The sequence below is a fragment of the Microcebus murinus genome, chromosome 18, assembly GCF_040939455.1.
Source record: "Microcebus murinus isolate Inina chromosome 18, M.murinus_Inina_mat1.0, whole genome shotgun sequence".
NCBI lineage: Eukaryota > Metazoa > Chordata > Mammalia > Primates > Cheirogaleidae > Microcebus > Microcebus murinus.
The window spans coordinates 44,828,284-44,898,704 of NC_134121.1; the positions used below are offsets into that span (position 1 = coordinate 44,828,284).

The 70,421-nt window shown below is 52.0% G+C and overlaps 1 protein-coding gene and 1 long non-coding RNA gene across 3 annotated transcripts; both read right to left on the reverse strand.

Moving 5' to 3' along the window:
- Window positions 1–326: 326 nt before the first annotated feature.
- On the reverse strand, window positions 327–4,204 carry LOC105883527 (uncharacterized). Its single transcript, XR_001159805.2, has 3 exons — window positions 4,048–4,204; window positions 2,831–3,094; window positions 327–466 (listed from the first exon to the last, which is right to left on the reverse strand). It is a non-coding gene; the product is annotated as an uncharacterized LOC105883527 (long non-coding RNA).
- Window positions 4,205–5,480: 1,276 nt separating this feature from the next.
- On the reverse strand, window positions 5,481–23,056 carry MEOX1 (mesenchyme homeobox 1). Of its 2 annotated transcripts, XM_012786639.2 has the most exons (3): window positions 22,588–23,056; window positions 8,495–8,667; window positions 5,481–7,203 (listed from the first exon to the last, which is right to left on the reverse strand). In XM_012786639.2, exons 1-3 carry the CDS (start codon window positions 23,054–23,056, stop codon window positions 7,081–7,083), a joined length of 765 nt encoding a protein of 254 aa, XP_012642093.1. In that variant the 3' UTR covers window positions 5,481–7,080. The 2 variants fall into 2 exon arrangements, with proteins under 2 accessions (XP_012642093.1, XP_075850720.1); XM_075994605.1 differs by lacking the exon at window positions 8,495–8,667.
- Window positions 23,057–70,421: the final 47,365 nt, after the last annotated feature.

The following is a 70,421-nucleotide window of genomic DNA, read 5'->3' on the forward strand; positions in this document are numbered from 1 at the left end:
TGGTCAAGGTCTGAGTGATGCCTTCCGAGGAGGGGGCATGTGTATGTGGCTGGGGGTTGCTTTAATAGCTGAATCGCTATCACAGGGCGCGCTTAGGGGCTTCCGTGTGTGGCCATGTAGTGGAAGAGGGCAGAGGTTCTGCTCTGGGCCAGTGCATCAGCAGCAAGTCGGGACCCATCATCCTCCAAGCCCTTGGCCTTCGTCACTACCCCCGACTGCCTGCAGCTGGGCTGCGTGCTCATGCAGCGTGGTGCTTGGAAGGCACTTTGCCTGTAATTTCTGTCTATCTTTCGAACTCAAGGCAGAACAAGGTACTAACCTGCTCTGTTTTTGCACTCAGGAAGTTGGCCGGGGAAGGTAAGCGGCTTGCTGGAAGTCCCACGGCGAGCGAGCAGGAGGCAGACACTGGAACCCTGGCCACCTGCGCCTTGCCCCACGCTTTCCTTCTCACTGGTTTGTAGCCTCCCTGCAGAAGGAGAAGAAAACTCTGACTAGAATATGGGGTGTGTGTGAGAGACAGACAGACAGACAGACAGAAAGGTATGCGCTCACCCCTCACTGAGGCCCCACTCTGAGCCAGGCACCCGGCTAGGTGCCCTGCAGACCCTACTCCATTGGTCCTGGGGACAGGTTGACTCTGTCCCCACTCCTCGTACCCAGGACTTAACACATAGTTGGCACTCAAGTGATACTTCTGCAGAATGAATGAGTGAATGGAATCCTCCCACTGGCCTGGAAGTACAATATGATCTGTCCTTTGTTATCGAAGTATTTTTCAACAAAAGTTTACCAAGCACCACAGGTGAGGAAACCGAGGTGCAGAGAGGGTACACGACTTCTTGAAGGTCACACAGCTGGTCTGTGGCAGAGCTTGTGTTGGAACTGAAGTCTGTCGTGCCTGAGGCTGGTGTGTGTGTGTGTGTAGGTGTGGGGGGATGGGAGCAACAATGGGGAGGCACAGGGGAGTATGGGATTTCTCTTCCTGCGATGCAGAGAATATTAAAGGAAAATAACCCGAAGACAGCGCGGTCCCACCAGGCCATGGCCAGCTCAGACAGAGGCCTGCAGCTCTCTAGCCAGGTGTGCCGGGGGCTTTAGACAGGATTTGTGTCCCTGGAAAACTGGTTTTAAATCATTTTTTAAAACACAAATAAAACCATCCTTTCCAGCCACTGGGGAAGCCTGCAGCTAGATGGGAGGCTGCAGCAAGTTTTCTTTTGTACCATGAGGAATTCTTTCGAGCTCTTGGATTTGCCCAACTGGATTTCTGAAAGCACGGTAGGTAAATCCACCGGGCGGTGGAGAAAGCCAACCGCCCAGCTCTTGCCAAGATGAGCACAGACTCGGTGGACGCCCTTCGTGGGGGTTCCCAGACCTCGGCTGAGCCTGTTCCCTCCCCACTAACACTGGAGGTAAGCCCAGCCGTGGGCCCCAGCACTGGGGACAGGCTGGAGTCCTGAGCCAGCAGCTCCGGTTAGGAAATTAATAAAGAAAGAGAAGCTCTCGCAGCCAGGACCATGGCGAGAGACGAGTTAGGTCATGTCTCTTTCTGTTCAATTGGCTATTAGTCCCAACCCTGATGTCACCTCCAAGCTATTAAGCGTCACCCTCAGAGACACGTGTGAACGGCTTGCAAGTCTCTTATCAGGCATGCCTCTGAGTCTTGCTGCTGACAGTGGTCAGGCCCTGGAAGCTGTTTCTTGGCCAAGCACAGGTCAAAGAGAAGCTTGTCCGACTTCAGACAGGGCTCAGGGTGTGGGTGTCCAGTCCTCCTCTTCAAGGGCATGACCCGCCAGATATGGTGGTCTGAAGGCTTGACCGCATCAAGCCATCTAACCAGCCTCTGGGCCAGAGCTTCCCCCACACTCTCCATGTGTCCAGCAATGGGCACTTTGGAGGGAAGAAGGCAGGTGACACCAATAATTTGACAATTCCTTCTCTCATCCACCCACCCACCCATCCATTCATCCATCTGAGCAACCAATACTACTCATTGAGCATTTATTACGTGCCTGGCATCATGCTAGTGGCTGTGAATAAAATGACCAGAGAAACACATTTCCTTCTCTTCCTTCTAGCCTAGGAAGCAGATCACACATGAACAAACAAACAAACAAATCAAAGAATTATGAAGTATGATAGTGGCCATAAAGGAACACACACAAGGTGGGAAGATAGAGACAAAGGGATGGTGGTGGCCACAGACGATGGTGGCCTTAGAGAAGGGCATGGAGATATTTTTGAAGGTGTTTCAAAAATATTCAGGCGTTCATGGTTGACAACAAATGGGACTGAGAAGGGGCAGCCGGTGGAGGGAAGGAGCACAGTGACAGCCCAGTGTTGTGGTGGCCAAGAAAGGATGCAACTGACACGTGCCTGGTTGGTGGCTGTGAGACATTGGCTGGCACAGGCTCCCCTCCTGGCTGGACAATAATATGTAGCTCTTCCTGGAAACCATTTCCACTCAATGGAAGGAAAGAAAGCCACCTACATGGCTTTCTTATTGGAACTGTCGTGCTTTGGGGATGCAGACAGGAAAGAGTACATCCCTGCCTGACACTAGTTCTTTTCTCCAAGTAGAAGAACCATAAGAAATGCATGCACCCACCCCAGGGCCCGGCCAGGCAGGTGGGCAGATTTCTGAAGACCTGAGCCCCTCCAGGCCTGTTCAATTGGAAATAGATTCTCTCCTCGCTTTATCTCTTTTATGTCCCCATCTCTCTCAGAAGGCTGGCCACACACTCGCTCGTCCCTGATGCTCTCTCAAGGATGGAGAAACCCATTACTGAAAAGTTACTGTCTGGGAATTCTCAGTTGTTTGCATTCCTACCTAGTCACCATCTCTGGTCACAGTCACTGCTTCCCATCGGGGAGTCCCCAGTGGGTGGCCTTGCTTCCCTCATGCAGCTTTGCCCTTGGGAGAAAGTGGAGGATTTTTACCAACTTGAAGAGCAGGTGGTCCCCGCTACTTCTCACCCAGCGTAGCTCCATCAAACGCCAGCGCCAACGAGGGAGAGGGGAGCGGGGAGTGTGCTTGACTAAGGTGCATGTGCCTTTAGTTTCACAATCAGGTTCTCCTCCATGGATTTATTACCTGTGTTTACGGGGGAAATTAAAATTCTCATGCCGAAAGAGATTTTTTTCTATTAGCTTTAGAAACTGGTGAACATTGTTGCCTAATGTCAGGCACTGGCCTGCTATTGAAAATTAGCTGGGCGGTATCACATGTTCAAACTGCCTGTGTGTGCATTTTGTGTGATCCTAGAACACGTAATTCCTTGGGGCTCCAGATCTGGGAGGGCATTCCAAACAGAAGGGCAGGAGCAAAGGAATGGAGGCTGGAAATCACACGGCGTATGGCCATGAATGGCAGGTGGCTTGGTCTTCCTGGAGCACGGAGTTTGTGGCAGGGATGTGGGTTGAGGCTGCAGGGGCAGACCATGGGGATCTCCCAGGCTGTAAAGGCTCTTGGGCTTTATTTCATAGGTGATGGGAAGCCACTGATAGGTTTTAAATTGGGAGTGACAAGGTTGGATTTTTTTGTGACTACTCTAGGGGGTGAAATTTGAGCAGCCTCAGGCCAGGAAGGAGAGCAATTGGAGGCTCTAACTCAAGTGGAAGACGTTGACAGCCTGTGGTGGTGAGAAGACAATGCACTGGGCGGGAGAAATATCTATATGGGAAGTGAAATGAACAGGTAAGAGATTGCTTCTGAAAAGCAAAGAGGCAGGTTTCTAGTAGGTGTGAATGGGTGCGTTGTGGTATTGCCAACTGATATAGAAGAATTGGAACACAGGCAGAACTAGCCAAAGTAGGGGGATGGAGGTTTCACTGTCAAATATTTGAGTCTGAGGTGCCTCTGGTCACTGTGAGGCACAGGGCAGTGGGCAGCAGCATGTAGAACCTTGAGTTCTCAGCGCAGGGGTAGGAAGTGTTGGCCTGGGGCCGGAATGCGTGGATTCCAAATCTGGCTTCATCAGCAGAGAGGCCAGTTTTCATGAGGTTGTGCAGCCGTGACAAATGACCCCCAAAGTCCCAGTAGCTTACAACAACAAACTTTTCTATCCTCACTGGCGTATGTGAAGGCTGTGGGGTCAGCTTTGGCTTTGCGCCACGTCTCTCTCATTCTGGAACCCAAGATAACCGGGCACCCCCATCTCAGCCTTGCCCAGAGGGAAAAGCGCAATAGCACAGTCATCTGATGACTCTCAAAGCTCCCGCTCGGACAGAGCATGCGTCCCTTCTGCTCACATGCTATTGGCCAAAGCAGGTCACGTGAACGGGATGTCCTGACCACTGACTGGCTATGAAACCTTGGGGGAGGGGGCGGGTTACTCAACTTCTCTCTGCCTCGCTCACCTCATCTGTGAAGTAAGAATGACAGGACTACGTCTTAGGATTGTTAAGAGAATTCCCATAGTTCGTACACACGAAGCGCTTAGAACAGTGCCCAACACAGAGTGAACGTTATGTAGTTGTGGGGGCTGGGGGGGTTCGTGTTTAATAGTTACGGAGCTTCAGCCTGGGAAGAAGAAAACGTTCTGGAGACGGACACTGGCAATGGTTGCACGACACTATAAAAGCACTTGATGCCACAAAACGACACACTTGCAAATGGTTACAGTAGTAACTTTTATGTGTCATTTATCACAATTTGAAAAATGTAGTGGATGGGATCACCTAGGAAGAAAGTGAAGCGTAGGGAAGGTGGAGGTAGAAAGAGAATATCTTGGGAACTAGGTATGAGGGCACAAGCATCGAGAAAGGAGTTTGCATGGGGGACAGAGAAGGAACATTCGAGACAGATGAGGAAAACCAGAAGAGGGTGATGTCCCTCAAAGCCACGGAGTCGAGTTTCCAGTAGGAGGGAGGGTTGGAGTGATGAGAGTGTCCCTTTTGCTTGGCTCAGAACCTGAACCTTAGCCGACAGAGCCCCCTTCCCTTTGGCACCTTGATCTTGGTGGGTCTGCTTGATTCTGCCACCTCCTCGAAATGCCACTTCCGGGCTCTGGCCACACCTGGTCCAGGTTGCTTCCATGCAAGATCCTGGCTAGGTCCCTCTCCTGGTTCCCTCCCTACCCTCTCCCTAGCCAGTCCTGTGTTGCCCATTGTTGACATCTTGGTGAGACAAATAATTTTTTAATTAAAAAGACAGAATTTGGGATATCTTTTCTTATGTCATTTTATTACTATTGATGTATATTTTTCTACTCTTAAATAAAAACTTCTGTACTTTGAGTTTAAACATTAAGGATGGTTAGCTTATGGTCATGATTCCTTTATTGACAAAAGAGTTCATCTTTTGTTTACAGAACAGTAATTATTTGATAGGTCATAGATTAGGGAAACAGAGAGTCACACTTGTACAGTGGGCCATGAAGACAACGCATTTGCTTGGAGAAAAGGTTTTTTTTACATAATTATTACTTTTGCACCCACATTTTAAAGAATCTAAGGGAGATGCCTTGGTCTAGATGATTTCTTCTCTTTGCCCTGTTGCTTTTAGACATTGTCTGGGTGATCATCAGATGAGAATCAAAAGGCTGCACACAAGAGAAGTGATTCTTAGCTCTGTAAAGAAAAAGGTCTGGGTACTTGGCTTTTTTTCTTGATTTTATTTCTCCAAGAGTTTTCTTACAAAGTGAATTGACCTTGCACAGTTAGCTTGATGTAATCTTAAGAAAATATATGACGTATGCTTTAGAAAAATCATACATGCTCTAACCAGCCATCTCATTTGGCAATCATTTTCCATAGAGTTTGTCCTTTCTGGGGTGGGGAGGTGGGGTTATTTTTACACGTGGACGATGACATCTACATACAAGAGATCCAAACTCTTGCTAACCTCCCTCTGCAACACCAGCTGGCATGGTGGGGGGCAGCACTGGGAAGAGGGGCTGTCTCTTTCCAGGACTTCAGTTGCCCCAGGTTGTTTGGTCATCAGTCCTCAAGTGGCACCCTGGGATGACCTGGCTGAAGTCTGAGCAGTCCACACACATAACCCTAGCAGCTCCTCTCACAGTAACAGCATTTGTGGAACACATAGGAGGGGCTCAAATGCACCCTGTGGAGGAAGAGGGACTGTTTTCTTGTCCCCTTCTGTAGTCACAGGACACCACAGCTGGAGAGCTGTCCCCTCCAGGGTGCCACAGCTCTAGGGCCCCACCCAGCAGCTGTCCTATCATCTCCCACTCCCAGGATGCAGAGGCCACTTTCCAGCCCCGTGCTTAGTAATGTAAGCATCTGGAGAGGTTTTCAATCCAGAAATCGTGGATTCAAAGGAGTAGCTGCTCCTCTTCTCTGGAGCACCGCTCGACAGTCCCAGCTGTCACCCTAAATTCATTGTGAAGCAGCAGATGCCGTCCTGGGTTTACTATCATCCACCCAGTCAAGCCAGTGTGGACTGGCCATATTATATGAGGACACAGAGACCTACACAGGCTATTTTTTTGTCTTCTCCCAGTCAATGCTCCAAAATTTGCCCACTTAGCAAACAAATTTGAAGATAGGGATGGGTTCCTGACTCGCAGCAGCTGAGTGCTGACCTCAACCCTCCTCATACTGATTTTCCCTGGGGTTTGGGGATACCAAGGGGCCCAGAAGTCAGCCCAAAGAGGAAAGGTGGGCCAGGTTGTGTGTGTCTCAGTCATTTCCTTTCTTCTGGAGCATTTGCTTTCATGAGTCACCAGCTGGTTCCAAGGCTCCTCTCTCAGCAGGCCAGGTGGTGTCCAGCCCTGGAGGAAGCCTGGCTCATAGGAGGAAGGTGGTAGGAGGAGGTGTGGGTGGCAGCCAAGAGACCCTGAGAAGAAGTGTCCCTGGAGCTATTTCCAGGCTTGTCCTGTCTGGTAGGATCACTGTGTGATTCCACGAGAGTGGGGGAAGCAAAGGCCCTGGGAGGGGGCTGCTAAGACAGAGGAATGCTGGACAGAACTTTCTGGGAAACACTGGACAGCTTCATATCCAAGAGTCAATGCAAGATGTGGAGAGGCTGCCCTGGGATGAGTGGGAAGAAGGTGAGGGTGGGATTGGGGTGAAGGTAGGGGGCTCAGTCGCAGTCTTTTTTATTCTCCACGGAGAATCTCACTCTGAACTTGGAGAGGCTGTAGAGTCCCCATCCTCCGGGTCCTGCCCATGGGGGGAGATGGGCTGACCCCCCTTCACGCGCTTCCACTTCATCCTTCGGTTCTGGAACCACACTTTGACCTGAGGAAAGAAGCGAGGGAACCTGGTCATTCCAGGGCCGCTGTGACCCCCTCCCCATGTTGATGGCCAGGGTACAACTCCAGGGACCCCAGCTTGGAACCCTCACTTGCCCCTCTCCACTCCCCAAAAGGCCTGGGAACTGAGACCAAAGGGAGGACACACCAATCTGCCCAGAGGTCTGTCTTATGTCTCCATATAAGCCCCAGACAGACCTGGGAACAGGTTCTGAAAAGCATTGGCCCCACCCCGTTTCATATGCCTGGCCCCCCATGCCTACACTGCTCCCTCCAGCCTCCATTCCCTAAGGGGCTGGGAGCCTCATCCTTTGGCACAATTATCACACGCTTTTTAGTTTAGATAGCTCTGGTCAGCATATTTTTCTCATGTGAGCTTCAGTATTACCTGCAGGCTGGAGTTACAGCCCTATTTTATGGATGGAGACCCGGAGGGCCCAGGGCTAGGAAGTGGTAGAGGCAAGATTTGAATCTAAGTCTTCTGATTCAAAACACAGCAAGCACTCTGGCAGAGTGCTCTATCAACCAATGAGGCTATCAAATATTATTGTTATTATTAGTACTTTTATTTCACATCAGAGCATGCGTGTGGGCAGAATGCACTGAGGAAAAGCCCAAAACAAAGGACCAGGGCAGTTTTTCTCAAAGTGTGCCCAGGAACCAGCTGTAAATCCAAATCACCTGACGAATTCATGAGAAATGCAGATTCCTAGTCCTACCTATTATTGCTGCAAAATCACTCTCCTGGAACTCCGAAACCTGCATTTTGAACAGTGGCTCAGTGATTCCAACACACTCCAGTTTGGGAATAACCACAACAAAGGTTCCAACCCCAGCTGCAATGAGAATCACCTAGGGCAGTGGTCCCCAACCTTTTTGGCACCAGGGACCGTTTTCACAGAAGACAATTTTTCCATGGAGCAGGGAGGGGGGATGGTTCCGGGATGATTCAAGCGCATTACATTTATTGTGCACTTTATTTCTATTATTATTACATTGTAATATGTAATGAAATAGTTTTCTGGCTCACCATAGGTTGGGGACCCCCTTACTTAGGGGACCTGTGAAAAATTCTGATGCGAGGATCCCATCCCAGGCCAATTAAAACCATGTCTAGGGGTGGAGCCCAGACATCGGTGTTATTCAGACCTCCCCAGGAGCTTCTCAGGTGCAGCCACAGTTGGGAACCACTGGACTCGGTGGAGGAAGAAGAAAAGGGAGAGGGTCCAGGGAGGGGCGGTGGGAGAGCAGAGCAGAGGAGAGGTGGCCGGCCGCACCTGCCGCTCGGAGAGGTCCAGGTTTACGGCGATCTCGTATCTGCGGAGCCGGGTCAGGTAGTTGTGGTGAGCGAACTCGGCCTCCAGCTCCCGCAGCTGCTCCTTGGTGAAGGCCGTCCTCTCCTTGCGGGCCTTGCTGCCGCCCTCCGGCTTCCCTCCGTTCTCCTGGTTGTCTGCGGAGAGAGGGCCCCACCCAGGAAGGCATGGGCTGAAGGAGCCTTGGTTCCCTTTCTTTCGTCCAGAAGCAACCAGGCAGCCCTTCCCAGTCGCTCTCACTTTAAGGGGTGCTGAGAAAGAAGCTACACTGTACCCTCATTCCTTCCAGTGTCCTACCCTTCTAAGAACTGGGAAGGTTTCTTGGCTCCCAATCTCAGCTACTTCCCCCCAACTTTCTTTTATTCCCAAAGCTGCTCTTGGCTGTCTAATGGTTTCTACCCCTGAGCATGATGTTAAAGTGGCCATGAGCTTGTAGGTGAGATGTCCCAAGACAAATTCTCAAAGTATGGTCCGCCACACACAGCATCAGCATCACCCGAGAACTTGTTAGAACTGCAAATCTCTGGGCTTCACCCCAGACCTATTAAATCACAAACTCTAGGGATAGGGCTCAGCAATCTGTTTTAACAAGCCTTCCAGATGATTCTGGAGCACAGTCAAGTTTACAAACCACTGCTCGAAGACCTCACTACTCAAATGGTGCCCAGGTGCCAGCAGCCTCAGTGTCACCAGGGAGCTGTTCAGACGAGCAGGATCTCAGGCCCTGCCCCAGAGGGCCAAGTCTGGAAAGCCACCCAGACCCCTGTGAAGGAGGCTCCGTCCCAGACAGCAGGGGCTCAGTCATAACTGCCAGCGGGGTCAGGGGAACAGACCACGCACCTGACGTGTATTAGCCTCTTAATCCCCACAATAGCCCAACCAGGTGGTTCTAGTATTAGCCCCGTCTTACAGACCAGAAAACTAACACACAAAAGTTCAGTAAATTGTCCAAGTTCATCAGCCTGTGAGTGGTGGAGGCAGGAATCAAACTCAGGCAGTTTGACTCACATACTGTTCGAATGAAATAATTCTAGGAAAGGCTTACAAACTGTAAAGTACTGTACAAATATAATAATCATTATAATGTATCGTTATCTCTTGAGCAGAGTAAGAGGCTGTTCTGCCTTCACTTTAATTAAGAGTTCATGGACCGAGACAACACACCTGAACAATTAACTGAACAATCAACTAACAACACGAGCCACGTGGCCAGTGAAAGGCTCCAAGAGCCATTGTGCGGGGCTCCGGCACTTAGAAGTCTTTCAGTCGCTTGTCCTTTTGCAGATGTGGAGCCTGTGGTTCTTAGTGAGGCGCTTTCCCGAAAGCTGCGCCCATCCTGTCCTCTCTGGAAGACCCCAGCCTCACCCTGCGGGCGGGGAGCAGTCCTCTGTTCTCAGAGGCCGGGTCTAAACTGGACCGGAGGGCTGGGCGGAGGGTTCAGGCCCGTGGTGTGAGGCAGAGAAGCCGCCCGCGCGGTCAGCTCAATAGACAAGTTGCGGCGCGGGGTGGGGAGGCCGCGATCCGACTTGGAAGTTTGGGCCTGGCTGGTTCCCCGCTCCAGCCCTTTGCATCTCCGCTTCCCCGTCCTCCGCCCCCACGGCCCCGAGCGGGGACGACGGGCTGGGGGCTGCGAGGCGAGTGGCCGCCGCGACCCGGGGACCCAAGGTGCTTGGCGCAGCCGGGTGCCCGGGTCGGGGGCGGGTCGCGGCGCCCGGGCCCGGACTGGCCGCCCGCGGCGCGCGCCCGGGAGCAGGGCAGGGGCGAGTCCCCGGCGCGGGCTGCCTGCCCGGCGGCCCCTGGCTCCGGGCCGGGAAGGCAGGCCCAGACCCCTCCGGAAGCGGGAGCGTGGGCCGGCGGGAAGGACGCGCAGCCCGGGCCAGGGTCCCCGAGGAGCCCTCCGGCCTTGGCCGCCGCCAGCGCCGCGCCCCCTCCTGGCGGCGGGCCCCGCGGGCCGAGTGAGCAGGAAATCCGGGCCGAGGCTCCTAACCGCCTCCTGTCCCAGGGCTCGGGTTGCCAGCCCTTACTGTTCGCGGCTGCCGGGAGCGGACAGCCCAGAGACTCGCGGTTAAACCTGGATCCCGAATCTGCTTGCTGGAGACTAAGGGAAAGTCACTTCGCCTTTCTGGGCTTCTCTCTCCTCATCGAGAAATTGGGGAAAATAAAGCACCTACTTCCCAGGGTTCTTGGGAATACTGGGCCATCTAATGTGTGTGGAAATGCTTTTAAAACCCAAAAGTGCTAGACAAATATAAGGTATTCTCCAATTCTTCAACTCCACCAGATGCTGTCTGGAGGGCTGGATGGCAACAGCTGGCACTTGAAGGCTTCTGTGTGCTTAGACGCATCCATTTCTTTAATCCTCACCACACAGCTCAGCCACGAGTAGATACTACTATTATCCCCTTTAGGACTGTTATGTGGATTTGTGTGATAATTTGATGAATAGCTCTTTCCCCAGGGAGGTGATTGTTTTTCTTACTGGTGCATCTAGCCGGTAGCTGCTTCTGTACCTGGCACAAAGTTAGAACTTGCTAAATATTTGCTAAACCATCCTTTATACAGAGGAAGCAGCCTTAGACAGGCCCGAGAACTTGCTCCGTGTGCCTAGGTAGCCTTTAGGCAGCAGGAGGGAGATTTGAACCCAGATCCATCTGACTAGAGTAGAGGCTCTCGACTTTGGTGTCAGATTCTCTATCTTCTGGCTGGCCGGCTAGGGTGGGGGCTGGAGCTGGACTGTTGCAGCTCTACTTACATCCAGTGTTCCTGGTGGCACTGCCCTGGGTTGCTGCCTATACCCATCCTCATCTTCTCCCAGGCCTGGGTAGGTTTGCACAGGTGCCCCATGGTGTCCCCCAAAACAACTCCCCACCCTAAGTCCTGCACGTAATCCTCCCTAGAGAGAAGAGCAGGAAAGGACCCCTTTGGAGCTGGTCTTGGACTGGCCACTGCCCACCAAGCTATGCCCCCTTCCTATCCACCTCTCCTCTCCTGTCTCTTGCTGTCCAGACTTTGGCTCTGGGACTTCAGTGCCTATTTCCAGAAGAGGAAATGGGAAGAAGAAGCCTAGGTTGGGACCCGAGGGTCTCAGCTAACCCCTTGAATGACTAATGGTGGGCAGGATATTGGCTCTGGGAGGACACTTGTCCCTCACCAACTTTCCCAGAGTGGGATTAGCTTTCACCATGGCTAGAAATGATAAAAGGACCAACAGTATGGGAAGCGAGCTATGAAAGCTGAGGTGGAAGTTACGGGTCTGTGTTCTGCAACAGTGAAAAATGGCGACACTTTCATCAGGATAGACAAAGAGAACCCTGAGCACTTCCACACCATTTCTGGCCGGGGGGCTCAGTTCCTGAGCATACTACCACATGAAAGTAACTCGTGTGCCCCAACACGGTTTGATCCCAGGAGAGTGCATTTTTGGGAAGCCTCTGTCTCCTCTCTGGGCCTCAGTTTCCCCATGTGTAGAAGTTTGGGATTGGTCCCGGGGAGCTGGTGTCAGTTCTTTCCCACTACATAAGCCCCGATACCTCCTCTCCCTGTTCCCTCTTCTGCTGAGAACACCCGACCTTGATGAACTCTGAGGTCCTCCCAACTTCAAATATTCTTGTCCTGGCTCCTTGTCCCTCTCTTCCGCCTCATCCATGTTCTTGCTGTGTGCTCTGTCCCAAAGCCCTCCCCAGCTTCCCACGGCCTAGAGATCAGGGTGGTGCCAGGCATTTCTCCCTCCCAGCACGGAGCTGAGTGGAGGGGACTTTTATTTGCAGAGGTGTCTGGGACCTGGAGGTGCTGGCTCAAGGGATTCGCCTTCTCACCTGGGGCAAGTCCCTTAAGTTCTCTGAGCCTCAGTTTCTTCCTTTTTATATACTTGCTGTGCCCGTAAGGTTGTTGAAAAGGTAAAAGGAGACAAGTGGCGTGTTAACACCTAGCACAGTGCCAGGCATGGATCTGAGACTCTGTTTGCAGGAACTGTCAGAAGAGGGTCTGTTGGAGATGGTGTCATGGCGGAGCTTAAACATGAGGCTCCTTAATGATCCAGACCGTGTGAAATGTCTGACTTTTGGCTATTTTCCCTTCTGCACTTCTCTTCCACATCTCTTCATGGACCTGTGTCTCTGGCCACTATCAGCCACTATTGCTTCAGCCTTCCAGGGGGTCCATGATTCTGGACACAGTCAGTAGATGTGATCAGAATGACAATCCAGTTGTCCTCCTGGTCCCGTTCCTCTCTCAGGGACAGTGGGGCCTCTTCTAGAACTCCCAAGGGAGGATGCTGGCACTCGGCTGGCTGCCCCTGTGGTTAAGGGTGAGCCACCCGCCCTAGGCCTTGCACGACCCTCAGCTGGAGCAGGGCTGTGGGCGAACAGGACGGTGCCCAGAGAAATGCAAACAGGATGTGTGTGTGATTGTGGTTTCCACCACAAGCTTTTATACCATCCAAGGCAAATTGTTTCACAAATAGCTGTCACATTTGGCAGGCCTTCCTAAAGTTAGCAGACAGCTTTATCAGAGCCACGGGGAGGTTCAGACAGACCCAGAGGAACATGCCTTTTAGAGTCCTGTACTCTATACTTCCCAGCTCTTGCAGCACCATTTTACATAACTTTCTGTCCCAGACCAGATAGAAAGCCCTGTGCCCCATATGAAAATAGTACTTTGCAGTTGACAATGGATTTCTTTCACCCAGAGATCAACTTTTCCTGGATTTGTATATACTACAGAATCGTAGAAAGAAGAGCTTGGAGAGATGCAGAGATGATCTAATGTCACCATGTCATTTTTTTTATTTTTTTTTTTTTTTTATTTTTATTTTTTTCAGCTCTTAGACACCAACGGATCACCATGTCATTTTAAGTTGAGCCTAAACAAGGTAAGGATACACAACAAGTTAGTAGCAGAATTGGGCCTAGAACCCACATTTCCATGATAGGAAACTATTGCCACACTATTAGGCTGCTTCCTAGTACATCCTCTTAATGTTCTGTGAGATTTAATTAATCGATGAATTGATCAATTAATGTGTAAGGTACACATTAACCCATCGAACAGATGAGGAAATTAAGACCCAGAGACTAAATTGCCCAAGGCCCCTGGGACCAGTCTAGGCCTATAGCCACATGTCACACTGCTCTGGGGGGTTGATGAGCATGGAGGCGGTGCCCCTTCCAGGGACAGTGTCTGGGTCCAGATGTGTCTCCCAGAGAAGGGAGAGGAAGGGAATATTTGGAGCACGACGTCACTAGGTGAGATCTTGGCAGATCCTCTGAAAATGGTATCTGTGGCTTTCTGGGCTATCACAGTGCAGGTACTTTGATGTCCTCGTAAGTTCTACCACTTTCAATTTCAGAACGAGGGATCAAAGCTCATCAGAATAGGCCAGACCTGGGTGGAGATGACTCAAGACCAGGTGGGTTTTCACATCTGGGGCCTCCCTGGCTTGCTGGCATTGGCCTGACTTTCTTACTGGGCCCTGCCCCACCCCAATGTCCAGGCCCTCTCCTGTAGGTGCCTGAAGGGACATGGGCAGGCTCCCAGCCTCATGGAGGAGCCCAGTGGTGGGGCCAGAGAATTCAGCAGATGTTTTTTTGGGAAGAAAAGCAGATTCTTCTTGAATGGGAATGCCTGGTGCTAGAATAATCTTTGCTGAGTGTCCCAGGCAGGATGGGGCAGTGAGGGTGGGCAGTGGTGACAGAGATAGGAGGCAGCAGCAGACTTCAGGAGGGGCTGGGGAGGTTGTGGGCAGTGATGGGCTTTGTTTGTATTTATAAGTTCCAGATGTCACCTTCAGCTGTCACCAAAGGAAGTGTGGGCTTCAAGACACAGGCCCTAGACTCACACTGTTCATCTATGTCACTGAGCAAAGAAAACAGGGAAAAACAAGAAATAGAAAAGCACGCTACTGGGGCTGTCCATTTATTTCGTTCTCACCCTTGCCTTCACCTTTTTTCTTCCTTCCTCTGTCAAATAGCCCTCTTCCTTAGCGATTCCTTCCTAAAAGTGTCTCCACTTTTAAAATCTCTACTTGTTGGTGTAAGTCAAGAACTCAGGGACCTGCTTGTAGCCAGAAACAATCCCCTGTCCCTAGTGGGCAAGCTCTTGTGGCCGCTGGGACGCTGGGTTAGGAAAGCTCCCAGGTCAGGCACTTGTCTGAGGTGCCACCTTCACCAAAGGCGTTTTCAACCTGAGCATTTGCGTCAAGGCTTGAGCCTTGTCCCTGTCCCATATAGTTTTGGGCTAAATTATGTCCCCCTGCCCCAATTCATATGTGGAAGCCCTAACCCCAGGATCTCAGGATGTCTTTGGAGATGGAGCCTTTAGGGGTGATTAAGTTAAACTGAGGCTGTTAGGGTGGCCCCAATCCAATTTGCCCGGTGTCCTTGTAAGAAGAGATTCAGACACACACATACCAGGGAAAGACTTGGTGCACAGAGTGAAGATCACACGAGCGCAAAACAAAAGGCGGCTGTCTTCAAGCCAAGGCGAGAGACCTTAGCAGAAACCAAATCTGCCAACACCTTGGTCATAGATTTCTAGCTCCCAGAACCATGAGAAAATAAATTTCTGTTGTTTGAGCCACCCAGCCTGTGTGGTATTCTGTCGTGGCAGCTAAGATACCTCCTAACTCCCCATCACCGGTGCTCACCACGGAGGACTGAGAAGTAGGGAGCCTGCAAATACAGATCACTATTAGCAGAGAGGTTTGACTGCACAATTAATGTAATGCACTTGGATCGTCCGAAACCACCCCCACTCCATCTGTGGAAAAATTGTCTTCTATGAAACCGGTCCCTGGTGCCAAAAAGGTTAGGTGTCACTGCTGTAGGGGACGTCTGTGCTTAGAACAAGGAGCCCTTTAGAGTGGAAAACACAGCCACACACCCATGTGACAGCTGGCACTCTAGCTGTCCAGCCGTGGCAGTGCCCCTAACTGCCTGGCATGGTGGGTCCCTCTTACTGACCAGCCACGGAAGCTCCACCTGCTTCCCAGCCCAGGTACCACTCAGGAGCTGACCCAGCACCTGGTGGAGGATGCCTGCAGAGCCAGCCCAGCCTGCAGGGGAGTGTTTATGTGTCTTTCTGACCCCAGCACTCACTCTGACCCTGGGCTTGTTTTATGACTGAAGTCTGGCTCTCTGAAAATCTTTCTCATAAGTGAGACTGTACGAGTCCTAATGCATTTCACAGAAGCACATGACACGGGGTGGAAACCCTCATGCCAGGCAGTGGAGCTGCTCTCGGCGAGAAAGTAAGAAAGTGAATGAACAAATACCAGACTGCGGTTGAGGCCATGGACCAGACATTGAATGGGCTTCTGTGTGCAGATGTTTTACTAGGTGCCAAGGAAACTGCACAGATGGATCAGGTATCATTCTGGCCCTCTACGCACTTCATTTTTGGGTTGAAAGGCAGCCCTATGTATCTATAGTGCTGGATGCAAGGCCAACCATGCTTTGATGCTGCTAAACAAGGTATAAACAAGGCACACTCCATGTGTGTGGGGAGGGGGGGCAAGAAAGGATTCTCAGACACTCAACAAACTAGGAGTAGAAGGAAATTATCTTAAATAATAAAGGTCATATGTGAAAAGCCCACAACTAACACCATACTCAATGGTAAAAAATTGAAAGCTTTCCCTCTAAGATCAGGAAGAAGGCATGGATACCTACTCTGGCCACATTTATTCAACGTAGTACTAGAAGTCCTAGCCAGAGCAATTAGGCAGGAAAAGAAATAAAAGGCATCCAAATACGAAAGGAAGAAGTAAAATTATTTCTATTAGCAGATGACATGATCTTGTATGTACAAAACCCTGATGATTCTACACGCACACAAAAACCTGTTAGAGCTAATAAATGAATTCAGCAAATTTGCACTATACAAAACAACACACAAAAATCAGTTACATTTCTATATACTAACAAGGAATAATCCAACAGAGAAATTAAGAAAAAAAAATCCCATTTACAGTAGCGTCAAAAGGAACAAAATACTTAAGAATAAAGTTAACCAAGGCAGCAAAAAGCCTGTACATTATAAAACTTTGCTGAAATAAATTAAAGACGACACAACTAAATGGAAAGACGTTTGTGTTCATGGATTGGAAGACTTAATATTATTAGAATGACCACACAATGACCCACAGTAATCTACAGATTCAATGCAATCCCTATCAAAATCTCAACAACTTTTTGGGCAGAAATAGAAAAAAAAATCCTAAAATTCATATGAAATGTCAAAGGACCTCAAATAGCCAAAACAATCTTGAGAAAGAAAAACAGAACAGGAGGCTTCATCATTTTCTATTTGAAAACATATTATAAAGCTACAATAATCAAAACATTATGGTACTAGAATAAAGGCAGCCATAGACCAATGGAACAGAATAGAGAGGCCAGAAAAAAATCCTCAGTATATGGTCAAATGATCTTTGACAAAGTTGCCAAGGCTGCACAATGAGAAAGGACAGTCTCTTCAACAAATGGCGCTGAGAACACTGGAGAGCCATGTGCAAAAAATGAAGTTGGACTCTTACTTTACATGACGTACAAAAATTAACTCAAAATGAAATGAAGACATAAATGTAAGACTTAAAACTATAAAAGTGCTAGAAGAAAGCATAGGGGAAATCTTTATGACATTGGATTTGGCAATGATTGCTTGGATGTGACTTTGGAAACACAGGCAACAAAAGCAAAAATAGATAAACGGGACTACATCAAAACTTAAAAACTTCCACAATGCATAGGAAATAATCGACAGAGTAGAAAAGCAACCCAAGGAATGGGAGAAAATATTTGCACACCTTATATCTGATATGGGGGTTAATATCCAGAATATATGCAGAACTATAACTTGACAACAAACCCCCCAAAGAATCCACTTAAAAAGGGGGAGAGGACTTGAATAGACATTTCTCCAAAGAAAATACACAAGTGGAAAGCACATGAAAAGATACTCAACATCACTAATCATTAGGGAAATGCAAGTTAGAACCACGGTGAAATATCACATTTTTGATGGTTACCATCAAAAAACCAGAAAATAAGAAATGTTGGGAAGAATTTGGAGAAATTGCAACTTTTGTGCAATGCTAGTGGGAATGTAAAATGGTGCAGCTGCTATGCAAAACAGTATGAAGTTTCCTCAAAAAATTAAAACTAGAATTACCGTATGATCTAGCAATTCCACTTCTGGATATATATCCAAAAGAATTAAAAATACAATCTCAAAGAGATATTTGCATACCCATGGTCATTGCAGCACTATTCATAATTGCCAAGAGGTGGAAGCAACTTAAATGTTTATTAACAGATGAATAAGTAAAATGTGCTCTTTCTATAGATAGACACACACACACACACACACACACACACACACACACAATGGAATACTATTCAGCCTTAAAGAAGAAGGAAATCCTGTCATACGCTACAACATGGGTGAAACTTGAGGATATTTTGCTACGTGAAATAAGCTGGTCACAAAAATGCAAATACCATATGATTTCATTTATATGAGGTATCTAAAATACCTCAAAACAGAAAATAGAATGGTGGTTGACAGGCACTGGGGGGGGGAGGGAAAAGGGGAGTTGTTTAATGCATATAGAGTTTCAGTTCGGTGAGACGAAAAACTTCTAGATATCTATTGCACAGTATATATAGTTGACTCTACTGTATCACTTAAAAATGATTATGATAGTAAATCTTATGTGTTTTTGACATAGAACAAACAAACAAAAAAAGATTTTGAATATAAGATGTGCCGTGGTAAGAAATCTAAGGAGAGTTCCTTTATGAAGTTGCAAGCTGAAGTGAGGAAATCAGCACAGGTTCTAACAGATACGATAGTTTGAAAATTAACTATAGTTTTCACTGGTGGATGCAATGTACAAGTGTAGTCGTAAATCTTTTTAAAAAAGAAAGAAAATGTTCTTGGAAGGGGTGGCTTTTGAGCTGGGTGTTAAAGTAGGACTTCAACAGGCAGAAGGTGGGGGAAGGGACCGGTCCTGAGGGCTAGGACACAGGCCAGACTAAGGAAGGGGAGGAAGAAAACGCAGGATGTGTGTGGCAGGGGGAGTGGAGGGCCAGAGAGGGGTCCTTTGCGGAGAGTTTTAAACCTCGGGCGAATTTGAGAGTTTGTGGTTGGGCGGGGTCAGGTGGAGATCAGATCTTGCAGGGGAGAAATTCACCGGATGAGCCCTTGGGAACACACGTGTTGGAGTTGAAGGAGGCTGGGACAAATCGAGTCTGATTAAAGACGAGTCTCCGCAGAGCGAGGACATGAGCGCTGGCAGAGCAGCGTGAGTCCCAGCACGGCCGCTTCCCAGGCAGGCGGGCGACTCACCTGCAGCCTCTGATCACACAAAACCTCCCCTTGAACTCCATCAGGAAATCACCGCGAAATCCCTCATTCTCATAAATTAAAGACAACCACGGTAGCAATGACAGTTTGGGGTAAAACAACAGTGGCCTCGCAGCTGTCCCTGCCAGCAGGGGTCTTTAACCCCCACTGGTCTGGGGCTGGGAGTGGTTCTCTAAGATAACACTGTACACAGGTCTCCCGGGTCGGGGAGGGCCAGGGACCCCCAGGGGCCCCGCTTTCTTGATCATGATTTGAGCAAATCAGCTCCAACTTCCACTAGGAGAAAGGGGAAGCAGTTGGGGACAGACTTTCAGTTCCTGGAGCCTCCTCCACCACCGGCGTGGGGCGCATTTTCCAGGCACAACTCACCCCACAACTGCTCCGGCAGATCTTTGCGCTCCAAGCTCCTAATTGATGACAACTGGATTTTAGGACCAAAATAATTGCAAGAAGTTTCCAAGTCTTATACCCCAGACTCAGGACTTTCTGAGACAGCATATTTGAAACATTCAATTCCACTGTCCTCACAAATACAGGAATATTTGTCAGACCCTATGTTCTGATGGGCTGGTTCAGGAAATAGGGGCCTAATACCGTTCACAGCTGCTGTGTATTGAAGTCTTACTTTGTGTCAGGCACAGCGTTAATCTCTTGGGTCACTGCATTTAACCTCCACGGGAACTCCATATAGAGGGCGCTATTGCTATATCCCCATTTTACAGCTGGGGAAACAGAGGCTGTGAGAAATTAAGAACTTCCCCAACGTCCTGCAGCCAGAAAGTTGCAGTGTTGATTCTGCAATCTGTCCAACTGTGAAGTACCATGGCAGACACATTTCTGATTAATGCTGTTTAACCTTGCAGAGATGGCTCAGCTGGGACTGGGGTGAGTTACCCAAACCCTCAGTAATCAAGATAAATGCTATTTGAACGCAGTGTTTTAAAAAAAAAAATTAATGCAAAAAATAGATGATGAACAAAATATCCAAAAAAAAGGTTTTTTTGAGACAGTCTTGCTCGGTCACCCGGGCTAGAGTGCCATGGTGTCAGCCTAGCTCAGAGCAACCTCAAACTCCTGGGGTCAAGCAATCCTCCTGCTTTAGCCTCCCGAGTAACTGGGACTACAGTCCTGCACCACCCCCCCCCCCAGCTAATTTTCTATTTTCAGTAGAGATGGGGTTTTGCTCTTGCTTAGTCTGGCCTCAAACTCCTGAGCTCAAGCAATCCTCCCACCTCGGCCTCCCAGAGTGCTAGGATTATAGGTGTGAGCCGCCTCGCCTGGCCAAAATATCAAAATTTTAGATAGAGGATCTAACTAGTGACTCAGGATTGGCGGGGTAGGGTGGTGGTTCTTCGTGGGTTTGTCTTTTCTGAGCTGAATTCTAGATTCCTGGGGTAGGTGCCGAGTCTTGCTCCTCACTTTCTCCTTTCTTTAGGCTCTTATGCAGCTCATCTTTCCCACCTTCTTCTTCCCTTTCAGTTAAATTCCAAGCAGAGACTCAAGCAAGTGGGCAATAATATTTCCAGAGAGTGGGTCTGGAACCACATGGGAATGAATGAAAGGTGGCTTGCTGTGCCCCTCGTGTACTGCTGCTGCTTCTGAGGGCACCCCTCGGGAGAGCCCAGGGCACCTCCCCGCTAGAGGCTGACCCCATGAAGGGTGCGTGGCATTCAGCAGAGGGGGTCCATGTGCTTTTGGGGCGGTCAGGTGCAAGGCGTGTGTACTGGGCTCCACAATGCAGGACCATCCTCCACTTGCCAAAAGGAAAGACATTTAGGTTTTGCTGCAACTTAGAATCATGAAAGATTTCGCCTGAGCCCAGCAGGCTCTTGGCATTGCTCACCCTTCCCAGTGCCCTTGGCTCTCGGATCCCTGGAAAGCGGCTGGATGCAGCCATGGGAGGTGTGGGCAGAGACGGAGGAGCCGCAGTGACTGACGCCACGGAGGGGAAAGCTCTCGAACATAGCCCAGAGCCAAGTCACTCAGAGTTCCTTCTCTTTTTCCTTCTTGGCAAATCTCCAACCAGGGGTAGAAATAGTTAATTTTCCTGCTGAGGATTTAACCACTAGGATTTAAAGGGCCCTTCTATTAGCAGCCAGGAGGGCAGCTGTGGCTATTATCACGCACTCTGAGCCCTGGAGGGGCTTCTTCACGCATGGAGACCAAATACCATTGCAACATGAGGATTGTGTTTGAAATCTACTGAGAGGTGTGGGGTTTGGGGTCTGAAGTCCCAGGTTTGAGTTCACATCTAGGGTGACCAACTCTCCTGGTTTGCGCAGGACCGAGGGCTCTCCTGGGACACGGGATTTTCAATGCTAAACCCAGAAAAGTCCCGGGCAAGGCAAATTGAGATACGTTGCCCACTGTATTTTGACCCCATTTTTGCAGTGTTCCCCTCCAACTTCCAGCCTCTCCTTTTCCACACGGATAGAATCAAGATACTAATCAAACTGCTGACCCTGCCTCCCCAACCTGTAGGGCTGGAAAGAGCTACCGTCTGTACCCCACAGCACCCCAGCCTTCCCCCAGAGCACGTCCCACGGCCAACAGGCCTCTGCCGCCTCTTCCTCTCAGTTTGAGCTCTTTTGGGGTGAGACTCCCCTATTCATCTCAGCGTTCCTGGGGCTCGGCAAAGAGCAGATATCCGGAAATCTGTGCTAAGTCACAAGGGCTTTGTAAAGCAAGGCACAGGGTTCCCATTTATTGGTTGGTAGCCCCTTTCCTGGCTGGCCCTGGTCAGCCCCATGGGAAGGGCCTCTATAGGTTCAGCCAGACAGGACAGTAGGGCAGCGGGGCGGGAGGCTTGGGACTGCCTTGCTCTGGGCAAGGTGGGGACAAGGAACCAGACAAAAGGTGAATGGGCAGTGGGAGAAGCCAGAGAGGGCCCCATGGGGACATGAGGAAATAACAGGCCCCCACCATGGGGAGGAGAAGGGCTCTGCCCAGTGCTAGCCCTCGGCCACCTGCCTCCCAGACTCTCCCAAGGCCGGCCATCCCTCAGGAGGGCTCCTGGCAGGGCTGCCTTCCCTGGGGGCCAGCCAGACCTTAGCATGCCAAGCTATCCCCTGGGTTGGGGCATGGCCCAGCTCTGCAGAGCGATACCTGGTGGGCTGTCTGCCCCAAATCCCAGCCCTCCATCTCCCTCCCTCCACCCCTTGCCTTTCCCATCCCAGCCCTAGGCCTGCTTCTCTGCCTCTAGGATCCTGGATACGTAGAGTCCTGGGTCTGGGTGGCACTCAGGGACCCAAGCTCAGTCCTAATCCTCTGAGCCTGGTCTCAGGTGACGCCCCTGGTGAGTGAGCCCTGTGGCTCTGGGATGTACGAAGCTGGCTGGAGCACTGTGGGGAGGAGTATGACCCAGAGAAAGCCTGGGCTCAGCAAAGCCCCTCTCTAGCACCCAGAGGTTCCATCCCACGTGTCCTGCAAATATTTGCTGATCCTGTTTCATTGTCTCACTGGCACATCCCTCCTGGGGCCCAGGAGTACTGGGGACACAGGTGCATCACCAGAGAATCCTGGAACTGGGAGTGGAAGAAACCCCAGAAGGACCTGGTCTAGTCTCCTGCATTCAGGTAGGTTAGACAGTATTGTTCGAAATTCATGGTCAGGCCTCCTAAGCTCAGAAAGGGTGAGCAACCTCCCCAAGGTCACACAGTAAAGGAATGGTCAGCTGTCCCTCAGCCACCTACCTGAACTCTCCTTTTTCCGTCTGGATGATTTCTTCTCTGTCTCGTTGGCAGTGCTCCCAAGCACCCTGTAGTCCTCTCCTGGGCCTCCTGTGGCATCCACCAGGCCTGGGCTGCTGGTCCCCATCTCTCTGGAACCGCCAGGTGGGCCTGAGTGGGGCCTGCGCCGAGCCTCCGAGACAGGGAAGGGCCAGTCGGGGGGCTGCGGGAAGGCGGGGTGCTGCTCGGTGAAGATGCGTTCCTCCCGGGGCAGGCTGTGTGGGGTGGCCGCCAGGCAGGAGGCCGAGAAGTCAGGGTAGGCTGCCGTCGCTGTCGCTGGGAAGTCTGGTTTCTGGTGGAAGGAGAACGGGGTTGGCGGGTAGTGGGGTAGCCCTGAGGCCCCACTGCCTTCGGAGTGGGGGTTTCGAAGGCAGCCCCAGATGGGGGCTGGGGGCTGGGGGCTCCTCATGCAGCTGCTGGCTGAGGGATCCATCTGCTGTCCGCTGCACGCCTTGGTCCTTTCACTCTTCACTTTTTGTATGCAAATTTTTAAAAATGGGGGGAAAAAGCGTAAATAGGAGGGAAAAGCGTTCAACAGAAAGTTCACCCCAGAAACCAAAACAAAAACCAAAACTAAAGTCTCTCCTTAGAGCGTGCACACACGTGGCCAGCTACCCTGTGCGCGTGCACACACCTGTGTCTGGCCTCGCTCCTCGCCTCCTGCCCTCCAGCACACCGGCCTGCCTACTGGGGTCCCTTGTACGTGTATTTGTCGCCGATGACACTGAACATTTTCACTGTCCCAGCCCAGACGCACCAGCTGATGGGGAGCTCGACTCGGACCCTGGAGCGAATCCCTGCAGAGGGCTGGACCAGGGCTGCTGAGACACACTTTTAAATCCTGCGGTGGGGAGAGAGTGACAAATTTCTGAAGTGAAATGTGAGAGAGGAGAGGGAGGGGTTAACCCGAACACACAAGATCCCCTCCAACCAAAACCCTAGCAGGCAACTATTAATCATCAGAAACCTTATATGCACATCTAATGGGATTTGCAGATGGAGACTTTTAAAGAAACATTGTCTGTATTTTTTTTTTTAAGGAGAGAGCAGCACACACACACACACACACACACACACGCACACACCGCCTTTAATGCGCCTCCTGTAACACTATGAAGTTATTTTTTATTGCACTGTTAACAAAATTCCCCAAGTCCTGGATTTCGAAAAAGCCTTAAGTCAGATCCAGGATCCATCAAATGCCAAATTCCAGGGAGTGAAGTGGGGAATAAGTGCAAGAGACAAGCTTGGTGATTGCATTTGATTTAAAGGCCCTTCTACTGCTGCCTGCGGGAAAGGAAGGTGGATTAAAAGAAATCTTTTTTGCAAGTCTCAGCGGCCCACTATGGTCTGTCGTATAAAGAAAGGCACACTCTAGAAAAAAAGAATTGCTCCCTGCCCAAAGTGACATTCCTACTTTCTCAGTAACTTAAAAAAACAATCGGATTCTTCCTTCCGCTCTTTAACCTCCAACTTACATGCCAATTAGCCACACTCTTCTCTAGAGAGGTTTCCAGTGGTTTCTTCTCCACAGCAACGTCAAGGCTCTTAAATAAAGTCCTTGAAGTCTCTTCCGGTCTCACCTCCACCAGCTCGCTGCCCCGCTAACCTCTACCCACCTGCTTCCCTTCCTCAACCCCCAGAGGCTGAGGCGATCGGGCGTGGAGGTAGGAATGGGGGCTCCTATTCCCCAAAGGAGCCTCTTGGACATAGTCCCACGTGTCTTTCTGGCGGGGGCACATCACAGGACGGCCAGCCCAAGTGGCCGTCTCAGCTGGTCAGTCGGTCCACTTCATGGCCGAGCCCTGCTGCTCTCTCTGGAGGGGTAGTGCAATTTCTCGGGGTAATGTGATGTGATGTCACACACGGGGGCCAGAACTGCTCTCCCACCGCGTGTTTCCACTGCCCAGAGCGGCAGGATCAGGGCAGAAGCAGATGTGGACTTTAATGGCAATGTTTCTGCTGGCTGGTTCCAAAGACACCAGGGTTCCCTGAGGAGCGGCCTGTGGGTCTTAGCCCTGCTGCCTGGGCGCAGGGCCCTGGGGGGAGGGAGGTGCTCCAAGCTGGCAGACTTAGGAAGGGAGCAGGGGGAGCCCCAGGGGTGCGAAATAGAAGATCCCACCTGCCTTTAACCTGGAAACTCCAGTCACATCTGCGTCCCGTCCCGGCGGGGGCAGGAAGAGCTGTCCAAGATGGGGGTATGCACACTTCACGCAAAGACGTGGCCTCTTCTGGAGCTCGGGGCCCGGGTGTCGTAGACCAGTAGAGAAGATGGGGTCATGGCCACCAACGAGACTCACCTCTCTGCTTGGCCCTGGGCTTAGCTGTTGCACGTGCAAGTCTTCTCTGCACCTCACACCTCCCCTGCTGTGCGTGCAGTGAGAATTGCCCGCACGTTTTGCAGGTGAGGAGACCGAGGCTAAGACAGATGAGCAGGCGGCTCAGCAGCGCCGCTAAGAAATGGCAGAACCAGGAGTTGACCTTGAGCGTCCCGCTTTTCCTTCCGTCTTGAGCAGAAGAGGTAGAGGAAGGGACATGGGGGTTTGGGGTCAGACAAGCCTGAGTCTAAATCCCAGGTCTGCCACTTCCCAGCTGTGAGACCGGGACTAGTCACCTGGGCTCTCTGAGCCTCTGTTTCCTCACCCAGGAAGGTGGTCATGGCTTACGTCCATCCACTGGTCTTTGCACCTTGCACACATGGCCCCAGGGGGTCCCCACAGAAGCCTGCTGGGGCAAGTGCTAGTCTCATCAGCTCTGTTTTTCAGAAGAGGACTCTGATGCACAGAGAGGCTGTGTAACCTGCCCAAGGCCACACAGCAGCAGAGTGGCCCGGCTGCATCGGAATGCCGCCCCACAGATGTTGTGAATTTTGACTGAAATCCTGTATGTGAAGGGCAGAGCAGGTGACAGATAAACGTGACTTCTTCCCAGGGCCTCTATGTCTCTTAACCTTGATGATCCCAAAGTGGGGAACTGGGGACAGGGAACACTGAGGAAATTCTACAGAAACAGCCTTGTGGGGCTGGGGCACGCGCTGTGCTGTGGGGCCCAGGAAGGAAGCCACCTGGGGCCGGGGGAAGAGCCAGCCTGCCAGCTTCCCCAGGGCCTGGCCTGTAACCGGCTTCCCGCTCCGCATCTGCATCTGGCCCTGGGGCCCCATCCCAGGGAGGCCCTTTGCCCCTGGAAGGGGTGGGCCCTGGGTCACGGAGGGTGGGGGAGGTCAGGAGGGGCACAGGGCGGGGGCGTGCTGGGGTGCTCTGCCCTGGGAACATGGGGCCCTGGCACCCCGGCGCCCGGGCAGCTGCTGGCGTCTGTCAGCCCCCCTGCGGGGCACGGCCGGGGGCCTGTGGGCCTCTACATCTTCCTGACAGGCCCCTCTTCTAAGGCCAGGAAAAAACAACAACGGTCCCTCCACTCACGCAGCCCATTTGTTAGATGAAGGCCACACCGGCACCTTTAACCCCTCAGAGCCAGCACGGCCTGTCAAGGCCCAGGCTGACAGAGGTGGAGGGGAGGGCGGGGCAGAGGAAAGCCCGGTGGCCTCACAGCCAGGGGAGCAGCGTTTTCAGGAAGGGAGGGGACCCCGGTGCTGGTTGTTGTTGGGGGTAACACGGGGAGGAAGCGGAAGGCGTGAGTCAGGAGCAGGTCCCGGGGGCCCTGAAGGGCTTCCAGCTCAGCCACACCTGAGCCATCCCGAGGGACTTTCGGAACTTCCTGCGTTGTGCGCAGCGAGCAGGCGTGTCGTTGGCGGGGCAGACCTGCTTCTGCAGAGCCAGGGTGTCAGGGTAGGGCCCCCAACTTGGAGGCAGAAGACGGGGGTTCAAGGTGTGGCCTCGCCTTTCATCCGCTATGTGGTCTCAGGCAGGTCACACCCCTTCTCTGAGCCTCAGTTTTCTCACTGGCAAAATGGAGTCGACGCTACCGTGCTGCCCCGGCAGCTGTGTGGATGAACAACTGGCGTCTGGGGAAAGAGCCGGCTGCTGGCAAGGGTGACCATCGTGCCTCCTCTTTCTGTAGCCACGCTGAGCCTCGGGGAGAGTCACCTCTTGGTGGAGGCCTAAGAGGGCACATCCTGGCCCCCAAATGCGTTCTCCTGTGGCGACATAACGCAGGGTCATGACCGCAGCCTTGGGAGTCAGGAGGGTGTGGGTTCAAATCCCAGCTCTGTCCTTAACAAGCTGAAAGCCTCTGAGCAACTCACATTATCATTTAAGCCTCAGTTTCCTCAGCAGTAAAATGGGGCTAAACATCTTCCTGTCACCATCCTCTTGTTGGGTTGCTGAGAGGAGTGAGTGAGGGGATCTGTGAACGCTCTTGGCACACAGCCGTAACATCTGGGTGATGAGGATGGTGATACCTGAGATTTTTGCCTTCAGGACAATTCCAGAAGGTCCCTGTGAAATATTTATACGCCACCTAAGGGGGACAAGATGACGCTATCAGCCTCTACTCACATGGTAGAATGTGTGAATCAGACAAGACTCCTGGTCTCTAGCAAGACCTTGAGGATGGGACAGGCAAATCCTTTATTTCTTTTAGACAGTCTCACTCTGTTGCCCAGGCTAGGGTGTCATGGCATCAGCCTAGCTCACAGCAACCTCAAACTCCTGGGCTCAAGTGATCCTCCTGCCTCAGCCTCCCTAGTAGCTGGGACTACAGGCATGTGCAATCATGCCTGGCTAATTATATATATATATATATATATATTTTTTTAAGTTGTCCGGCTAATTTCTATTTTTTTAGTAGAGATGGGGTCTCACTCCTGCTCAGCCTGGTCTCGACCCCCTGACCTCAAGCAATCCTCCCCCCACAGCCTCCCAGAGTGCTAGGATTACAGGCGTGAGCCACCACGCCCAGCCAACAGGCAAATTCTGAATTCCGTGGAAATGGGTGTGGACTGGGATGTTTACTACTGGGCTTGGGACTTACTTGGAGGGTACATGTGCTTTGCTTCTCAGCCACCCCTGTCCCTGAGTCTGCACTACAGGGCTTCTGTGAGGCTCAAATAACACCACCCACAGGACAGAGAGAGCTGAGTCAGCTACAGAACACGGTCCTCGCAACTGTCAACAGATAGTCTCATGAAGCCTGCAAGGTGGGGCAGTGCCACCCCAGGGACCCAATAGCAGGATCTTTCTCTAAATCCCAGAAAACACTAAGCTGATGGAGACAGTTTTGTCTTGTGTGTATACATATTTTAAACCTTTGGTGCTGATGGTCACTTCTCTGCTACAAGATTGTAGGCGGATAACAAAAAGATACCCAGAGTGGTCTGTACCCAAACCTGGCTCTCAGAGGTCAGTTTCTGCAAGTGTAAAGTGGAGGCTCATGGTATAGACCCGGTGCGGACACTCGGTAGGTGCCCAGCAGATGGGCTCCCTCCGGGAGTTCTGTGCAGAAGGAGTTAGGGCATGCTCACTTCCAAAGTTAGGGTTGGAGTCAGCTACCTGAAACAGAAAACTAAAAATGGCAGGAGGAAAGAAGAAACACAGGGTTTATTGTTCTCCCCCATAAAACAAGTCCAGAAGGGGCAGTCCAGGCTGGGATGACAACTTCTCCAAGTCATCAAGGACCCAGGCACTGTCTCTCGGTACCTGGCGGCTGCCTCCAGGCTGGCTGTCAGCATTCCAAGTAGCTCCAAGGAGGAAGCACAAATGGACTCTCCCCATCTCTCTGCCCCATTTTAAAGAAGCTTTCTGGAAGTCCCGTCCACCACTGCTCCTTAGCCCCACTGGTCAGAACTGTTCACTTGGCCACACCAGCTGAGGGATGGGACCTATCAGCACCGTGGTGGCCCCAATAACCCTCCCCTCTTCTTCCCCATCAGGACCTATTCTCAGGGAGAGGCGCCGAGGTAGGGCTGCCAGATGAAACACAGGGAGCCCAGCTATGTGCGCTCCATGAAACACTGGGGACGTACTTAGGCCAAAATAATTATTTATTGTTTATATGAAATTCAAATTTAGCTGGGGGTCTTTTTTTATTCTTCTTTTTTTCCCCCTAAATCTGGCAACCATACTCTAAGTCTAAACTCATCTTTAGGATGGGGAAGTCTCTGGCCTTCCCTTTTGAGTCAGGACATCGCACTTTGACAGAAGGCTCTGGAAGGAAACTTTAAAGGGAGGCTTCCGGGGAGGTACGGTGTTGGGTGGGTTTGCCCTTGGCTGCAGGGGCCCAGGCCCCTGAGGAGAGGCCTGCTGAGAGAGACAAGCAGGGCAAGGAGGACGTGGCCCAGGTGGAGGGAGCAAGGACAGAGGTGCGTGCCCCTGGGCAGGACGTGCTGAAAGAGAGAGGGAGTGAGGCCACCAGGCCTGGGCCTGCAGCCAGCCTGGGAGACTCCTGGACTCCCACTTCCCGGGGCCTCCTGGCTTGTTCAGCCCCTCACTTTGGAGGCAGCAGTGCCATTATTTGGGGAAACCAGCTAACCAGATAGGACAGCAAACTGGGGATTTATGTGGTGTGGGAACAGCTCGGGTTTCCCTCACTGTTTACCCAGCAGTATTTTTTAAAACAGAAATCAGCATGCGGGTAACCGGGTAACCGCAGCTGTGAGTTACAGGCTCTGGCCGTGAGGCTGGGGGTGGGGTGCGGAGTCTCCCCCCACCCCCAGCTCTTTGCCCACCAGCCTGGGAGCTGCCGAAGGACTGTGCTGCCCCTCCGCAGTCCAGGCCAGGTGGCAAGGGTGGCCCTGGGCAGGTCCCAGCTCACTCTCCCTCCCCCAGGAGGAAGGCCAGGGTCTTTGGGAAAGCTGTGATGGTTCAAGGTGATTGCTGTAGCAATCCCTCAGTTTAGGGGTCAGAACCCACACGGCCAGGCAAGTAGACAGAGCGCCCCATGTCAGCTGGGACGGAGATGCCAGGATGCCAGGATGCCTGCGATGAGAGGGAGGGGGACCAGCAGCTACTTGGCACTAGCCAACTCTGCCGTGCATGATCAGGGGCCTAGTTTTACCAGATTTTTCCATTTTTCAAGAAAGACCATAATTCTAGGTTTTTTATAGGCAATTTCTCCATTTTTAAATGTTGGCAATGAATTTAAAACACTGCCGGGCAATTAAAGACAGCCTGCGAGCACAACTGGTTCCTGGAATGCTGATTTTCGATCTCTGATCTTGTCCAAGTCTACCGATGAGGAAGCTGAGGCCGGGGGAGGCCCAGTGATTTGCCCACGGCTGCGCGGTCGTTATCGGGACACTGCGGCCAGGAAGCCTGTCATGTGGGCGCCCCGAGACTGAGTAGCGGTTTTGCTGGCTGAGCCGGGGGTCTCACCAGGCAGTTCTCAAGTGCTTCCTGAGCAGCTCTCATTTGCATAGACATGACATTTACAAACACGTCCATCGTCTACTTGATTCTGGCAGTGACCCCGAGGGAGCCCAGCTGGCACAAATCCATTCTTTTACTGGTGAGGACACCGAGGCTCGAGAGGCTGGTGACCTGCCAAAGTCACAGTCCTAGAAAGGGCTGGAGCCAGGGCCTCCCATTACAGATGGAGGGTTTTTCCAGCCCCAAACTCTGTCATCCCATAAAAATGCCAGGCTCCTTAGGGAACACAGCCCGTGATGGATAATAAACTCCTAAAAGAGAACTGTAAATGGATGGGATACTCTGGTAAACTGAATATTCTTTGTAACTCAAAGTTAATTGAAAATCCATAGGTTATCAATTTTCTAAGCAGGAGAATAAAATAGAAGGTATTTCAAAGAGCAATTACACTAGGCATGGCTTAATCTCTCTTTGATGATTCTGAAGGCATTTCAGGGGAATGTAATGCCTTAGGCCATCGCTGCGAACACCAGTAATTACAGTGCAGGGCTGTGCTCAGGTTCTCGTCACCCCCCTCCTGGCTGTTTGGGGTGTTCTCAGCGAAGATCGCAGCAGGGAGTGGTGAGCGCGTGCTGGCTGTGTTCCTCGCTGCTCTCTCCACCTTGGTCTGTTTCAGGGCGGTGCTATGGAAAATGCAGTGTGTGTGTTGGGGGCTGTCACTTAACCTTAATAACCTTCAGCTTCATCTGTAAAATGGGGTAATGCCAACTCCTTCTCTACTCGCTGTACAACGTTCTACTTATCAAAGGGCCTCAGATCTCACAGCATCAGAGCAGGAAGGAACTTTAGATCTTAGAGTGCACCAGCTTGCTTCATTTTGCCATGGAGACATCTGGGGTCCAGAGAGGTTAGGGGCCTTGTGCAAGATCACACAGCCAGGGATGGGGTGCTAGAATCTCAGTTTTCTGCTTCATAGCCTCCTTCCTGAATACCACACCGAGGCAGAAAGAGACCTGGAGGAAATGAAAGATTAACACATGATTACACATGTAAACAACACTCAGGGTCTCTCTGGTCACAGAGAGGAAGAGGTCAGATCTCCCAGCCTCGGGAGAGGTGAACCCCTTAGTTCAGGGCGGGAGGGGCCCGGGGGCAGCTGAGACACCACTGTGAGGTTTATGGTTTCTTGAATGTCAAGAGTTTTTTAAAATGCGCTAATTTCAAGTGTGCAGCCTCCCAGGGTCTTTCTTCTTTTAATTGAAGAAATAAACCATCTCCCCTAAGGCGTACTTGGCCAGGGAGAAAGGCAGGTACAATGTTCACTGAGGACAACAGCAGCCTAGAAGGACTCTGTGCCATGGAGAAGTAAAACATTCAGGAAATAGAGAGTAGGGGGCCTCCACCGAGCCCCGGAGAGGCAGGATGCAGGGGCACACACACGGAAACACAGGTACAGAATGCAGCTCTCCTCCCTGGCCCCTGACAGTGCCTACGTAGAGCCCACACGCAGGCCACTCGTCACACCAAAGCCAGTACAGACAGGCTCAGAGCACCAGCACACATGTGTGTCCACGACAAATGCTTTTAGAGACGCCACTGTGTGCACCTGCTCACGCATATGGCAGGGCCCCCGTCGTCAGGGCAGAATATCAAAGCAGGGACAGGCGCACGTGTACTAGCACAGCTACAAAAGCTCAATCCAGGCATTCCCAACAACACACGCATACAGCTGGACACAGTAGGAGGCACAGCAGGACAGAATGCTCCCGCATCCCCCCCAGATCCACATGCATGTACACACTCATTAGACACAGCTGGACACGGAGATGAGCTCTGAAACCTGAAGTCCACACATTCCTGGTCTCTCTCACACACACATGCACACACACTGTACCCATATTCTCAGCCTTGGGTTATTTTTGAGAGCTGAAAATGTGGACACATTTTCAAACAGCAATAGCATTCACCTTCTCTGTCACCCACATCACCACTCCCACTTTTGGCACCCAAACAGTTAATTTCTCAGCTCATGGACCTTCAGAGCATCTCATGCCTGGTCAAAGGGTCCCGTCCTAGAGTCTCTGGAGGAGTTTCACCTACAGAGGAAGGTGTAAGAAAACGTGGTTCATGGGTTTAGAGCTATGAATGGGGCAGTGGGTCCTTGAGTGCCATCTGGTGGTGAGAATAAGAACTGCAGCACCTTCTGCAATGTGCCCAGGCCAGAGCTTGTACCTCCCTAGAGTGTGAGGACCGGCTTGTGACCCTAGAATGGTAGAGGACAGATGGAGGTGTCCAGCCCCTATGGCCCCTGTGGTCCCACAGCTGCATGCAGGCACAGAGGAAAGGAAGAGAGTTACTTGCCAGTTAATGAACCTCTCCCCTTCAAAATGGCACCAGGCTCATGTCTGCCCTGAGCTTCCATTTTCCAGGTTTTAAATGGAAGATATGTGAAAGGCCAGTGGGCTGGATGGCTGTCCCCACTATAAGCTGTGATGTCCCCTTCCAGTGGCAGAGCTGGAAGGCAGATTCCATCAGGGCCCGCACCTGCTTTGTTCACCTCTATGGGCCCAAGAAAGCCCCTCGAATAGTACTGGACAAAGGTGGGCATTTCTAATATGGAAAAAAGAATTCCTGTCCCACTAAACTCAAGGACTGGGTCTGAGGATTAAACATGACCATGTATTTTCCTATTGTGAGATGCTGCAATGTGACTAAAGGCAATTGGGGTAATCTCTGCCTTTTTAGGTGGGCCATCCCGGGCAACCACGTCCTCCCACCAAGTCCCTTGGCAATAGCTTCAGGGGCAGAATTTTTGGCTGGAGGAAGTCCTAGTCAGATCTCTTCACTAAGCACAGGGTTGGCTTGGACAAGGATCCCTCAATGCTGAACGTCTGAGATGCTCTGATGCCTCATTCCTTCATTCCGTAGGCACTTCCGGGAGCCTTCGCCGCTGCAGGCCTGGGATGAATGAGCAGTGGTGTGGTGTGGTCTGGGAGAGAAGGAAGGGTAGGCAGGGCCCAGTCCACAGGAAGCCACTGAAGGGCTGTAAGGACAGGAGCAGTATGATCAGATCTCCATGTTGGAAAAGTCTCTGAGTGGTGCCCAGAGCGTCCCATGTTAGCAATAGGACAACAACCATCATGCTGCTCAGAGCAAGCACGTGCTGAACTCTCTGCGTTGGGGTGGTGAAATTCTCAGGGCTGATTCATCTCAGGCCAATTCATCTCAGTCCAAAAGGAGCAGGGAGCTAATCAACCAGGCAGGTGGTTAACATAGCAAGGCGAGTGTGGGCGGCCGCCAGACCCAGAGCCAGTGCCTGGTCTGCCTCTGACGAGCCACCTGACCTTGGGCTTGTGCTTTAGTCTACTCACCGTCTGTTTTGTTGTCTGTTAAATGGGGATAACAGCTAAAATGTAAATTCGGTAATGTAGGTAAAAGTGCTCTACCAACTATATGCAATTATAAATGTTATTTTTTAATGTGTTTATTTTATTTTTATTTACTTTTTTAAGACAGGGTCTCATTCTGTCACCCGGGCTAGAGTGCAATGGCGTCATCATAGCTCATTGCAACCTGGATTGCAAGATTGGCAGGGCTTGGGGAGCTGGGAGGGAAGGGAGGCCCTACAGGCCAATGTCCCCATTTCTGCTCCACTGCTGACCAACCCAAGCCCCAACTCCTGTGGACTCGATGTTCTTACTTACCAAAGCAGCTGCATGTGATCCCACCCATATCTCTTCCCATGTCCATACTTAGGGAAATTCCTTAGTTTTGGATCAACCAGAGATCACCAGTGTCTGCAGGGTGGTCAACTCTTGGTACCTTGGTTACCCTGGGCAACCTTCTAAATGTGCTCCTTAGGTCCCCCTCCTTCATGGACTGGAGCCTGGGGCGCACTCATCCTGCGATTTCCCAGATGGGGAAACAGAGGCACAGAGAAAGCCTCCGAGTTCTCATGGCCAAATGGGGCCAGAACCCAGGTAGCAGAGACTGGGAGGGTCACCCTTTCTCACAGCTGGCCTGAGCACACCCAGGGGCTTGGGGCAGTCACTGTCCAGATCACGCCCAGTGCAAGAGAAAGGCCCAGTGTTTGGCCCCATCTGCCCCAGATCTTGGCTTCAGAGCAGCCTCCCGGTTCCAATGGTTCAGGCTCTGGGCGCTGAAAGCCCGGGCGCTGCAGTCTCTAAGCCAAGTCTGCCAGTCCAGCTCCCCAGGCTGCGTTCCCGCAGGTCTCGGGACGCAGAGCCCCAGCCGGCCCCTCGGACTGCCCACGGCCTCGGCGGGCTCTGGCGCCCTCTGCTGGCCGAACCGCGAATGACAGCACAGTTGAGTACAAACACCCCAGAAATCAGCCCGAAGCTCCCTTGGGTCTCCCCCTACCCGCCCCTCCCCCCGCCCCCCGAGTGGGACCCACCTGGACTTGTAGCCCCACCCCGTCACTTTTTAGCTGCATGACCTTCGGAAAGCTAATAACCTCAGAGCCCTACCTGTGAAATGGAAATAACAGCACCTACTGTTCAGGATCGCCATGAAGATTACAGAGGGTAACATGGAAAGCACTCAGCACGTAGTAAATATTTGAAAATTTTTTTTATGGAGACAGGGTCTCACTATGTTGCACAGACTGGTCACCAACTCCTGGCCTCAAGCGATCCTCCTGCCTCAGTTTCCCAGGGTTCTGGGATTACGGGTGTGAGCCACAGTGCAGGCCAGCAGGTATTTTTCCTGGTAGCTGTTTTTTTTTTTTTTTTGAGACAGAGTCTCGATTTGTTGCCTGGGCTAGAGTGAGTGCCGTGATGTCAGCCTAGCTCACAGCAACCTCAATCTCCTGGGCTCAGGCGATCCTCCTGCCTTGGCCTCCTGAGTAGCTGGGACTACAGGCATGCGCCACCATGCCCGGCTGATTTTTTGTATATATTTTAGTTGGCCAATTAATTTCTTTCTATTTATAGTAGAGGCGGGGATCTCACTCTTGCTCAGGCTGGTTTCGAACTCCTGAACTTGAGCAATCCGCCCGCCTCGGCCTCCCAGAGAGCTAGGACTATAGGCGTGAGCCACCGTGCCCAGCCCATGGTAGCTGTTTTTAATAATACCCATCCCCAGTGGTGGCTCTGAAAGAGACGAGGTCTGAGAAGGCTCCTTATAAAAGTAAATGATAACTGAATCTTGCTGCAGGGCAGCTGGCGTGTTACTAATACATCCCGAGGCCGGGCCCTCTGGGGGCGGTCAGGAGACAGCCTCTGTTTTAGTAGTTTTCTTCCTTTTACTTAGAGATTCTTTTCTTTAGAGATTATTAGAGATTCTTTTCTTTATTGCCTATTCTCGAGGTGAGGGCAAGGGGAAGGCATGACTCCAACTCACTAGGATACAGAAGTATCTCACCTCCCCAGGAGGGTTTGAGGACGAGCCCTCTGGCTTTTCCAGAAGGGCAACTGACTTCTGTTGCTGATTGTTTGGATTTGGCTTTTAACAGGCCATCAAGACATACCATGGAAGAAAGGTGAAAGGAGATGTTTCCGTGGAGGGCCCAGACGGCATGGGGTAGGACGCCCAGGGGAATGAGGAGTGGGCGAGGGGGCGCTGGTGGGTCCCGGACTCAGGGATCAGATCTGCAGAAGGGGTCTGCAGGGCCCCTCCCTGAGTCAGGAAGGGCTGCGGAGGGGACATGAGAAGGACTAGCAGAGACGCTGGTTGCCAGAGTCGTGAGCAGGCAGAGGCCACGACCGAGGCTATCCCGTGGCCTGTGCTCAGGGTCCTGCCATTGGATCGGCCAGTCTGCCCCAGGATGGGACATTCCACCCTGTTTCCATCTATTACCTACCTCCGACATCTCAGGACCCCTAGAGCCCTAAAGGAAGCCCCCGGACACCCAGGGAGGTGTGGGGAGCAGTTCCCACACTTGCACTTGGGAGAAGGGCTCGGGGAAACTGACAGGAGGCACCGTCTCACACACTGGTTTTCCAGAGGCCCTAGTCAAGGACTGAGTCCCTGGGGAGAAAGGCGTCCTGCCTTCAACTGAACTGCTCAGCAAGCAGTCCCACCCCAGGGCGTCCTGGAGGGTGAGGAGGACCCGCTAGCTGGGTGAGGGGCTGAGAGTGCGGGGAGGAGGGACAGGGAGGAAGAGCGAGAGACTGAGCCTATCTGCAGCCCCTCGACAGCCTGCCCAGCTCTGTCTGGGTGGGTGGATGGTCCCAAGCCTAGCCACATACCACAGTAGCCTTCCTGTCTCTTCTCTGCATTGCCGGTCCAGGAGAGACTTTCCTTGAGAGAAAACACTGGCTGGCAGATGGCAAAAGATGCTGCAGAGGGAAGGACGCCTGCTGCCCTGAGTATTAACATGATTTAGGAGATAGGCAGGTCACCCTCTCATGACTAAAAGCCGTCCTGGAATGAAGGTTTGTGGCTATTTCTAGGCAAAACTGTCTGATGGGATGAAATAGCTCAGCTGCTGACCATTAAGTCATGAGGGTCACGGCCGTCGTAAATCTCCATCTCTCCGGCCCTCTGGCCTGCGTGGAGTGCGGCCCAGCCAGTGGCAGCCGCCTCGGAGGGAAGGGCCTTCGTCCCTCCTGCCTGTGCCCTGAGGACGGGGTAGGCTTCAGTGCCAAGGGCTCTCAGGGCACTTGAAGGTCCCCTTGTATGTTTATTGTTTTCCCTGGTGGTCTGGAATTTCTCCCGGCCTGCCTCACCTTGTGACAGTACCCCGGCATCCCGCTCCCCCGGGAACCTATGTGGGGACCCTGCAGGACACGTCTCTGGTGCTGGCCGTGCCTGCAGCCTTCTCTCCTGCGGTCAGGAAAGCCAGTTGCATCCATGTGAGTGACAGTGACACTGCTTGACCCTGCCTTCATTTTTAAAAAGTTTGGCCGGGCGCAGTGGCTCACATCTGTAATCCTAGCACTCTGGGAGTCCAAGGCAGGAGGATGGCTTGAGGTCAGGAGTTTGAGGTTGCAGTGGGCTGTGATGACACCACTGCTCTGTAGCACCGGCAACAGAGCAAGACTCTGTCTCAAAAAAAAAAAAAAAGTTTAATTATTCACAGACTTTGGTTCTTTCAAACTAGTAATATGATACCTGTGACATATTTCAAGATGGTGTGTGGTGACATGTCCTTGAGAAGCACTGAGCTACCTGCCAAGAAGCCTCCCTCCTGGGACAAGCATTCCAGCCAGAAGGCTGTCACTGTCCATGTTTCCCTGACTGTCTTTTTAGAGAGGCAGCAGAGTGCAGTGGTTAAAAGCACAACTCCGGAGCCAGACTGCCTGGGACCTGGGACCAGCCCTCGTCCCTACCACTTACCAGCTCTGAGACCTCAGACACGTTACTTCCTCTCTCCATGCCTCAGAGTCTTCATCTGTGAAGTGGGAGCAATAACAGCCCCGTCTCACAGTGTTGTTGGGATGATTGAACGAGTTATTACACGTCAGTGCCGGGTCAGTGTCTGGCACATGGCAAAGGCCATGTGAGCAATAACTCTTATTAATATTAGAAAATGTCCCAACCTACCACTTGTGGTTCACTAGCATTGGATGCTAGGTTCAGGGTATTGTCCTTCTAAGATCAGAAATGCAGAGATGGGTTGGAAGGGGTTGGTCAACATCGACCTCTCATCCAAGCAGACAGGGCTGGCTTCACGGCCGGGTGACCTGTGCACGCACCCAGGGCACCGAGCTTAAAGGACACTTGGTTTAATTCTCTGCATCTTGATATCCTTAATCATGTATGAGGAAGGGACGCAGAATTTTCATTTTGCACTAAGCCTGCAAATAACGCAGCAAGTCTCACAGCAGATTCCTCTGGACTCAGAAGGCCCTTGCTGTCCTCCTCTGCTGACATCAGTTCCCGTCTCCCGTCACAGGCAGGCGCCCGCCTGGGGGGATTTGACCCAGACTGAACCTTTTTTCCCTTCCAACATTTTAAAGAAAAATTTCAAGCATATGGCAACGTCGAAAGAATTTTACATACACCTGCCACCTCGATTCTACCATTAACATTTATGGTTCTTGTGTGTCTAGGGTGAGCTCTTGCTGTCTTATTCCCGTTCTCCCTGCACCTAGCCCTCAGCTACTGGACTCTGACCTCGTGCCGACAGCTCTCAGCTTCCAGCCCCGCTGTCCAGACCAAGAAAGGCCTCCTGGGCTCCGGGTGTCAGCCGGTGGCCTTCCAGGAAGGGGGCTGGAGCAGAGGCTGCTGGGGCTTCCAGAGAACCTGCTGGGGAAAGGCTGGGACCCAAGTTCCACCAGCCCTGGGCGATGAAGGTGCAGAACAGATTAACGTAAGTTCTAGAAAAGCAAGGAAGCTTTCGTTATGGAGTCGGTGGACTGAAGTTCCCATTTATGACCAGAGTTTTTACTGGTTCCTTATGGAGTTTCTCATGCCCTGATGATCTTCCAAGAATTTCTCACCAACATGGTCTGGTGGGCAGACTCTGGAAGCCCTGCGAGGTGGCCAAGGGGCTACTCCCTCCCTCCCAGCTTAGGAAACTGAGTCTCCGAGTTCTCTTCAATGACTTGCCCAAGATCCAGGCTGATAGAGGCAGACCAAGGCTAGGTGGTCAGACCCCAACAACAGGCCTCTTTGTTTTGATCCCTTGGCGGGAATTGGGGGCCACAAGTATCACATTTCCCTGGGTAATTGAGGAAAAAGCCCCCAAACTCCAACTTTCTCTCCAGGAAAAATGAGGGTGTCTGGGCTGTGATTTACCTCTGAGGGTGTGGTTGGGCCGAAAGTGATCACATTTCAAAGGGTTAGACCTCATTCCTCTCCTTTCCTAGCTTGGCCTAGAGCTCAGAAATGTGCGGACTTCTCCCCACCCTCCCAGCTTCCCTGCCCCCTCCCAACCCCGCTCGCAGGTGACACCTGTATTATTGCTAAGGGTTAAAAAGCCCTCGAATCAATAAAACCCATTAATGAGTGTTGGTACCTCGAAGGCTACAGATAAATCCCTTCTACTGGGTGAGTTCAATCCCATAAAACAGCTCTCCTCTTTCAATCCTAGCATTCATTTGATAGAAAATGTGGAGAAATTTTAAAAAGGTGACTTACTAATTGCCTGTAAAATAAAAGGCAGATGGAAGCTTTATTACAGTTGAAGGAAGTCGGGAATATTAAGGTAAAATGTCAAATAACAATTGATTTTCCTTAGACATAAAGGGGCGATTTATGGCTTCCTAGTTACTACAAACGAGAAATTATTTGAAGTTCTAAAAAGTATGAGGAGAAATAAAGATTAAATAGAAGATGAAATCATAGGATTTCTCTGGGAGGTGACTTCAATGCCCCTGGGGCTGGAACTCATGTGGCCGGGGCCCAGGCAGCCGGGTCTTGGCCTGGCAGCTTCAAGATGTAGAGGCAGGTGTCTCTAAGGAGGGGGGATGGCTGTTTGCTTTGTGTTCGGGGAACTAGGAAAGGGAGGTGAAGGCAGGGAAAGTAGTAAATGGGGCAATTTCAGACTGAGCGATGTGGGGTTAGGGGACACGGGATTCTTGTAGATGGGGAGGTAGCTGCGCTCCCGACGACCAGCGGACACGGGGAAGCCAGGCAAGGGAAGGGCGCGCTGGCCTCCCTGGGACTTCGGTGGGGTCCTTCCAGTTGGGTGGGGCGCCATCCTTGCTGGTCCCTGGACAGCAGTGTCTGCACACATACCACTCAAGGCCCTGCAGTGGCTTTGCCTGGTCTGGGCCAGCCTGTCCTCCACGCTGAGAGGTAACGGGGAGAGGAAAAAGGACTCACGTCCTGGTTGCCAGGCCCTGTGCCCTGGGTCGCCTCTTAGCCTGGGGTCCCCCAGGAGCTGCCCTGAGCCAAGTGTTCAAGGGCAAGCCGTTTATCCGAGGGATGCTCATGGTCAACTCCAGTAGGAGGGGGAGGCAGGGAAGGGACAGCAGCTGACAAAGGTCGTGTCATCAGGCAGGTCACCCTGCAGAGCACGGGAGCTTAATCTTGCTGGGAAATGAGTGGCCCCCACACCTCAGTGTTATCCCACCTGAAGGAGGAGGGGCCAGGGTATTTATAGGCCGACTCCATTCAGTCTTCAGTGGAGGCCGCTGGGTGGGGCGGGGGCATGAATCCTCTGGCACTTCCGGGGCCTCCCTCGGGCAGTCAGAAGTCAGGCCCACTGTGCTCCGAGGTGATGGGGCCCTGGGAGATGGGGGCAGGGCCCCCACGGCATCAGCCTCTTGCTCTATGTGTGTATGTTAATTCTCACACTTCCGGTCACAGGCAGATCAGAGTCCCCAACTTTATGGGCGAGAACACTGGGGCTCAGACAAGTTAAATAACCTTCCCGGGTCAGGAGGCAGGAAAGCCAGGAGTTCAACCCCGACGTCAAGGCCCTGGCCCTTCCACTGCCTCAGTCTTGCAAGGAAGACACACCCAGGCAGCGGGTTAAACTGCAGCTTCCTGGGCCCACGCTTGGAGAGCCTGCTTTGGCGAGGGAGCGTTTACTGGCGGCAGGTGTCCAGGCCGGGCAGGCCACCAGCCAGGCTTGAAGAATGTCTACACTGTGGCCGCGGCAGCCTCTTTCCCACACACTTCCACCTCCCCTCTCCTCTCCATGGGGGTCAGGTGCCCCCTGAGAGCTCTCCAGCCAGGCTCTGCCCCTGAGTGCCCAGGAATGCGGAGAGGAGTGGCCAGAGGGAGCAGCGGAGATGACAAGGGGAGGCCTGGGAGGGGCTGGAGAAGGCGGCTGAGGACCGAGGACAGGCTACAGGGGAAAGCCCTGGAGCAGGTTGCTGTCTCCTTAGCTTCCCCGTCTTGGAGAGGAGGGGACGGGCAGAGGCGAGGGAGTAGGAAACCCTTGGGGGCAGTGGCTTCCTCTCCTGGGACTGAGGTGGCTCAGGCCACCGAGAGGCGGCAGGTGACTGCAGCCCTGCACAGACGAGAGAGTCCCGCAGGCGAGAAGAGCAGGCAATGGGGTGATGGCCTTGTGGCTGCTGGACAGCAGCTGCCCGGCACCAGAGGTGATCTGGGGGGTGACCTCAGGGTAGGGGTCCCTCTCCTGTGCTGGGTACAGACAGAAGCCAACACTGCCAGGGGTAGTGTCCCGTGACAGCTTCTCTCTCTGACATTGTGTTAGTCCCCTATTGCTGCTACAACAAATTCCCGCAAACCAAGTGGCTTAAAATAACACAAATTCCATATCGCACAGCCCTGGAGTCTCATAATCCTAAAGCAAGGTGTCAGCAGGCTGCGCTCCTCTGGGGGCTCCAGGGGAGACTCTGTGTTCTTGCCTTTTCTGGCTCTAGAGGCTGCCACGTGCCGTGGCTCACAGTCCCCCATCACTCCAGCCCCTGCTCCCGTCATCACGTCTCCTTACCTGACTCTCCTGCCACCCTCTGTCCCTGACAAGGGCCCTGGACCCATCTGGAGAGTCTGGGATAATCTATCTTATTGTCCTAATCTCATCACGTTAGGAAGGACCCTATTGCCATGTAAGGTGACATATTCACATTAGGGCAATTAGGGGATTAGGATGTGGACATATTTTGGGGGTAGGAATAAGGACCTAGGGTTCAGCCTTAGCAACCTTGGTGACCTTGAGTAAGGCTCATCGTCTCTCTGGGCCTTGGTTTCCCCACCTGTGCCATGAGGCGGGGCCTTCTGGCTCCTTCCTTCTGAATCCTTAAGGTGGGAGAGTATCTTGGGGAACGGGGGTGCAGCCATTCCATTTCAGGGCCTCCCACAGCCCCACACAAGTGTGCACTGCATGTGTGTTTAATCTTCTACATTTGGATGTGATCCTAATTCAATAAATGCTTAGGAGATTTCTATAGAATAGATTAAGTTTTACTAGAAAAAAATATAATTGCTTGATGTTAAGGCTACTGCCCTGACAAATCTGCCTTGGCCATATATCTGAGAAAGTAAAAGACCCGATTCGCTTGCACATAAATATGCCATCTTCCCCACAGGCCCCGGCGAAGCACTCCGGGGAGGTTTCCCTCGGTGATTTATTCTTCATTAATAAGCTCTATGCTATATTAGGATCAGATTTATGACTCTGCCTTTCTAATATTTCTGACATTTCATCTGAAAAGAATTACAAATGAAATCTGGAAACTTTGCGGCTTCTCCCGGCTCGTGCCTGGGTACTGTGTGTCCAAGGGGAGCTGGTGGGATGAGAAGACCCCGAGAATCGGGAGAGAGGGGTGTTTATCGTGGAAAGGTGAGCGGTTCAGGTTAAAATGCTGCAGACTTCACCCCAGCAGCAGCAAGACCCGTAGCATTTATCAGATGGCACCAGGCACATTCATTCATTCATTCAGCAACTATTTATTGAGCACCTACTATGTGCCAAACACTGTTTGCAAAGGCTTGGAGCTGATGTTACAGGAAAGAACAAAAATGAAGCAAAGACGGAGAATGAAGCAAAGACGGCCCTCATGCAGATGATGATATAGTGGAGGGAGGGGAGTGTCAAACAATAAAGCATGAAAATCATAAAAAAGGAAAATATATAGTATGTTCACAGGTGATAAGGGCTATGGCCAACCCTACCCCCCAAATTAAAACAATAGTGAAGGGAACAAGAGTTCAGGGTGGGCGAGTTGCAATGTTAATGGAGGATGCACTTCAACTCATCAAGTCAGGGAGCCGAAACTATTCCCATTTCACAGATGAGGACAGAGGCTCGGGATGGGCAGGGAGCCGCACACTGACATAAAGGGACCTTTGCACAATTTGGTGGTTGCAAAGTGCTGTCTGAGCCATTGTCCCTGGTCTCCCCCTTCGCCGCACACCACAGTCACTTGGGGACTTTAAAAATGCGGCTGCCTGGGTCCCCCTGCCCCTCTGCAGAGGGTCTGACTCAACTGGTCTGGATGAAGCCTGGGGCTCGGGGTGCTTAAAAGGCCCCTTGGATTCTACTGTGCTGCCAGGGTTAAGAACCGCTGGCCTCAGGGCCGAGTTCGGGTGCTAAAGGCAGAGAGCCTCGTGTGAATCACAGCAACAGCCTCTCCGGCCTCTGCTTTCTCACCTGCAAGATGTGGGTGAAAACATTCGGCCCCTGCTGTGAGAGGAAGGCATGAGCAGGCACCTGCAGTGTCCAGTGCTCCAGCCCCTCCCCCCCAGCTGGCCTTCCTGCCCCTAGTCACTCTGATGACTTCACCCCCACACCGCAGTGTCCGTCCAAGGCCACTTGCTCAGAGGTGCAGGGACAGATGGAGGGAGGCTCGAACCTGAGGCTTCTGAGGCCACCACAGCCAGCTGCCTCCCAAGAAATGAAAATTCTGGGCTCCTGAATGCAGCATCAGAACAATCGAGCCGGCCACCACTCCTGCCCCGACCCACGTCCCCACCCCACTCTCCATATCCCATCCCATCCCACCCCTGGGTGCCTGACACCGAGGACCCAAAGGGGCATGCTGCGGGCTGCCCAGGTAGTTACAGTTTGCCCAGGGAGACCACGGGCCACCGGGAAGAGCCTGGAAACTTACCCCTGAGTCACTTTGTAGTGACAAGTGCCTCTAGAGATCATAATAGCCTGTGGTGGTTTCTGCCGCTGCCCCTGGCGCCTAGGGTGGCAGGAGAGAGGGGCCCTGTCGGTCACCCCCGTTCTGTCTACAGGCTCACAGTAGGCTCCAGTGTGGAGGACCGCGGCACTCTCTTACCCATCCCCGCCCCACCCTCATCCGACACACAGGACAAATACAAATACAAAGATTAAGGTGCTGGTCAGAAAGGGACAAATGGCACGTGTACGTGTGGGGGCAGGAGAGGAGCAGGGGGAGGCTGGGACCACCTGGCTGAGCACTGGATGCTCACCCAGCGGCAGGAGGCTTCCTGGAGGAGGCGGCCAGGCATGGGGAGTGGAGGGTGCTGTGACCAGCCCAGGCAGGGCGTGCCTGCATTCCTGCCTGTCCTCTACCCGCTTTAGTTGGGGCTCAGCTGGGGAACCATGGGAACCCCAGCGGGGAGGCAGGGAGGATGAGACAGGTGGAACAGCCCAGCTGGAGCGGTGCAATGGCGGTGACGGTGGGGACAGTGATAGGGACCGAGGAGTGACTGCAGCCCTGCACAGACGGGCGAGAGAGTCCCGCAGGCGAGAAGAGCAGGCAATGGGGTGATGGCCTTGTGGCTGCTGGACAGCAGCTGCCCGGCACCAGAGGTGATCTGGGAGTGACCTCAGGGTAGGGGTCCCTCTCCTGTGCTGGGTACAGACAGGTTCCAACCTGTGGTGGGCCTTGACATCAGGTGTCGGGACCTGCACTTGATCACCGGGAGCCAGCGCCACTTGCTGTGCAGGGAAAGGGCAGGGCGAGACTCCGACCAGGGGCTGCCGGAGGAACCAGGAGGCAGCAGGTCACAGCGCTGGGAGGCAGAGATGCTCCTGTTTACTTACTTTGGGACTTGGGATGGTCAGAGTCACCCGATCCTCACACCTGGGCGCACGGGTTTGGGGGAGATGGCACTGATGATGCTTCAGGGTGATGGGGAAGAATGAGTCAGGTGATGTTTGCGACAAGGGCTTTGACAACTGTAAACCACAGTGAAGGTTGTTGGTGCTACTGTGTGAAGGACTCGCTGAGGCGTGGGGACAAGGGCTAGGGAAACCCATTAGGAGGCCAGTGGGTGACAACTAGACCTACTGAGGACCAGTGGGGGCTGAGAGAAGGGATGAATCAGAGAAATGGCAGGGCCAGGAGACAGCCTTGTCTGGAGGATGAAGGTGAAACTCCTAAATGATCAGAACTGGAGAAGAGGCGAGGGGAGCTGCTGTTTGCTGAGTCCTACTGCATGCCAGCAGTAGTGCTGGGCAGCTTCTTAACAGGCAGGGAAACTGAGGCTCAGAGAGGTTAAGTAACTTGCCTGAGATCACCCAGTCAGTAAGTAGCAGAGCCTGGATTTGAACCCAGGCAGCTTAACTCCAAAATCTACTAAAGCCAGGTTTCCCCAATTTGTCCAAGTGTAAGAATCACCTGGAGTTTATTACCAGTGTATATTCCCTTCCTCGCCCCTTCGTAAGAGGTTCCGAGGCAGTGGGTCCAGGAGCCTTCTGCCTCTGCACACTGCATTCATTAGTTCCGGTTCAATCATTACTCTGTTCTCATGCACTGAACTTCACTGACACTTCTCTAAAATAACTGATTCTATTTCTAGATGCACATTTTTCACCAGCTGCCATCTTATGTCTTTAAAAAGCCCAAATCAAATTTAAGATGCATCGAGATTTTCTTTTGTAAATGATGCCTAATGGATTTAGTTGTCAGCTGCCTAGAAAGCTCCTGCAGCTCAGACAGAAGTGCAACACTAGGTGGGGGAGCTGCCACCGAGAAGTTCTTCTGACCAGCACCCGTCACCCCTTTGAATGCCCTCTATACTTGAGGTTATCAGTGAGTTGCAACAGAATCACCTGAGCCTAAAAAACACAGATCTTACCCCCCTGAGATCATTGTTCTCTAGGCATGAGGTCCTGGCACCGGTATGTTTTTAAAACTTTACAAATAATTTACATGAGCATCCAAGTCTATAGCAAGATATCTCCCCCCGCCCCCCAATTCTTCAGCATCCTCCCTGGAAATTAGGTCCCCCGCTCTGTTGGGGTGCAGTTCTAAAACTGGCCACGAGATGTCGCTTTCCAGCCACAATTCTCACCAAGTGGCGCTGGCGGAGGCACCTTCAGCAGAGAGGGATGGCGTTTCTGCTCACGAAGATGTGAACTTTCCTCACTCCCTCTTCCCCTGCCCTCAGGCGAAGACTCTTAGCAGCCAGGAGCTGGGAGCTACCCCCTGAGCCACTACTACTTACTGTTGTGTTTGGAACCACAAAAGGCAGAATTATCAGGGCTGGAAGGGACCTCAGAGCATCCGTTCAGTGGGTTTCAAACTTTTAACAAAATGGCGAGATCTTGGACAAGTTACCCAACCCTCTGCCTCAGTTTATTCCTGTGTAGAATAGAATGGGGATATATCTTGTTTGTGCAGTTGTTATGAAGACCAAGAGAACAAATGTGTGTAAAGCACATGACTATGTGTCACAAGCAGAAGCATTTATTGTTATTATAGTTTTACATATGGGTAAACTGAGGCTCAGTAAAGGGAAGTGACTTGCCCAAGGTCAAACAGTGAGATAGTGCTGGATCTGAGGCCCTATTTCAGAATTCATGACACCCAATCAACTGCTTTTTTCAATGATTTTTCCTGTAGGGGACAATCAAAACCCCAGAAGATAGGACAAAGAACAATAAAAGGTGGCTTTTGAAGCAGTGAGTTCTGCCTGAAGATGGGGAAAGCCCTGACCCTCACTTGGGGACACATGGAAAGTTCTACTCAAGCCTTGCTCTGGCTTTGTGGATGAGGGCGGGTTTCTGCCCTGAGGCTCAGTCTATTCACGTATAAAATGAGGACAAGAACGGCTGTGCCTTGCTGGAGTGGACTGAGAATCAGACCAGGGATGAGAAAGGTGCAGTGACTTGCCATAACCTTCCACATAACCCGAGAGCCACAGCCCCCCCACCTTCCCCTGAGGGAGCTGGCCCTCAGAGGGGGCCTGGGCTCCAACACTTGGTACCAAGCTGGGAGCCCCGGGATCTCGGCCGACATTTGGTTCTGCTTCAACTTGCTGTTCGGCCTTTGTCAAATCTCTTCCTCATTAGCAAACTGGGGGAGTTGGAAGAAATTATTTTGGGGGTTTCCTTCTGGCTCTCATAGTCCTTACGTGCTCGCCACATCCTCTTCAATTTAGCTAGCACAGCCCAAGAAAGGGTTAAGCAGTGGCAGCCCCTTTCCTCCTTCGGTTGGAACAGGAAGGTCAGAGGTGAGGCCAATACAGGAGGTAGGGCTGTGGCTGTTGGTGGAAATGATAATATTTACTTCCTAGACTCACTTTGTCCCCTGTCCCCTCCTTGCCTGCGGTGCCCTTGGAGAGAAGTTGGCGTGGAGCAGCAGAGCGGCTCAGCCCCCTCTGGAGTGGATATGCTGGTCACACCCCCTCAAGGCTGGTCTCATTTGCCTTCTTCATTTTTAGACACATTCCAAACTTTTCAGCAAATTACAGTGTTTGCCAACTAGCCGTCTGGGGCCCAGAGAGATGCTATTTATAGCGGTGCTGGGACGCTGCCATCCCAGAGCAGCCTGGTAAGAAACGGGGCCAGAGGGCCCGGGAGTGGCGTCCCGATCCCTGGGGAGAGGCCGGGCCCCCGGAGCCGGGCGGCAAAGCTGGCAGCTCATGACAAGGCCCAGCAGCACATCCCGTGCCAGGGCCCTGGGGTCTGTCCCCAGGCCCACACGTCGGGAGGTTGCCTCGGTGCTCCTTGGAGATTCCTGACCTGCTGTGAGAGGTGGTGGCGCGGCCAGGCCACCGAGCACGGTCAAGGATAAGGCTCACCATCGGTCAGCTCTTGATCGTGCTGGCTGGGGCCCCATTTCACCTCGTTCATCCCTCCCTCACTCATTCCTCGGGGTCTGCATCCTGGCTCTGTCACCGCCTGGGAGTGTCAGGTCCCTTTGTGAGCCTTGATTCTCCCCATCTGTGTAAAGGGTGGATCTGAGCTCCAGAGTTCCTTCCGGTCGGAGATGCCAGTGGAGGGTCTGGCATGCAGCAGGTGCATGATAAATGTGTCTGTATGCCCGCCTGCTCGGTGCTGGGCTCTGGGCCATGCAGAGAGGAAACACGACTAAATGTGGTCCTTGTCCCCGAGAGGCTCAGCACCAGACCGGGATCCAGGACCCACACGAGGGAGTCGCGCAGGGAGAGCAGCGCGTCGTCCCGTTTGTGCTGGATGTTCCCATTTACAAATGGCTTTGTGGCATTTGAAGGTCCCCACAATGTCATGAGGAGATGAGATGCGGTGATGCCCATTCACTCGGGAAAATCTGCACCTCAGAGAGGCCAAGGGACTCACTCAAGGTCACTCAGGACACAGCCAGCAAGTGGAGAAAGGGCCGGGCCTCCTGGCTCCTCTCCCAGAGGGCGCCCTGCCCCCGGTTTTTTTTTTTTTTTTTTTTTTTGAGACAGAGTCTCACTTTGTTGTCCAGGCTAGAGTGAGTGCCGTGGTGTCAGCCTAGCTCACAGCAACCTCAAACTCCTGGGCTCAAGCAATCCTTCTGCCTCAGCCTCCCAAGTAGCTGGGACTACAGGCATGCGCCACCATGCCCGGCTAATTTTTTCTATATATATTAGTTGACCAATTAATTTCTTTCTATTTATAGTAGAGACGGGGTCTCACTCTTGCTCAGGTTGGTTTTGAACTCCTGAGCTCAAACGATCCGCCCACCTCGGCCTCCCAGAGAGCTAGGATTACAGGCGTGAGCCACCGCGCCCGGCCTCTGCCCCCGGTTTTAACTGATCTCTTCATTTCTCAGACTCTGGGCCTCCCCCCGCGCCCCCTGTCCCCACTTTCCATTAAGAACTCCGTTCTCTTAAGTTCTCTCTTGTCTATTCCCCACTGCTGGAAAACTCTGCCCGCTTCCAGAAAAGGATTTGATTCGTCATTTTTGGCACTGGGGGATCAAGGCTCCTCTGCGCGGAGGGCGCATGCAGATGCAGCGGCGGACACCTCTTAAGGGAAGCTTCTCTGTGCTCTTAGATTATGTAATTCCTTTTGCTGCTTTCTTTTCTGTACTCTCCATATTTTTCAGTCCGTGTGTATTCCTTTAATGTTTAATAAAGGAAATCTTCGTTTGAAAGCACAACCAGACCCAGGCAAGGTACGCTTAAGTGCCAAGTGACCAAGGAGCAGGGGAGGAACCGGTCACTGAGGCCTTGGGTGGCCCAGGCTGGGTGGCAGGGGAGGAAGGAGAGGTGCAGGGAGAGAGGCAGAGGTGCTTGGTGGGCGCCACGGGCTGTAAGCCCACTGGATGCTCCCTGAGTGCCAGCACCCTGGACAGTGACTCGCACACAGTAGGTCTTCAGCAAATACCCACTGTGTTTGAGCAGAGACCTAGAAGCAAACAAAGTATGCTTGGGGTGGGGGTAGCCAGCCTGGCTGGGGGAGGAGCTGGTGCAAAGGCCAGCTGAGACGTTGGCAGAAGTGCGGTGCCGAGGAGGGTTCCTCCATCCTATAGAGAAGAGCAGCCATCCAAGATGAGAAGTGCTGAGGAGTGACTTTTTTTTTTTTTTTTTTTTGAGACAGAGTCTCACTCTGTTGCCTGGGCTAGAGTCCCATGGCGTCAGCCTAGCTCACAGCAACCTCAAACTCCTGGGCTCAAGCAATCCTCCTGCCTCAGCCTCCCGAGTAGCTGGGACTACAGGCATGCGCCACCATGCCCAGCTAATTTTTTCTATACATTTTTAGTTGGCCAATTAATTTTTTTCTATTTTTAGTAGAGATGGGGGTCTCGCTCTTGCTCAGGCTGGTTTTGAACTCCTGACCTTGAGCCATCCTCCTGCCTCGGCCTCCCAGAGTGCTAGGATTACAGGCGTGAGCCACCGCGCCTAGCCAAGGAGTGACATGTTGACATCAGTATTTTAGGCAAATGGGGCCAGTGGCCCAGCCAGTGCTGACTTGTGAATTTGACTGGACTCCAGGGGATTCTATGAAGTTCCTGGGGTTTCAGACCATCCCTTGAGAGCCCCTGCCCTGGTGATGGGCTCAGGTTAAGCCATGCTCAGTGTGAGAGGGCCACAGGCCACCCCAGGGGACAGGTCCAAGCAGGGAGCTAGTGCCAGGACGCCCAGGGCTCCAGGATGGGGCTGGAGAGCTGGGAGTGGGCCCCACCTTGAGAGCCGAGGGCGCTGACTGAGAGGCCGAGGGCGCTGACTGAGAGGCCGAGGGCGCTGACTGAGAGGCCGAGGGTCGGGGAAGGGCCGGGTAGGGGGAGGAGCAGAGAGGGAACGAGGGAGCTGGGGGTGTCAGGGAGGTGGGAGGAGAGCCCAGATAGGGAGGGAACAAGGGAAGGGAGAACCTCAAGCAAGAGCAGAAACGCAGCTGAGAAAAGGCCCCTGCGACACTGGCTTGAATGTGGCCGACACTGGTACTGTTGGTACTGATCCCAAACCAGGGGCTCAGCCAGCGGCCTTCCGCATGCTTTCTGGCTCTTTCCTCAGACAGCCAGGAGCAAGTTATCCTAGGTGATGTAATAAGAGCCCATGTCCTTCCACAGGGTCAGGCCCAGCCCCTCTCTGAGCTGTCTCTTGCCACCTCCCACCCCCCCCCCCCCCCCCCCCCGCTGGCTCCTTCTGCTCCAGCCACACAGACCTGCTCCTACCCTCAGCTCGCCCAGCCCCGGGGCCTTTGCACTTGCTGTTTCCTCTGCCAGAAATTCCTGCCCTAGATAACCCAGTGACTCACCCCCCACTTCCTTCAGGTCTCTGCCCCTTTCCTTATCAGGGCCCTTCCTTGCAGCCCTATCTGTAACAGCTTCTTCCCCTTCCCCCGCTGCCTTTGTCCTCTTTTATCACCACCTGGCACCGCACATGTATTCGTTGCCTTGTTTATGTTCCGTCTCTTAGTCAGCTACCGCCAAAACGATGCTGCGTAACAAACTGCCCCAATACTCAGAGGCTCCCAACAGCAAGCATGAATTTTTCTTTTTCTTTTTCTTTTTTTTTTTCTTTTTTTTTTTTTTTTGAGACAGAGTCTCACTTTGTTGCCCAGGCTAGAGTGAGTGCCATGGCGTCAGCCTAGCTCACAGCAACCTCAAACTCCTGGGCTCGAGCAATCCTTCTGCCTCAGCCTCCCGGGTAGCTGGGACTACAGGCATGCGCCACCATGCCCGGCTAATTTTTTATATATATATCAGTTGTCCAATTAATTTCTTTCTATTTATAGTAGAGACGGGGTCTCGCTCTTGCTCAGGCTGGTTTTGAACTCCTGGCCTTGAGCAATCCGCCCGCCTCGGCCTCCCAAGAGCTAGGATTACAGGCGTGAGCCACAGCGCCCGGCCTCTTTTTCTTTTTTTTAATTTTTAATTTTTAAAATTTTTTTCAGCATATTATGGGGGTACAAATGTCAAGGTTATGTATATTGCCCTTGCCCTCCCTCCCCCCTTAGCGTGGATTTTTCTTATTCACAGGTCTCTGTGTCAGCCGCACGGGGCGCTTCAGGCTGTGGCTTGAGTACGGGTCTGCTCCACATAGCTCCTCTGGGCCCAGAAGTGACCTGGAGCATGTGCTTCTCACGGAGAATGGTAGGAGCTTAAAAGCCAAGCCAAACCTCACAGCATGTTTAGGGGTGATCATGACATGCTGCTAACATTCTAGTGGCCAAAGAAGTCTCATGGCCAGCCTAATGGCAGTGGAGTGGGGACATTCACTCTCCCACACCTGTTGTGGAGGGGAGTGGAGGGGAGAAGAGGGTGGAGAGGGAAGGGGAGGGGAGGGGAAGGCAAGGGAGAGGAGGGACTATTGTCATAACAACCATCCATCTCCCAGTGGAACATTAACACCACAGGGCTGCAATTGGGTCTGTATCCTCAGCACCTAGGAAAGTTCTTGGTATATAGTAAGAGTGCAATACACATTTGTTACATGAATATACAAACTAGCCAATTAGCATAATACAGATGACAAGGCTGTCCTTCTGCAGTCCCTGTGCCTGAAAGGGCGGCAGCCACCTCCCCATCTGTCTTTCTTTTTTTTTTTTTTTTTTTTTTTTTTGAGACAGAGTCTCGCTTTGTTGTCCAGGCTAGAGTGAGTGCCGTGGTGTCAGCCTAGCTCACAGCAACCTCAAACTCCTGGGCTTGAGTGATCCTTCTGCCTCAGCCTCCCGAGTAGCTGGGACTACAGGCATGCGCCACCATGCCCGGCTAATTTTTTATATATATATCAGTTGGCCAATTAATTTCTTTCTATTTATAGTAGAGACGGGGTCTCGCTCTTGCTCAGGCTGGTTTTGAACTCCTGACCTTGAGCAATCCGCCCGCCTCGGCCTCCCAAGAGCTAGGATTACAGGCGTGAGCCACAGCGCCCGGCCTCCATCTGTCTTTCTAACAGGTCTCCTGCCCCCACCTGTGCTTGCCCAGGGGCTGGCTGCTATGACAGGAAGTGTGGGAGCTATCTCCCTTGGGCTCCCAGCACCTGCCAGAGCCTCCGTGCCTCTCCCCCTGCTCACGTGGACTCTCATCCCTGCGAACCCTTTGGAAACAGCTTCCAGGGCTCCTGGAGCTGAGCCACTTCTGACATCTGGCCCACTTGTCATCCCAAGCGTGGCCTTGTTTTCTGACCTGACCACAGCTTCATCACCCCTACCTGACTGTGAGATCCTGGCCAGCAGGTGGGGACAGGTGACCAAGGGTGACAATTACCTGGGACCCTGACGTGAAGGGCTGGTCAGTCTCCATTAGAGAAAAAAGTTGCTATAAAGGATAGTATTGGACAATCAAGGAGATTTGGAAATGGACTATATATGAGATCACAGTATTGTATTGATATTAAATTTCCTGACGTTAGTCATTCTCTTGTAGGTATGTAAGAAGATGCCCTTGAAGTGTTTGCAAAGGGGCAGGGAAGGGCATGATCTTTGCAACTTGCTCACAAATGGTTCAGCAAAATAAAGGACTCAGAAGAAGAATAAGAAGACTAAGACCAATAACAATAATAAAAGACTAAAGAATGTAGTTATTATTATATTAGATTATATTAGATATACACATATATAGAGAACTAAAGAAATGTGATCAAATGTTGAGAATGGGTGACTCTAAGGGACATATGTATGGGAATTTATGTATTCTTGCAACTTTTCTGTAGGATTGAAACTTTTCAAAATAAGTTTAGTAATAAAAACAAAAACTGGGGCCTTTCATGTACTCTCTGAGAGAGCTGAGCACCCCCCCACACTTGTTTTCTCTCAAGCACCCCCGGCCCCCACCCCAGGGCCCAGGTTTTGTTTACTAAACATCTCAGCAATGAGCTCTCGCCCCCTGATTTCATCAATTATAAATGTGCTTGCTACTCACCACACAGCAATTTGTGACGGACTGTGGTTTGTGGTGAGAGTAGCACCATCCAAGTTCACCACAGCCGCGAGCAGAGATGAGGGTTCAGGCCAGACACAGGTCTGTGGGGGCGGCAGGGGCACGCAGGCAGCCCTGCCACCTTCCTGTTTGTCAGCCAAGCAAGGTTTCAGAGGGCAGCAGGCAAGTGGGTCACTGCTCAGGGCTGGCCACTGCTGCCAGCCCCACCTGGCCAGGTCTGTGAAGCCAGAGCCAGAGAGTTCTCCAGGATCTAAGTCTCCCAGCTCCTGGGAACCGAAGCAAACACTCTGACTTGCCCTGCTTTAAGTGACTTATGTGTGTAAATTCATTTAATCTGCACAAGAAACCCAGGAGTAGCTATTGTTATTATACCCATTTTGCAGATGAGAAACTGAGGCATAGAGAAGTTAAGTAACTTCCACAAAGTTACTGGTAAGTGACAGAGCCAGGTCATATTCTCTTAATCATTATGCCATATTGCTAAGAAACTTACATTAATAGATACTACATATGTTTAATTGACACCTAATGGTTAAAAGTCACAAGTTGCAACAATTTCACTGCTGACTGATTCACCTTCCTGAACCCCAGCATTGGTAATGTCTTACCCTGTGCAAAAGCATCCATTGGCTCCTGCTGCCAATTTATAAAGTAGAAATCCTTCATCTGGCCTACAATGCCCTCTTTCTTATGTAATTTCCCATTTGCTCTTTCCTGCCCACATTACAAGTAGTTCACAGGAAGCTGACCCCATCTTGCATCTTTCAGACAAATCATGTGACCCAGGCCTGGCCAATCAGATCTCTGAATTTCCCCAGTTATTGTGATTGGTTTAGGGAGGGACACATGACCTACCTGAGCCAATGAGGATCTATTCTGGGACTTCTGTCTGAACTCTGGGGGAAAGAATATCTCCTAATGTTGGGGTGGCTGAGAGAATGAATTCGACTGTGGACCTTTCAGCAGACAGTGTGTTATTCCCCTCTACTTTCAAGTAGTGTTTTCACTCCTAACAATTCCAAATCTTAAGCTTTCCCTGCATCTTCCTCATACTAATAATATCACAGCACTCAAGTGCTTACATAGGTTCTCAAATATCTGGAGTTAAAACCTTACCTGCAGCTTCCCTGGCCACACAGAGGGTCTGAGCCCTGGCTGCTTTCTCCCAATCCTGGAGAAGGATTTAGCCTGCCTAGCCTTCCTCCTTGCCTAGTTTGTAGAGCAAAGATTCCCTGCCTTGTTCTGCTCTCACACAAATAACAAAGAGAGTCGAATCGTGGCCTTTAATGCACAAGAGAGGTTAGGAGAGAAACAGAGGCAGCTCTGAGGTTGGGACTAGTGATTAGAGTCTAAACCTTGACATTTACTATCACCATGCACATTAATCTGTCTGAGGCTCAGTTTCCCCATCAGTAAAATGGGTACTGCTGAAGATGTAGTCTTTAGATATGTCCTGTAGACCATAGCACTGTGCTTCCTGATTAGTGCCTAAACAGATAGAAATGAGTTTCTTGCCTGGGTGCAGTGGCTCACACCTGTAATCCCAGTTCTTTGGGAGGCCAAGGCAGGAGGATTGCTTGAGGCCAGGAGTTCCAGACCAGCCTGGGCAACATGGTGAGACCACCCCCATTCCTACAAAATATAAAATAAAAAAATTAGCTGAGTGTGGTGGCTGAAGCAGGAGGATTGCTTTAACCCAAGAGTTCGAGGTTGCAATGAGCTGTAGTGTCACCACTGCACTCTAGCCTGGAAGATGGAGGAAGACGCCCATCTCTAAAAAACAAAACAACAACAAAGGAATGGATTTCTCTTTCCTTGGGATGTCATTGAGCCTCTGGTCATTGTGAGACAGGTGACTGAGCACAGGGCTTTGAACATCTAGATGAGGCTGAGTCTTCTCCATCTCTGGAGCTTTCCAAGTGTCAACCATGTATGGATCTTCAGTTACAGCTGGCACAATGAGTGAGAGTCATGTCAGAATACAAACGTAGATATTCTTTTAGTCATTTTTACTCTAAGGGACCATTCCTTTTTTTTTTTTTTGAGACAGAGTCTCACTCTGTTGCCTCAGGTAGAGTACAGTGGCATCATCACAGGTCACTGCAAGCTCAAACTCCCAGGCTCAGGGAATCCTCCTGCCTCAGCCTCTCTAGTAGCTGGGACTACAGGTACACCACCACACCTAGCTAATTTTTCTATTTTTGGTAAAGACAGGGTCTCACTCTTGCTCAGGCTGGTCTCAAACTCCTGAGATCAAGCAATCCTCCTACCTCAGCCTCCCAGAGTGCTAGGATTACAGGTGTGAGCCACCACACCTGGCTTTAAGGGACCATTCTTGCTATTGGAATATTGCATAAAATCTGGAAATGTATTGACTTCTACTAACCAAGGCTTACAGAGCTGGCATTAGATATATACCAAAGCCAGCCCAGAGGCCCAAAGCTTGCTCGCTGGGCTGCAGGTCAGGTAGGACTGAAGCCCAGGGTGGGGACAGCACTGCTGGGAACCCGAAGAGAAGCCCCTAGGCCTCTCTCCCTCCGCAGGCTGCCAGCTGGGGAAGGGGAAAGCATGTCACTAAATCAGGTTCAGCTTCAGTTACTGTCATGGACAGGTCATTGCAGCATCTGAATTGAGATGGTATTTGTGACTTAAAGTGACTTCAGGACTCTCTTTTACCTAAGGGTAGGCAGAAAAATCATGGGCCTGTGGGAGTTCTCATTCAGAGACAGGAGAATTACTCTCACTACAGAAAGTTTAAGGGAAGGTGGGATACAAAGTTGTGTTTTGATGATCCTAGGAGCTGTGCTGTTTCAATGTGCCGATTACACCTGCTGTCACCGCAGCTATGTGTTAGGGAGCCCAGGAGTCTAAAACTATGTCTAGAAGGCCTCTGAGGGCACAGCAGGGGTTCCCGTGGCCAAATGTGCGAATTAAACCCCAAGAGCCTGCCCAGACCCTCAGCTGCAAATCGCTGCTTCTCCCTTGGGCTGCCAGGAGCCTGACCCTCCCCCCAGCACCCCGCCCCCATGCCTCAGTCATGGGAAGGGGGCCCTCGAGCAGCAGGCCAAGCTCTGTTTGGCCTGGAACTAGGTTCCCATCGATGAGGGGGTCTGGGCAGTAATCACTGTCAAGGTGCAGGCCCCGCATGCCCCCGCCTCTATGTGGACAGAGAATGGACCTGCCCCTGGATAAGAAGGTGTCAGCAGGTGCCTGCCCACCCCTTGCTGGGTTCCCAGGCCCCTACAGCCCTCTCGTAATAGGAGCCATTTGCCCCGTAACCAGTGGGTGACCAGGTTTTTAATCTTGGAGACCCCTTGGGTCCCAGCTGGGAAGTGGGATTTGTCAAATGGGGAAGGGAGGGCCTGTCTGGGAATGCCAGAGGGCTTCTCAGCACAAGGGGGTTGTCCTGGAGCAATATGTCTCCTTTCCAGACCAGCTGTCCCCATCCCTCCAACCTCCCCCTTCCCCCTGGGGGCACCTCCGGCATGCCCGGAGCTGAAAGTAGATGAATGATTGAAGTCGAAATCTGAACGGCTTGTCTCGTGCTAACTCAGGTGCACACAGAGCGGAGCACCTCTGTGCTTACCCCCCACCCTCCCTCCTCGGAAACTTCCTGTCTGCCTGCTGCCCTGCACGCCCCTCCCCCTGGTCACTGGAGCAGCTGTGTCCTGGCTGGCAGGGGTGAGAAGAACACAGGACCCAACCCTGCCTGCTGTCTGCCACGACTTGCTTGGTGATCTTGGGCAAGTCACTTCCCTGGTCTGGGCCTCAGTTTCTGGAGAGGGCAGACTGGGCGCTTCCCGAGTACTCAGGATATGCCGTGCTCCAGACACACGTGGACCCACACAACCCTCGCCGATGACCCTGTGACATAAATCTTCTTGTTCCCAGTTTACAGGGGAGAAGCAGCAGCCCAGGAGAGGTGCAGCAGGTGTCTGAGGCCACACAGCAAGTCGCCCAGGGCCAGGGTCTGAAGCCGGGACTCTCCAACTCCACTGCCTGAGCACCTTCTCCTCCGTGGCAACCTGAGGGTGACCGCAAAGACCCTTCCAGACGGCAGGGAGAAGCTGTGACTCAGCAGCTCGGGTCCCCACGCCTTCTCCTGGAGACTATTTCTCCCTCGTCTCTCTGAAACACTCGTGGCATGTGTGTGCCGCCCCAAAGTTGAACTTTTGAGCCTCAGTTTCCCTCTTTGCAAATTCAGCCTCCTAGGGTCAATAAACCCAGAGACATCTTCCCTGACCATGTCATGTGACTTCTCACAGGGGTCAGATTGTTTTACATGTTCTAGACATGTAACATACATGATAATAGCATGATAATAGACATGTTCATTCGTCTAGTATCATGTTTCCCCGCTAGAATGTAAGCTCCGCAAAGCCAGGGCTTCACCTGTTTCATGTGCTGGTGTATTCCCAGCCCCCAAAAACAGTGCCTGGCACATACAGTGTTCAGTATGTATTTGCTGAATGAACACAGGAGTGAATTTATGATAATAACAGCAGCTACCATTTCCGAAGTGTTTATTAGGCACCGTGTCAATCTTCACAACAATGCACTGAGGGAAGTCAGTTATGACACCCATTGCACAGATTGGGAAACTGAGTCCCATGGAGCTTAAATAACTTGTCCCAAATCCTACAGTCTCACTTTGAATTTTTTCATATCTGACTCCAGTACTCATCAAAATGCTTTGTCAACTCAGATGTGCTTTACAACTCAAGTGGCTTATCGCGACAGAACTTAAGCCTTCTAAGAGGCCACCAACCCCAATGGAGGTGGGGCTGTCCACACAGCTGGCCTCTCCAGGCCTCTGCCTCCAGCACAGAGAGCTGGTTTCTTCCCCTCTCATGGGCCATGGGCCAATATTAAAAACAAACACTTTAAAATAAAAGCCATATTAAAAAACAAAACCCACTTTCTGCCTTAAAATATTGCGAGTCAGGAGGACAATTAGCAATTACGCTGTATTTTATTATGAGAAGACAGAATTCTAATTGGACTGATTTGAATTCCACACGCCTCCACAGATTGTTTTGGGAATTAAGGTATCAGTTGTATCGGTAATTATGGTTCACCATTCAATTACCCCCCCACAGAAAACTGTTAAATTGTCTGTGACGGGGCTTAAATTTAGCCCAGACCCATGTCCTATGAAGACTGTGCGAGTCAATACAAGCCATCCGGAAACCGCCGGGTGCCCTGTGCCAGGCGGTAATTAGGGGTTGAGGTTTCCAGAGTTTTACCTGAGACAGCGGGGACGAGCGCCCGGGCTGCAGGGTGCCCACGTTGGGGGCCGCGACACACCCCCAGCACCGTGCTTCGCTGGCCAAGTACCTGAGCTGCAGCAGGCACCCCGGGAGGCAAGGTGGCTTTAGCTGATGAGTGACACTTTGGCAAGGGGCACGGGCACAGAAGCAGCCCTCAGGCAGTGAGGGACTGTGCAAGGCTCAGGGACACATCTGGGATTGAGTCCCCCTCTCATACTTACGAAGTGAACTTGGGGGGTCACTTAACCTCTTTGAGGCTCTGTTTCCCTATCCGTTAAATGGGTATACCTCCTGCCTCACACATGGGTTATTGTGAAAATTAATGAAAAATAATAATAGTGACGACAACCACCTCTGGCCCTTGTAATGTGCCCGTCCTGTGCACTCATCTTTAGCCACTAGGACAACCCTGTTGGTTGGGTACGAGCTCCGTGCTGGGAGGATTGTTTGATTGCAAGCCACAGACCCTGACTCTGGCTAACGTAAGCAAGCCGGGAGTTTGCTGGAAGGGTGAGAGGGAGCTGGTGTGAAGGAAGGGACGGCAGGAGAAGAGGCTTAGCACAGTCAGGACCCAGCGAGCACCTGCAGGCCTCAGGAGCTTGAATGTCATATTCTCTGAGCTGCCCGCAATGGGACATCTCCCTCGCATCCCTGGACCCCTCCACTCAAGATCCTTGTTGAGTGACAGGCCTCCGCCTTGATGCTACAATGGGGCAGCTAGAGGAAGGCTGTCCAAGGGGCAGGCACCTGGATTTCCTATTCTTTAAGACACTACAAACAGCAGCAAGGGGAAATTGGGGTGCTGGGGAATGGGTACTGGGCACAATTTTTATCATTGCCATTTACAGGCCAGGAAATCAAGGGTCCGAGCTGTTAAGTCACTTGTCCATGTTCACACAACCAGTGAGGGGCAGGGTTGGGATCCAAATCCGTGCCTCTCCTAGGAGGTAGCTTCCTTCCTTCAGCCCCATCTGGGTTTTTCCAGGGCAGACCGAGACGCCAGCGCATGGGGATTGTATTCTGGGGTCTCCAAAGTGTCCAAAGTTTATATGGGGGTCTCATATGGAGGTGCGGCTCCCAGGCACCGGGGCAGGGTGGGAAGGCCTGGACACGGAGCTACCCTCGCCCGACTCCCAGGACCAGCCCAGCCCTGCTGGAGCAGCTCTGATCTCACTGTGTGCGAAACACAGCCGTCAGGACGGCTCGGGAGGGTAGGCATGTTGTCGCGAGAGTTGGAGAATTGTCAGATGTTCAGGGCTTATTTTGACGCTGTGAAAGCGCCCCCCCTTTCTTACCTCTAACCCTTGGCCTCTGCTGTTTCTTCCACCTGGAATGACGTCCCCTGATCAAGGTTTTACGATCCTGCACATTCTTGAAAGCTGGATCCGGAGCCCACTTTATCTCAGAAGCTTTCCTGAGTCCCTGCCCAGGGCAGGCCTTCCCTTCCGCTGCCCCGCGGGGCTTGCGCTCGTGACCCTGGCTGTGTTCCGCGTGGCTGGGAGCTTGTTTTCACACTTGCCACCAGAACACGGTGCTGGGTCCAGGGGACAATCACAGGGTGTGTGTTACATGGAACAAACTGCTTTTCTCCCCACTAACACATTGCATTTTTTTCTTTCTTTGGTACTCACCACTCACCAGCTACTTTACAAACATCATCTTCTCTAAGCCTCCCTGTGAGGCAGGCACTGTGTTATTCTGTTTTATAGATAAGAAAACTGGGGCACAGAGAGGTTCAATAACGAGCCCAGAGTCATACGACTATTAAATGTGGCAGCTGGGATTCGAACCCAGTTAGCCTAGTGCCGAAGCCCAAGTGTGAAACCACCAACTGGGTGTCCTCTGCATCTGTCCCTTTGTTGGACGTCCCTGATCCAGCCAAAAGCATTTTCTCATTTCAATAATTCCCCCATCCATGAAAAGTTCCATGGGGCTTGGGCAGTTCCTTTCCCCTAAATACAGAACTGAGAAGAGGTCAAAGGGAACTGGCTTCTTCATATGACAGTGCAAAGGAGCCAGCTCTGCCGTGGCCTCCTTGCAGGGACCTTGTAGGGCCAGGGTAAGACATGCCACACCCCACAGACTATGAAGGTCACTCTCCTTGTGGAGAGGAGGGGGAGATAGACAATCCTGCAAAAAGGTGCAGTTCTGGGGCACAATAAGGATCAGGGGAGGGACATGGACTCCTCCTCTTCCTTCTGGCACCATCTGTGGTTGCACACACAGGCTCTACCAATTTACTAGCAGTGTGACCTTGAATAAGCTATGTAACGCCTCTGATCCTTAGTGTCCTCATCCTTGAAATAAAGACAGCGCTTGCATTCTAGGGCTACCGTGACAATTCTAAGGAGATAGTACATGTGAGGACCTCACACAGGGCTTGGCATTTTCCAAGGGTTTGCGAAGTATTAGCTGTTTTTATTGTTGTACTATTTATTCAAGACCTCCTCATCACTGGCACAGACCCTTGCAGTAGCCACCTCCAGCCCGCCCTGGCTTCCTACACGCAGCCGTGATGGCCTGAGCCCTCTCTGACCTTGTCAGGCCTCTGAGCCTTGACACGCGCTGTTCTACCTCCCTGAATCCACCTCGGGCCAGCTGGGTGGTAGCTTCTCTGTGATGCTGCCCTAACTCCTTGGCAGGCCTGCCGCTCCCTTGACCCTTTGCCGCTTTAATTTAGCTCCAACGACAGTGAGGATTAAATGGGATGATGTCCGAGCAAGCCCATGGACAAGTAAGTGCCTGGCATGGAGCGGTGCCCCCTAAATGCCAAGTGGAGCTGGGATTGCTGTTTTAGCAGCTTCCCTGCCCAGCCGGGGCCTGGCTTCCTCGTCCCCGTTTCAGCACCTAGGCTAACCCCTGGCACACAGTGAAGCCTCTTTCAGAAAAAGTTAGACATTTATCATTTGGAGGGCTGCTCAAATGGGGGATCCCCCAATGCATAGGCCTGGTGGGGGAAGTCTGGGGTCCCACCACAGAAGTTGGGGAGGCCACATCGTCCCCATGTCTGGAGTTGGACATGTGACCCTGGCTTAGCCAACTGGATGCTCCCCCATCTTGCCCAGAATTCACACTTGGCAGTGATCTCCATAAGCCGTGGCAGCGGTGGCCAGCAGGGGTGGGGCCTGGGCAGCCTCCTGACCCACTTCCCTGAGGTGTGAAGCTGGCTGGCTTCCTGTCCCCTGTTCCTCACCCATTGCCATCCTGGTGCTCCGGCCCCCATGTGGACTCCTTGTGCTCATTAACAACCTTCCAATCAACTGCTTTGCTGCTTCTTAGCCAGTGTCAGTTTCTGTCATTTGCAACCAAGAGCCTGGTCAGGAGCAGGAGGGGTCGGGTGAATAACTGAAACAGACCAACATGTGTTTCTGAGCATGCGCAGACAGGCAGGCCCTGGGACAGGCAGGCCCTGCTGGGCACCAGGACATTCAAATGATGTGTAAGACACAGGCAGTGCCCCAGGCGGTCCTGATGTCCTGGGGGGACAGACTGTGCATGAGACCACAAACGAGACCATGTCATGAAGCTGGGCTTAGTTGGGTCTTGTGGACACCTAGAAAAGATGACTTTGAGCATTCACCGGGTCATGCTGTCACCAAGTACAAAACGAATTAGATTGCGACACCTAGAGGCACTGGGACAGTATTCCAGATTAGGGATTGAGCTGGAGGGGATGGAAATGTTGAGTGGGGAGGTGGAAAGGAATGTCTGCTAGTAGGCAGTTGTCTTAGTCCATTTTGTGCTAAACAGAATACTACAGACCGGGTAATTTACAATGAACAGAAATTTATTTGGCTCACGGTTCTGGAGTCTGGGAAGTCCAAGATCAAGTGGCCAGCATCTGGCAAGAGCCTTTTTGCTATGTTATAGGATGGCAGAAGGGCAAAAAGACAGAGAGAGAAAGAGAGTGTGCACACAATAAGGGGTGAACCCACTCCCATGATAACGAACCCACAGATGATAACGGCATTAGTCCGTGCAGGAGGACGAAGTCCCACCTCCCAATACCATCACAATGGCAATTAAATCTCAACATGAGTTTTGAAGGGGACAAATATTCAGACGATAGCAGCAGTACTTGTGGGAAATCAGGGCCCAAAGCAACCAGACCCCTCATCATACACTCATTTTCACCCCACAGGGACCCCAGGGCATACCCATTACCCATCTAGGTAGTTCCCTGAATGTGGGCTTCTGTTTGCACCTGGGGCTGACGAGCCTCAGGGAAGAACCCAAGAAGGACCCCCTGAGGCTGAGGGATGGCACCAGCACCAAGACCTCCAGGCAGGCGGACGGCAGGCGGCAGTGATGGCTCTTCTGTCCTCTTAGGCAGAGCAGCCCATGGGGCATGAACTTCGCCTGAGGGCGGAGAGTCAGAGGCACAAGCTGGAGCAGGGGACCACAGCTGGGGATTTGAGTGGAGGGGCGATTCTGAGTGTGCCCCCCTCCAGTGATAAAGTGGGGGGCTTCCCAGCAGTCCTCAGGAAGCCAGCTGTTGTCTGGAGACAGGAGACACGTAGGCCCAAGCGGGCAGTGAAAGCCCTGTGTAACCAGGCCTGGGCTCTCTTTGGCAGGTCGCAGTTTGTCCTAGGAGTTTTCAGACTGTCCATCCTGTCCTCTCCCTCTCCTGTCCAATGTCCAGACCTGTCACTCCCAGGCCTCTACCTTACCGTCCACCCCCAGAGTCCCTCCTGCCAGGGCCACGTCCTGTCCCACTTCTCCCTGGTGTGGCCATGGGAGGAGGACTTGGGAGCATAAACAAGACCCCACCGAGGGTTTTGGGGTCCTAGTGACGGCGGTGATGCGGCTGGTCCGGGAAGAACCTCGGCTTGTCGGTGAAGTTGGGACCCGCATTCCCCAAATGGCTTGTCCCAAGAACACATGGGTTACCGCAGAGGAGGAGAAATCAAGTCTGTTTTCTCTTTGATCAATTGCCCCCTAAAAGTGCTTTCTTCCTACAGTGTTGCCAGGAAAGTAAAAAAAAAAAAGAAAGAAAGAAAGAAAAATGATCCTTGATGTCAGCCAGGGTGATCCCAAAACACTGTGGGAGGAAGGACATCAGCAAATTGGATAGTGTGAGGGGTGCGGACAGCAGAGGTTTTGTCTCCGGCTTCATTTCCCAGTCTTGATCTTTGTCAGTACAGAAGACTCCACCGTCACCAGACCTGGCAGTGACTCGCATCTACGGCAAGGGAGAAGGTTTCTCTGGGGCATTACCTGGAGCAAACCCCAGTGACTCCTCCTCAGCCTGTCACTGAGGGGTCAGCCCTGTACCCCAGATAACACAAAGAGGACTAGAAGCCAAAGGTGTGGATAGTTCCCACTTCATGATAAAGCTGGTCAGGAAACCATTGCTATTTGGGGCCTTGGGTGGCCCAGTTCCCAGGCAGCCCTGGCAGGAGAGACTCAGAGTAGACAGTGAGGTCTTGTGAGTGACAGGTCCGAACATCTGATGGAAGCAAAACAGAGGGCAGGAGGGTCCAAAAATCTAGGAAGCCTTCACTTCCAGAAAGTACTGACACCAGGGTGGGGGCTCTCCCAGGACCCACCCCTTGAAGTCTTCCCCCCCCCCATACCTCTACCCCACCCCTACTTGGAGCTACCCCGAAGCACCTGCTCCTCCAATCCCCGGGGTTGCCCCCTTTGTGCGTGTATGGGGAAGTACAGTGTACACATTTGGTTAGTCCCTTCTTTGAAAACCATAAATTATCAGACATAACCCTTTTGGAAAGCAATTTGGCAATAATATCAAGCAACATAAAAATGTTCATAGCCTTTGGCCCAATAATCTTCCTCCTGGGAATTAATCCTAAGGAAATAATTCACAAGGAAGAGAGAACAATTTCGTATCTACAAAGACATTTATTGGGGAGTTATTTATGAGAGTGAAAAACTGGCGACATCTTCGCCAGCCAGCATAGGGGGATGGTCCTATAAATTATGGTACATCCATGCAAGGAAATACCACCCCACTAGTAAAAATGGTCAATTGTAAATTGTGCACCAACAGGAAATAGTACCTAGAAAATAAGCATGTGGAAAAAGGAGCACAGAACTGTATAAATGCCGTGATCACGGCCAGGTTCACCAATCTGTGTGTGAGTCGGGGTGGCGATCTCGGAGAACCTGGCGAAATAAGTGGCTGCGTTACCTGTAGGGCGTGGGAAGGTGGATGCGACTGTGTTTCAAGTGTTCTTTTCCACGGCTGGAGAGCCCTTCCAGCGGGAAACCATTGCCTGGTGGGAGGTGGCAGAAGAGGGACGTCTCCGACCAAGCCCTGTTCCCCGCCCCCACCTCTCACCCGTGCCCCCAAAGCAAGATGCCCCGGCCTCCCAGGTCCCCGTGCCCGCGTCTCCCACTTTGCTGTGAGCTTTCGGTGGCAGACAGAGCCTTGGGCCCTTTTTCACGCTCATAATTCAAATTACCTGTTTAAGTCGGTCAAACGAAAAAATAGCAGCTCCGCCCCCACGCGGGCGCCGGGCGCCGGGCCGGGAGCCGGGAGCGCCGGGGCGGCTGCAGCGCGCTCTCCGCGGCGGCTCGGCCCTGAGCTCATTTCCTGGGGCGCGCGCGCCGGGCTATTTCAGCCTGGCGCTGTGCAAACAGGACAATTTACTGCGGCCAAAAGGGGCCCAAATTACAATCGTATCACAGACAAATATCCGCCACGCCAGGTCTCCGGAGGCCGGGGAGGGGCCTCTCTCCCGGCGCGGGGGGCGGGCGCGGGGTCAGGCAGGTCGGCGTTGGCAAAGCTGGGGCCTGCTCCCTGCCCCTGGAAGGGGCTTGGGCTCCCCTGGGGACCGTCCCTAACTGGGTTCCAAGGCCTCTTCCCGGGGATTCTCCATGATTCAGGGCCCCCTTTTATTTAGCTACTTCTCTGCACTTGCGATGAAGACATCCCTCCATCCAGCCACCGCAGGGTTCAAAATCACATCTCCTTGTTCAGCAACCTCCGTGCCTCTCCATCGCCCTAGGGAAAAGTCTGAGTCCTTAGCCTGATGGTCAAAGCACCCATGTCCTGGCCCAGTCCACCTGTCCAGAGCTGGCCCCTGTTCCCGGTGCTCCAGCCACCAAGAGCACACCAGGCTTTTTTTTTTTTTTTTTTTTTAAACAATTTCATTCCTTGGTATTTGCCTTTTCATTCTGCCTATGTATTCCCTTATTTTCTCTGCCTGGTGAACTCTTACTCCATCTTCAAGACCCAGATACATGTCACCTCCTCCGTGAAGCTTGCCCTGATTTCCCCTTTCCCTGGCACCTGCCCTCCAAGCACAGTCAACTTTTTCCCCTTTCTATAGTATCCTGCAGAAATATATGGTACTTCTCACATCCTGTAATTATTTGCTTGCATGCCTGAGGTGCACTGTACCATTGTTCACAAATGTTCCCCCTTCCTCTACCTCCCTAACCCACTGGCCTCACCCAGGCTTGGCCACCGGTCCCACTTCACCGGTCAGGGAAGTGGGACCGGTGAGGGATGTGTGAGTTGCTCCGGAGCAGAAGCTCCCCAAGCCAAGCATGGCTGACCACGCTCCCCCACTTCTGCTGCGAGGATGGCAGCACCCCTCCAGGAACCATGCTGCCAACCTGGCATGGGAGTGAAGCAGATGGGAGCAGGACACATATGAAGTGTGAGAGAAATGAACTTGATCTTGGTGCTCGAGGCCTCTGAGACCCATTTGTGACTGCAGCATAAACTAGCTGATCCTGATGTCTGCAACCTCTGCCTCTCTTCCCAGCCTCTACCTCCATAAAACCAAGAATCTTACCTTATTCATATTACAGAGCGGATCTTCACGTACTTTGAATGGCTAATAATGTTAACAGCTAAGATTTGTTGAGCAAGGAGTGTGCACGAGGCACTGTACTATGCTTGACAAGCATTGCCCATTTCATCCTTTCAACAGCCCCGTATGGTGGGCACTGCCTTTAATATAGGACCTGCCAAAGAGCAAAGGGCCTCAGAGGAGTTTAGGGGCTTGCCTGAGATCACAAAGTCATGAGAAGTGGAGCTGGTTCTTGACCTCAAATCCATCTGACACCAGAGACCTCAAACTTTCTGCCATCCAGGCATGTGTATTTTCACTCTACCGTTTCCTGAAGAGGATCTGTGGAGGTGGAGAACAGTGGACAGGTTGTAGCTATTGTGTGCACCTGTCTCTTCCACTGGGCTATCAGCCACTTGAGGACAGGTCTTAATCGTCTCTGATTTCCCATTCATTTATTCAGTCATTCACCAAGACTGGATTGAGTGCCCAATCCGTGCCAGACACCATCTTAGGTGTTGGGACAGAGAAATAAACAAAGACAAAAATCCCTGCTCTTAAACTAACCTATAGTGACAAAAGGCAGATCAGTGGTTGCCCAGGTGGGCATCGGGTGGGAAATGGGGAAGTGGGGAGTGGGGAGTGCAGCTCTGGGGGTGATGGGAAATGTTAGGTACCTAGCTAGGTAGGGGTGGCGGGTTTACAGGTATGTGCATCTTTACGCATCTGACAAGACTCAGAATTGTATACTTTAAGTGGTAATTGGTTATAGTTTACTATATGTAAATAATCCCTCAATTAAGTTGATTTAGAAAAATCCTTTCCCTTATGGAGAAACATTCTACCAGGGGAAACAGGCAGTAAACACATGGATAAATGAAACATACAAAAGAGGGGGGTAAGTGGCGCAGAGAAAAATACTCAGGGCAAGGGATCAGGAGTGCTGGCGGTGCAATTTACAACAAAGGGATCAGGGCGGCCACCCTGGGAAGGGCTGGTGGAGCTATGCCTAGCATATGGTATTCTTTCTCGGACAGGGGGCTGTACCCCCAGCTTATAAGCCTTTTCGAGGCACGTTCAGGGTTTGAGCGTAAAGTACATTGCATAGTAAGTGGTACTGATGGACTTCTGGAAATCTGGACCTGGCACAGCTCTCTGCACATAGTGTGTCCACGGCAAATACTCTCCTTTGCACCCTTCCTCTTTCTAGCCCAGTCCGTGGATGGTGCATCTGCACACCCCTGATACCCCAGTGGGTCCTGCCTGTTCCTCCTCCTTGAAATCCCTACTCAGAGGTGTCAGCGTCAGCTCTAGGCACGTGGTACCTGCTGCTCCTTTGTCTCAATACAACTCCCCCACCCCAGGCCCCAGGAGAAATCCTGAGCTAACTCTGGCCTTTCCTAACCCCCAGACTTCCCTTTAGGGGACCTCTTTCCCCACTGTGGGGGCCCCCTTCCAGAATTTGGTGCTCTCTCGGAACTCATTTTACCCTCTCACCAAACCAGCATTTACAAAAAAATTCTCCATCAGTCATTTACACTTTAGTAGGAAATAGTTTAGACCAGTGTGTCTCTCCTTTCTCAGAACAGTTACATGTTCGGCCCTCTCTGATTATCAGAAGGAAGGTTCTCCTTTGTGTTCTTAGTTAAAGAAATTTCGGGCTAAAGCTTGGCTGGGGAGGGGCTATGTTTCAGGTCACAGGACCCTAAAATCGCTCTGCAGAGATCGCAGCTGTCCCTCTTCCCTACAAGCTCTGTTGGCTGCACCATGTCTCCCGCTCCTTGACAAGTGGCCTTGGCAGAGACCAGGCTGGGTTCTTACTAGCTTACATCAGAGCAAACAAAATGTGAAAAATCCCAAACACTCAGCTTTCTGGGCAGAGGAAATAAAAGAAATCAGCGTGGCTCAGGATTTCAAGTGCCCTGTAGAGGGAACATCCGAGGGAGGAAACCAAGGAGTCCAGGGTCATTTCAGAACTCCAAAGATAAAAACTCGTACCTATTCCTGACCATCATGGCTTGGGGATTTAGGCAGCCCTAGGGACCTTCCTTGCCCGATGTCAGCTTGGCCACAAAGCCATTCTTTAGCCTTACTGATTAAGGGCCTGTTATGCGCCAGGCAGAGGGAAAGCAGAAACGAGAAGGATCTATCTTCAAGAGGCTCAAAGTCTGTGAGAAAGGGGACCTGTTAACAGATTGGAGCACAGCGGTGTGCTGAGTGCCCTAATGTGCCCTAACGGCAGTGTGTGGGGGCCGTTGAGAAGGTACAGAGATGGCACAACCAGGAGTTCCTCAGATAGAGAAATTAAAGCGTGCTAGGAGTCAAAACATCAACTGCTTACCAAGGTCTTGGTAGAGAACATAATGAACGGGTCAGGTAACATAAATGAACCGGACAGGATTGCTGCAGGTGGTGGTGAAGCGGAAGGCCCCCATCCTGCCTATAGGACCTCTGCTGGGAAGACAGCCTGTTCTAGATTCAGCCTCAATTTGACCCATCAGCCAGGTGCCTTTGTGCAGTGCACAACCCACACAACCTCACATAGCTCCCCTGCTTGCCTAAACTGGCCGTCGCAGCTTGTTACCCTGCTGAAAAAGAGGGCTTGGTTTTGCCACATCTTTCTTTTTCAAGAGAAGCCAGAAACTCAGATTTTTATGTAAAATTTTCCAATTTGTCAAATGCTGTTGAGGCCAAACAAAATCCAACTTCAGACTGGATCTACCCTAGAGTTCCAATTCGCAGTCCCCCGGGCACATTCTACACTTTCTCCTGCTCACTTGCACCACAGTCCTTCACTGAGGCTTGACAGGGAAAACACAACCACGGGTGAAACCCCTGCCACTGAGCAGAGCCCTGGGAGAGGTGAGCCCAGCCTGTGGACCCGAGGAGAGCAACGTGGGACTGCCCGACAGCAGCCAACCCGTGCGACTGATGGGGGAAACTTCAATTTCTCGATGCACCTTGTTTTGAGAGAGACTTCCCTGCCCTCTTGGCTGCCCCCCACCTGCACCCCCTCCTGTTTTGCTAATGATAAATGACAAGCAGTAGACATTTATTAATTAAACTGCCTGCAGTAGCCAGTGTAAAACCAAGGCCACATGCAGAGGAGGCATTCAAAGCATGCCTGCTGCCCCCACCCAGGGCACGGGCCCCAGGCTTATCCTGCCCTGGGGAAGGCAGGCCACGGCGGCCACAGCCCCGCACAACTGGCCTTCCTAGGATCTGTCTGGTCTCTGCTCTGACAAATGGAAATCACCTCCATGGGCCACACAGTAATTAAACTCCTGGCATTCTTTTGACAAAAAATGTTCCTCTTGGGACATTCCCACAGGCTGCTTAAGGACTGTCTGGGGCCTGCAAGCTCCCAGCTGATTACCAAGGGGTTTTTGAAATTGGCCTTGACTGGGGATCAAAGGGGGATGGGAGTTCAGGGGGTGAGGCTGGGGTGGGAAATGCCTTAGAATCAAATCTATCATTTGGTTGTTCAGTTGGAAGCACCAACACCTATTTCTCCAGGACCAAGAGGGGCAGAGAGATAAAAACAGACCTTCAGGGCCCATTTGTTTATTGTATGTTTATTGTCTGTTCACTGATGTATCCCAATCACATAAAACAGAACCTGGCACATGGTAGTTGTTCAATAAATATTTATCGACTGATTAGCCTGAGATGTGCTGATGCCCATTCTTAACAAAAGCAGTAACCAGCAGCAATTCCTAATTAGAGTCTCAGAATCAGTGGCTTCTAATTGTTTGTTGCCACAAGATTGTAAACACGTTGAAGATGAGGCCAGTGTCTTATTCAATTGACTGTGCCCAGAACCAGGCACCAATGGCCGAGCCCAGGGCCTGCAGGCAGTGGTTTCTTACTGACAGTATCAATTGTCTGAAGGACTCAGGGGCAAACCACATTTCAGGGCTCGGTCAGGCAGAGCCCCTCCTGGACGTGACCTGCATACGCTTTAGCAGTCCCCTGAGGTGTAGCAGCAGCAGCGGCAGCAAGGCCGAAAAGCCCAGGATCAGAGCCACAGCAGATGTCACAGCTGGAAAGGTCTGAGATCTCAGCCAAACCCTGGCTGGACAGAAAGAAAAAATGAATTAGCTACAATCTTGGAGTTTCTAAAAATGCAGCTTCATTTTCCTGTACTTCTCCTTGAGCCCCTCGTTCTGCCCAGCTGCAGCAAACTTAATTTAATCAATTTCAGCTGAGCTCAGTCATTTTGGACTTAAATTCAATCTATTCTGAATTGCCTCATCTCCCTCGCCAGGGCAGCTCCTTAGTTCCAAGGGCTGCTGTACTGCAGGAGGGGAGCTGGGGGAAGGGAGAGCAGGGCCACTGTCGTTGGTATCTGTCCTTGCCGGCTTCTTGGGCATGGTCTCCCCCACCTTGTTGGTGTCTGCTGAATCATGTCCTTTATTCTGTGGCCATCAGTCCACACACTCTGCATCCTCCTGACCCTGCACCCGAGGCCCACCAGAGCCACCAGGGCTTGCCCAGCACCTTCCATGACTCCTCAGGAGCATCGGAAAACCTGCTGACCCCTCTTTATTGTTGGGCCCAGGGAGGCCCTGGCTGACCCTAGGTGCCATGATAGAACAGGGCGGCCACCCCTTCAGGGCTCCAGGTGGACAGTGGGACAGTCTCCTCTGC

What these genes read in the sequence shown, in the direction of transcription:
- MEOX1 (XM_012786639.2), bottom strand. Translation starts at nt 23,056, where the DNA reads ATGGATCCCTCAGCCAGCAGCTGCATGAGGAGCCCCCAGCCCCCAGCC. An exon ending in ACGGAAAAAGGAGAGTTCAG is followed by an intron (nt 8,668 to 22,587) that starts GTAGGTGGCTGA and finishes CTCTCTCCGCAG; the next exon opens with ACAACCAGGAGAACGGAGGG. An exon ending in TGGACCTCTCCGAGCGGCAG is followed by an intron (nt 7,204 to 8,494) that starts GTGCGGCCGGCC and finishes TTCTTTCCTCAG; the next exon opens with GTCAAAGTGTGGTTCCAGAA.